Here is a 71,718-nt window from a genome sequence, read left to right as displayed (position 1 = left end):
GCAGCAGCAGCCTTAGCGTCTCACGCCCGTCTCTGGAGCTCGTTTAGGCGGCGCTCTGAATCCCCTCTCCTCGCGCACCAGGAAACAAAGAGGGAAGAAAAAGTCTCTTGCGGCTTCGGCAGCTGCAGACTTTTTCCTGGACTCCCTCCCGGCTAGCTGTGGTGCACTAACCCCTTCAGGCTGTGTTCACGCCGCCAACCCCAGTCCTCTCCCTGCGATCCAACCGAAGCCCAAGCCTCAGCTCCCAGCCCCGCCCGCCCCGGCAGGTGAGCAGACAAGCCTCTCGGGCTGGTGAGTGCTGGTTGGCACCAATCCTCCATGTGGGAATCTCTCCGCTTTGCCCTCCGCACCCCTGTGGCTGTGCTCTCCTCCATGGCTCCGAAGCTTCCCCCCTCCGCCACCCCCAGTCTCCGCCCGCAAAGGGGCTTCCTAGTGTGTGGAAACCTTTCCTCCTTCACGGCTCGCTCCCACTGGTGCAGGTCCCATCCCTATTCTTTTGTCTCTGTTATTTCTTTTTTCTTTTGCCCTACCCAAGTACGTGGGGAGTTTCTTGCCTTTTGGGAGGTCTGACGTTTTCTGCCAGCGTTCAGTGGGTGTTCTGCAGGAGTAGTTTCACGTGTAGATGTATTTCTACTGTATCTGTGGGAAGGAAGGTGATCTCCGCGTCTTACTCTTCCGCCATCTTCTCTCCTCCTCCCAGGCAGATTCTTAACTACTGTGTCAAGGAAGATTCTTACGGGGAGATTTCTGTCATTATAAATTATGGACTTGGATTGATTTGTAATCCAGAGAAGCCAAAACCATAGTCTTTTTCTTTATCATTTTTTAAACTTACTATTTCTAACCTTTAGTTACATAAATCTCTGCTGTTATTTACATCTGAAAATAGCAGTGTGGATTTAGAAGGCAATATATGTTCCCAAACCATAGCTTTGGTTTGGGAATATTATTGTATAATGGAATTTGTAATGCTGCAAAGATCATGCTGGTTCTGGGACATCCTAGAGTTTACTAAGGTTTGTGGGTGTGGAGCTGGTACTGGGATAATCCTTTATGTCCTTTAACTCTCTGGATTCTTGAAAGAGTAGGACAAATGATAGAGGTATGTTGGAGCCACTTTGGGTACTAGTAGAGTGCAGCTTCTGACCCAGGTTGGAGAAGGTAACTGGGCACCATGCAGGGACTAGAATGAAAAGACTCAACGCATAGTTGGGATATTTAATTTCCTTTGTGTAAAAAGACATAAGACTATTTGGGAAACTTAATTTATCTGTGGCAACAAAAGATTTACTTGAAAATGGAAGGGGTTTATATTATTAAATTTTATAGGATAGCTGCAAATTTCAGGATATTTTAAAGCTGATACTGATTATCTGGTTCCCACTAGATAATTTTCTGGCAAGTTTGGGTGGACATAACGAATCTAAGTCAAGAGATAATTTGATAATTTTTATTTTTATTATTTTCTCAGTGTATTTTGTGCCATAGGGAAAACTGATTTGAAGTAACATTCTCACCCTCAGTGGCTTCTGGAGTTGTAAGAACAGAGACCTTCATAATGGTCTTGAGGAGCCAAGCTGCTTTTCTCATTGATCCTAGGAGCGGTAGAAAGAATCAGAGTTGAGCCATCATGAACATGTGGCCAGAGCTTTCCTGATACACGGGCTGCAGTTGCAGCCCGGCTCATCACACGGCCAGTCATCAAGCTATTTGGGTAAATAATAAACTAATAAAAATGTTGGCTTCGGGAATTCCCTGGCTGTCCAGTGATTAGGACTCAGTGCTTTCACTGCAGTCCCTGGTCGGGGAACTAAGATCCTGCAAGCCGTGTGGTGCTGCCAAAAAGAAAAGAAGTTGGCTTCTAAGGGTTCTATTAATTTCCCCAGTTTACATTAGGGAACCTTTAGGGATGTTAAGTAACTTACATGCCCAAGGTCATATAGCTAATAAGTGATGGAGGTAGGATTCAAATCTAGGTCCCTATATAGGTCTATTTATCCAGAGCCTGTGCTTTTAACCACTACTCTGTTCTGCCTCTGTCTTATCTGAATCATTTCTTCAGGCAAAGTTGACCACCCCTTTTCTATGCTGTCTAATATATCTACTTAGTACATCTCATATATTAGGTTAGAGGCCAGTCTTTCCCACCTGTTCATGAATTCCTTGGAAGCAAAGCTCCTAGTAATCACTGTACCTAACACAATGCGTGGCACAAAGCAGGTATGCAATAAATGTTTAATGCATGGGTGGATATTATAATTCTTCTCTCCAGACGCTTTTATCTAGCTACTTACACAACACGTCCACTAACTTGTTTAGTAGGTATCTCGACCACGTCCAAACCATCCTTCTCATGTTCCTGGAAAGTTATGCTTTACCTAAGTCTTGCCATCTTAGTCAATGGTACCTACTTTCTCCCATTTACTCAGGCCAAGACCTTAGAGTGTTCTTTAACTTTTTTTTTTTTTTTTTTACTCAATTCTCACATCCACCAGTAAATCCTGTTCATTCTACTTTAAATATATAATTTGAACCCTACCCCTTGCTCATCACTTTCACTGCAATTATTCTCATCCAAACTATGCTCATTTTTCACCTGGATAATTTTATTACCCTGTCAAGTGGTCTCCCCTCTTCCATCTTTGCTTCCCTACAATCCATTCTCACCTATCAGCATGTTTTTATAGTTGTAGTGAGATCATATATCAATTCCTTGAACAATAGCCTCACTGTCTTATTTAGAATAAAAGCCCAAGTTGTTCCAACGGCTTATGAAGCCCTACGTGGTTTGCTCCTCCTCATTATCCCTCTAATCGCATCTCCTGTTACTTTCTCCCTCACTCTCTCTGCCCCAGGCTCACAGGTCTCCTTGCTCTTCTCAAATATGCCAAACAGAAGCTTGTCTCAGGGACTTTGCACTTGCTATTCACTCTAGAATGTTCTTCCCTGTATATACGCATGACTTGCTCCCCCTGCTCTTTTTTTTTTAATATAAATGTATTTATTTATTTATTAAACTAATTAATTTATTTATTTTTGTCTGTGTTGGGTCTTCATTTCTGTGCGAGGGCTTTCTCTAGTCACGGCGAGCGGGGGCCACTCTTCATCGCGGTGCGCGGGCCTCTCACTATCGCGGCCACTCTTGTTGCGGAGCACAGGCTCCAGACGCGCAGGCTCAGTAGTTGTGGCTCACGGGCCTAGTTGCTCCGCGGCATGTGGGATCTTCCCAGACCAGGGCTCGAACCCGTGTCCCCTGCATTAGCAGGCAGATTCTCAACCACTGCGCCACCAGGGAAGCCCTCCCCCTGCTCTTTTAATCTTTGTTCAAATGTCACTTTCTCAGTGGATCCTTCCTGGATTACTTCCTCCCCTATCCCTGGAACTCTCTCTATACTTTCCCTGATTAATGTTTCTTCTTGGCATTTGTCACCTTTTAGTATGCTCCATAAATTAAACAATAATTTATTTTGTTTACTGTTTGTCTTTCTTCACCATAATAGAAGCTCCTTGAAGGTAGGGATCTTTATCTCTTTTGTTTACTGCTCTTTCCCTAACACCTAGAACGGAATCTGCTACATGATTATAAGTATTTATTAAATACTTTCTGAGTGTATGAAAGAAAAGGTAAGGAAACTCATCATGGAGTTTGGGAACTACATGTTCAGAACTTTTTGTTTTGAGTTATTTTATGTTTCCAATAACAAAAAAGAATTTATATTTATTTTTTTTTCTTTTTTGGTTTTAAAAAAGTTTTATTTTTCTATTTATTTGTTTGTTTTTAATTTTTATTTTTCATTGGAGTATAGTTGATTTACAATGTTGTGTTGGAAGTTTTGGGTTAGATTCACTCTACACATTTCCAGCTTCACAGTCTATGGTTTTGGACTCAGTGGTCTTCTGATAGATGTTCCCCCTGCTAAGCTATAGGCAGATTTTCACTGAGAAAATTCATCACAAGAGTTATTTCTAGAGAGCAATAATCACTTATCTAGAGTGACCTTTTGTGGGTCAGTTTAGTAGCAGAACTTTCTACAAGTAGCAATTATGTACAACTACTTTCCCTGTTCATGTAACAGTCTTCTCCATCATGAGACTAACTGATTGCGTTCTTTTTTTTTTTTTTAATTTTATTTTTGGCTGCGTTGGGTCTTTGTTGTTGCACTTGGGCTTTTCTCTTGTTGCGGCGAGCTGCGCACAGGCTTTTTCTCCAGTTACGGTGAGCGGGGGCCAATCTTCATTGCGGTGCGCAGGCTTCTCATTGCGGTGGCCTCTCTTGTTGCAGAGCACGGGCTCTAGGTGTGCGGGCCTCAGCAGTTGTGGCTCGTGGGCTCTAGAGCGCAGGCTCAGTAGTTGTGGCGCACAGGCTTAGTTGCTCCGCGGCATGTGGGATCTTCCTGGACCAGGGCTCGAACCCATGTCCCCTGCATTGGCAGGCGGATTCTCAACCACTGCGCCACCAAGGAAGCCCTGATTGAGTTCTTTACAGTAGTTTTGTCCTGACCCCAGGCAGTGGTTACTCTTCCACCACATCCTCTCAGAAGATCAAAGCCTGGTTGAAAAGCTGAAACCCCCAACCTGCTCTTCAAAAAATAACAATAAAAAAAATCATCTATCTAAGGGGAGGTATCTAAGGGGAGGTGAGGGTTGTGTCAGTTTAACACAATCCATCCTGACAAAATAAATTAGAGTTTAGGTTTGAAGCTGTAGGGGCTTCAAGTGGTTGGAGGAGGTTTGAGAAAAGCTATTGAGCTCTGTCTCATCTTTAAGCTTGCAGCTCTGTTAAGCTCAATAATCTGAGCTACACTTTCATTGTACTCGCCCTGATAACACGTTAGATGGATCCTCAAATCTTCTCAGAAGTTCTTCTAGCTGTTGTCAACCACTCTCTCAATTCCCAAGCTTGAACCCTTTCCTGCCCTTTCTGAGCCTATTTCTCTACTTTCCCACCCCTCCTGTTTAGTTGATGGAAGTAGAACTTTCCACAGGAGAAGGTGGAAACCACTGGTGATGGATTCCCTTCATTTTCCTTTCCCCAGTCTACAAGCTGACCAGATTTTGTACTCACCTGAACATGTTTTTCCTTTTGTCTCAGAATATTTTTCAATGCAAATCCATCCACTGTCCTTTCGATCCCATTCTCTTAAAGATTTGCTTCTTCACCTATCCCCCTTTTTGCATTTTTAATGTCTCAGTCTCCTTTGCTCCTTCTCCTCAGCTTCTATGACTTGACAATATGCATAAATACACCTCCTAGCACAGTGTCTGGAAATTAGCAGGTGGTTAATAAATATGACTCCTCTAATGCTTCAAGTTTCCCTTATCCTGAGAAAGGCTGACATCTTTTCTTGACACTGAACATTCCCAAACTGCCACACTATTTTCTTTCCTTCTCAAACTTCTTACAAAAACATCCTGTGCTCCCAGTCTCTTTCTCCACTCTTTCTGCTCATCCAATTTTCACCACATTTCATAATCAATCTAATTATGAAATCAAACGGGGACTTCCCTGGTGGCGCAGTGGTTAAGAATCCGCCTGCCAGCGCAGGGGACACGGGCTCGATCCCTCATCCGGGAAGATCCCACATGCCGTGGAACAACTAAGCCCGTGCGCCACAACTACTGAGCCTGTGCTCTAGACCCTGCGAGCCACACCTACTGAGCCCATGTGCCACAACTACTGAAGCCCACACGCCTAGAGCCCGTGCTCTGCAACAAGAGAAGCCACCGCAATGAGAAGCCTGCGCATCACAACAAAGAGAGGAGTAGCCCCCGCTCCCCGCAACTAGAGAAAGCCCGGGTGCAGCAATGAAGACCAAACACAGCCAAAAGTAATAAATTAATTAATTAGTTAAAAAAAAGAAATCAAACACTCTCTCTTAGTCTTCATCCAGCTTGACCCCTCTATGGCATTTGACAACACTGACCACTTTCTCCTTTTAAAATTTTCTTCTTTTTTGGATTTTTTTTCTCTTCTGAGTCTCCCCTTTAATTCTTCTTCCTCACTTTTTGTTGGTGGGTAATCTTCTGCCTCCACCAGTTCTTCCTTAAATGTTGAAAAAGCCCAGATTTCTGTCCTTAGCAAGTTTTTCTTTTCCTTTTATTATTATTATTATTATTATTATTATTATTATTTTGGCTGTGCCGCATGGCATGTGGGACCTTAGTTCCCCAACCAGGGGTTGAACCCATGCCCCATGCAATGGAAGCGCGGACTCCTAACCTCTGGACCACCAGGGAATTCCCAAGTTTTTCTTTTTAATGTGCACACCTTCTTTCTCATACACACCCATGCCCTGAACTTAAACCTATTTGCAGATTACCCCCAAAGCTGTATCTCCTTTCAGACATTTTTTTTCACAACGGATCCATTTCTACCTTCTGGATAAACTAGAACTCAATAAGACAAAACTGAGCACACCATCTTCCTCTCATGCTTTTTCTCTTTTTCCACGTTTCTAGCTTGAGTACTGCCAGCTCTCACCTAGATCCCCACAGCTGTCTGTGCATGTTGTGTCTTCTTCACCTTTGCATCCTCTGCTTCATCCCCCAGCTCTTGGTACATTCAATTTTGTTGAATGAATTAGTGAATAGCCAACAGAGTCACCACCTTCAATCCTATTCATTTCCCTGAAGTTTGCTCTTCTCAGGCTCAGTTCTTCCCATGGGGTGTTCGTGCTGTCTCCAGCACAGTGATATATATAGTCTGTCTCATTCCCTCCTTGGCTATATCTATTCTCTAGGGACGATTCATTTTAAAGAGTGCTTTATGCTTTATGTTCAGCCTTCCTGTGTTCTTTAAGGTATGTCTCGTGTGTGTGCACACCCATATACATATGTGTGTATTTCTCTATTAACTTGATCATTAATTGGTATATTTAATCCACTTACACATAATTATTTATATATTTGGGTTTTTAGCTACCATTTATTTGCTATGTACTTGACCCATCTATTTTATATTCCTTTTTCTCTTTTATTGCCTTCACTTGCGTTATTTTTCACTACTTCATTATTTTCCCTCTGTTAAGATATCAGCTGTACATTCTTTTATTATTCTTTTAGCGGCTACCCCAGAGTTCAACATATATCCTTGATTATTACCATCTAAAAAACATAGTACTTCACCTTCCCAACAATGCTTGAACCTTAAAATATTTTACCTCCATCTCCTCTCCCCGTCTTACCTGCTATTATTGACATGTATTTTAATTTTTTTTTCATTTTCTGCTTTATTCACTTGTATAACATTTGCATTATTTTATGAGCATGATTCTTTTCAAAATAAAAAAATAAACATTCTAAAACCAACTCATCTACCAAGTTAACAACCCCTTTGCTTTCACTGGCTGTTTGTTTCTCTCTTCGGCTAAAGCAGTTTCTGAACAGAGAAGGGGAGTACTGGGGCGCCAGAGCAGGCCCAGCACAAGCTGCCTGGGCGTCCCTATTTACAGATGAAGAAATTGAGATCCAGAGAGGGTTGTAACACATGCCGAGGGGGCCTTCTCCTTGGGCAAGACTTCCTGGTCCTGAGTAGCTGCAGCTCGAGTCCTGACCTGGGGTTCGTGCTGACCCGCTGTGCAGCTCCCCTCTCTGGGCCTCAGATTCCCCCTGCACACTGGGAGGACCAGACTCAATAATGGACAGGCCCTACCACCTTGGACAGTCTTGGATTCCAGGTTCCAAAGACCTGTTCCTTTCTCAGAGGAGAAGGGGCTGATGTGACGCCATCCTTCCCATGGCTGGCCTCTGGATACCGAGGGCACCCATCTAGGACAGCATTTCATTTAATCCTCTCAATAGCTCGATGGGGTGCAGCTGGTGTTATCCTCAGTTACAGAGGAGGACACCAAGACTCAGAGAGGTTAAGTTACTGGCACAAGGTCACACAGCTAGTGAGTGGGATAACTGGAATGCAGTCCTGGGGTGCAGCCAGGAGGTGGTGGCTGGGGAGGAAGGCTGAGAGCAGGTGCCACATCCCACACATATGGTCTTGGGCAGGCCCACTCCCTCCACTCCTTCCAGAGGCAGCTCAGCCCATGGGTCCCTCTCCAAAGGCCTGTGCTCCCCTTTCCTGGAATGAGCTCATGTCTGTTCAGATTCTATTTTGGGGGGAGGAAGGGGAGAACAAATGAGGGATTTGCTTTGAATGCCTTTTTTTTTTAAATTTAATTTAATTTATTTATTTATACAGCAGGTTCTTATTAGTTATCTATTTTATACGTATTAGTGTATATATGTCAATCCCAATCTCCCAATTCATCCCACCACCACCACCCCCCACCACTTTCCCCCCTTGGTGTCAATACGTTTGTTCTCTACATCTGTGTCTCTATTTCTGCCCTGCAAACCGGTTCATCTGTACCATTTTTCTGGTTCCACATATATACGTTAATATACTATATTTGTTTTTCTCTTTCTGACTTACTTCACTCTGTATGACAGTCTCTAGATCCATCCACGTCTCTACAAATGACCCAATTTCATTCCTTTTTATGGCTGAGTAATATTCCATTGTATATATGTACCACATCTTCTTTATCCATTCAACTGTTGACGAGCATTTAGGTTGCTTCCATTACATGGCTATTGTAAATAGTGCTGCAATGAACATTGGGGTGCATGTGTTTTCTTGAATTATGGTTTTCACTGAGTATATGCCCAGTAGTGGGATTGCTGGGTCATATGGTAATTCTATTTTTAGTTTTTTAAGGAACCTCCATACTGTTCTCCATAGTGGCTGTATCAATTTACATTCCCACCAACAGGGCAAGAGGGTTCCCTTTTCTCCACACCCTCTCCAGCATTTGTTGTTTGTAGCTTTTCTGATGATGCCCATTCTAACTGGTGTGAGGTGATATCTCATTGTAGTTTTGATTTGCATTTCTCTAATAATTAGTGATGTTGAGCAGCTTTTCATGTGCTTCATGGCCATCTGTATGTCTTCTTTGGAGAAATGTCTATTTAGGTCTTCTGCCCATTTTTTGATTGGGTTGTTTGTTTTTTTAATACTGAGCTGCATGAGCTACTTGTATATTTTGGAGATTAATCCTTTGTCTGTTGATTCGCTTGCAAATATTTTCTCCCATTCTGAGGGTTGTCTTTTCGTTTTGTTTGTAGTTTCCTTTGCTTTGCAAAAGATTTTAAGTTTCATTAGGTGCCATTTGTTTGTTTTTGTTTTTATTTCCATTACTCTAGGTGGTGGATCAAAAAATATCTTGCTATGATTTATGTCAAAGAGTGTTCTTCCTATGTTTTCCTCTAAGAGTTTTATAGTGTCCTGTCTTACATTTAGGTCTCTAATCCATTTGGAGTTTATTTTTGTGAATGGTGTTAGGGAGTGTTCTAATTTCATTCTTTTACATGTAGCTGTCCAGTCTTCCCAGCACCACTTATTGAAGAGACTGTCTTTTCTCCATTGTATATCCTTGCCTCCTTTGTCATAGATTAGTTGACCATAGGTGCATGTGTTTATCTCTGGGCTTTCTATCCTGTTCCATTGATCTATATTTCTGTTTTTGTGCCAGTACCATACTGTCTTGATTACTGTAGCTTTGTAGTATAGTCTGAAGTCAGGGAGTCTGATTCCTCCAGCTCCGTTTTTTTTCCCTAAAGACTGCTTTGGCTATTCGGGGTCTTTGTGTCTCCATACAAATTTTAAGATTTTTTGTTCTAGTTCTGTAAAAAATGCCACTGGTAATTTGATAGGGATTGCATTGAATCTGTAGATTGCTTTGGGTAGTATAGTCATTTTCACAATATTGATTCTTCCAATGCAAGCACATGGTTTATCTCTCCATCTGTTTGTGTAATCTTTGATTTCTTTCATCAGTGTCTTATAGTTTTCTGAGCACAGGCCTTTTATCTCCTTAGGTAGGTTTATTCCTAGGTATTTTATTCTTTCTGTTGCAATGGTGAATGGGATTGTTTCCTTAATTTCTCCTTCTGATCTTTCATTGTTAGTGTATAGGAATGCAAGAGATTTCTGTGCATTAATTTTGTATCCTGCTACTTTACCAAATTCATTGATTAGCTCAAGTAGTTTTCTGGTAGCATCTTTAGGATTCTCTATGTATAGTATCATGTCATCTGCAAACAGTGACAGCTTTACTTCTTTTCCAATTTGTATTCCTTTTATTTCTTTTTCTTCTCTGATTGCCGTGGCTAGGACTTCCAAAACTATGTTGAATAATAGTGGCGAGAGTGGACCTCCTTGTCTTGTTCCTGATCTTAGAGGAAATGCTTTCAGTTCTTCACCATTGAGAATGATGTTTGCTGTGGGTTTGTCATATATGGCCTTTATTATGTTGAGGTAGGTTCCCTCTATGCCCACGTTCTGGAGAGTTTTTATCATAAATGGGTATTGAATTTTGTCAAAAGCTTTTTCTGCATCTATTGAGATGATCACATGGTTTTTATTCTTCAGTTTGTTAATATGGTGTATCACATTGATTGATTTGCGTATATTGAAAAATCCTTGCATCCCTGGGATAAATCCCTTGATCATGGTGTATGATCCTTTTAATGTGCTGTTGGATTCTGTTTGCTAGTATTCTGTTGAGGATTTTTGCATCTATATTCATGAGAGTTATTGGTCTGTAATTTTCTTTTTTTGTAGTATCTTTGTCTGGTTTTGGTATCAGGGTGATGGTGGCCTCATAGAATGAGTTTGGGAATCTTCCTTCCTCTGCAATTTTTTGGAAGAGTTTGAGAAGGATGGGTGTTAGCGCTTCTCTAAATGTTTGATAGAATTCACCTATGAAGCCATCTGGTCCTGGACTTTTGTTTCTTGGAAGATTTTAAATCACAGTTTCAATTTCATTACTTGTGATTGGTCTGTTCATATTTTCTGTTTCTTCCTGGTTCAGTCTTGGAAGGTTATGCCTTTCTAAGAATTTGTCCACTTCTTCCAGGTTATCCATTTTATTGGCATAGAGTTGCTTGTAGTAGTCTCTTAAAATGCTTTGTATTTCTGCGGTGTCCGTTGTAACTTCTCCTTTTTCATTTCTAATTTTATTGATTTGAGTCCTCTCCATCTTTTTCTTGATGAGTCTGGCTAAAGGTTTATCAATTTTGTTTATCTTCTCAAAGAACCAGCTTTTAGTTTTATTGATCTTTGCTATTGTTTTCTTTGTTTCTATTTCATTTATTTCTGCTCTGATCTTGATGATTTCTTTCCTTCTGCTAACTTTGGGTTTTGTTTGTTCTTCTTTCTCTAGTTCCTTTAGGTGTGGGGTTAGATTGTTTACTTGAGATTTTTCTTGTTTCTTGAGGTAGTCTTGTATTGCTGTAAACTTCCCTCTTAGAACTGCTTTTGCTGCGTCCCATAGGTTTTGGGTCGTCGTGTCTCCATTGTCATTTGTCTCTAGGTATTTTTTGATTTCCTCTTTGATTTCTTCAGTGATCTCTTGGTTATTTAGCAACGTATTGTTTAGCCTCCATGTGTTTGTGTTTTTTACCTTTTTTTCCCCTGTAATTGATTTCTAATCTCATAGCGTCGTGGTCGGAAAAGCTGCTTGGTATGATTTCAATTTTCTTAAATTTACCGAGGCTTGAATGTGACCCAAGATGTTATCTATCCTAGAGAATGTTCCATGTGCACTTGAGAAGAAAGTGTAATCTGCTGTTTTTGGATGGAATGTCCTATAAATATCAATTAGATCTATCTGGTCTATTGTGTCATTTAAAGCTTGTGTTTCCTTATTAATTTTCTGCCTGGATGATCTTTCCATTCGTGTAAATGAGGTGTTACAGTCCCCCACAATTATTGTGCACTGTCGATTTCCTCTTTTAGAGCTGTTAACAGTTGTCTTGTGTATTGAGGTGCTCCTATGTTGGGTGCCTATATAATTGTTATATCTTCTTCTTGGATTGATCCCTTGATCATTATGTAGTGTCCTTCCTTGTCTCTTGTAACATTCTTTATTTTATTATTTAAAATATTTATTTATTTATTTTTGGCTGCTTTGGGTCTTCATTGCTGTGCATGGGCTTTCTCTAGTTGCAGTGAGAGGGGGCTACTTTTCATTGTGGTGCACAGGCTTTCACTGTGGTGGCTTCTCTTTTTGCGGATCATGGGCTCTAGGTGTGCAGGCTTCAGTAGTTGTGGCATGCGGACTTCAGTAGTTGTGGCTCACGGGCTCTAGAGTGCAGGCTCAGTAGTTGTGGCACTTGGGCTTAGTTGCTCTGTGGCATGTGGGGTCTTCCTGGACTAGGGCTCGAACCCATGTCCCCTGCACTGGGAGGCGGATTATTAACCACTGTGCCACCAGGGAAGCCCTATTCTTTAAAGTCTATTTTATCTGACATGAGTATTGCTACTCCAGCTTTCTTTTGATTTCCATTTGCATGGAATATCCTTTTCCATCCCCTCACTTTCAGTCTGTATGTGTCTCTAGGTCTGAAGTGGGTCTCTTGTAGACAGCATATATATGCGTCTTGTTTTTGTATCCATTCAGCGAGCCTGTGTCTTTTGGTTGGAGCATTTAATCCTTTCACGTTTAAGGTAATTATCGATATGTATGTTCCTATTACCACTTTCTTAATTCTTATGGGTTTGTTTTTGTAGGTCCTTTTCTTCTCTTGTGTTTCCCACTTAGAGATGTTCCTTTAGCATTTGTTTTAGAGCTGGTTTGGTGGTGCTGAATTCTTTTAGCTTTTGCTTGTCTGTAAAGCTTTTGATTTCTCTGTCTAATGTGAATGAGATCCTTGCGGGTAGAGCAATCTTGGTTGTAGGTTCTTCCCTTTCATCAAATATATCATGCCACTGCCTTCTGGCTTGTAGAGTTTCTGCTGAGAAATCAGCTGTTAACCTTATGGGAGTTCCCTTGTATGTTATTTGTCATTTTTCCCTTGTTGCTTTCAATAATTTTTCATCTTTAATTTTTGTCAATTTGATTACTATGTGTCTCAGCGTGTTTCTCCTTGGGTTTATCCTGCCTGGGACTCTCTGCGCTTCCTGGACTTGGGTGGCTATTTCCTTTCCCATGTTAGGGAAGTTTTCGACTATAATCTCTTCAAATATTTTCTCTGGTCCTTTCTCTCTCTCTTCTCCTGGGACCCCTATAATGCGAATGTTGTTGCATTTAATGTTGTCCCAGAGGTCTCTTAGGCTGTCTTCATTTCTTTTCATTCTTTTTTTTTTTTTATTCTGTTCCACAGCAGTGAATTCCACTATTCTGTCTTCCAGGTCACTTATCCGTTCTTCTGCCTCAGTTATTCTGCTATTGATTCCTTCTAATGTGTTTTTCGTTTCAGTTATTATATTGTTCACCTGTTGTTCTTTAATTCTTCTGTTTGTTCTTTAATTCTTCTAGGTCTTTGTTAAACATTTCTTGCATCTTCTCAATCTTTACCTCCATTCTTTCTCCAAGGTCCTGGATCATCTTCACTATCATTATTCTGAATTCTTTTTCTGGAAGGTTTCCTATCTCCAATTTATTTAGCTGTTTTTCTGGGGTTTTATCTTGTTCCTTCATCTGGTACAAAGTCCTCTGCCTTTTCATTTTGTCTTTCTGTGAATGTGGGTTTCCTTCCACAGGCTGCAGAATTGTAGTTCTTCTTGCTTCTGCTGTCTGCCCTCTGGTGGATGAGGCCATCTCTGTATTTTAATTTTCAAAAGGCATTATCTTTGTTTTATACCACCCCTACTGATTTATATTTTTCTACAGTTACCTTTCTGTAGCTTATTATTTACTGTATTTCTATATTTCTATCTCTTAATCAATATTGCCAAAGGTTTTAGCAGTCTTTTCAAAGAACCAGCCTTTTTCCTTTGTTAATGTAATTTTTTTGTCATTACTTTTTGCAGTAGCTCCTTTCTATATTCTGTTATTTAAAAAATTCCTAAGCTGATAATTTAGCTCATTTTTTTTAGCTTCTCCTTTTTTGTTATCCGCTCAGTACCATTTTCAGTGCATCCTATAAGTATCGATATGCAGCATTTACATTTTTTTTTGTTTTGTTTTGTTTTGTTTGTTTTTTTATACTGCAGGTTCTTATTAGGCATCAGTTTTATACACATCAGTGTATACATGTCAATCCCAATTGCCCAATTCAGCACACCACCATCCCCACCTCACCGCAGTTTTCCCCCCTTGGTGTCCATATGACCATTCTCTACATTTGTGTCTCAACTTCTGCCCTGCAAACTGGCTCATCTGTACCATTTTTCTAGGTTCCGCATACATGCATTAATATACGATATTTGTTTTTCTCTTTCTGACTTACTTCACTCTGTATGACAGTCTCTAGATCCATCCATGTCTCAACAAATGACTCAATTTCGTTCCTTTTTATGGCTGAGTAATATTCCATTGTATATATGTACCACAACTTCTTTATCCATTCGTCTGTTGATGGGCATTTAGGTTGCTTCCATGACCTGGCTATTGTAAATAGTGCTGCAATGAACATTCGGGTGCATGTGTCTTTTTGAATTACGGTTTTCTCTGGGTATATGCCCAGTAGTGGGATTGCTGGGTCATATGGTAATTCTATTTTTAGTTTTTTAAGGAACCTCCATACTGTTCTCCATAGTGGCTGTATCAATTTACATTCCCACCAACAGTGCAAGAGGGTTCCCTTTTCTCCACACCCTCTCCAGCATTTGTTGTTTGTAGATTTTCTGATGATGCCTATTCTAACAGGAGTGAGGTGATACCTCATTGTAGTTTTGATTTGCATTTCTCTAATAATTAGTGATGTTGAGCATCTTTTCATGTGCTTCTTGGCCATCTGTATGTCTTCTTTGGAGAAATGTCTATTTAGGTCTTCTGCCCATTTTTGGATTGGGGTGTTTGTTTCTTTGATATTGAGCTGAATGAGCTGTTTATATATTTTGGAGATTAATCCTTTGTCCGTTGATTCATTTGCAAATATTTTCTCCCATTCTGAGGGTTGTCTTTTCGTCTTGTTTATGGTTTCCTTTGCTGTGCAAAAGCTTTGAAGTTTCATTAGGTCCCATTTGTTTATTTTTGTTTTTATTTCCATTACTCTAGGAGGTGGATCAAAAAAGATCTTGCTGTGATTTATGTCAAAGAGTGTTCTTCCTATGTTTTCCTCTAAGAGTTTTATAGTGTCCAGTCTTATATTTAGGTCTCTAATCCATTTTGAGTTTATTTTTGTGTATGGTGTTAGGGAGTATTCTAATTTCATTCTTTTACATGTAGCTGTCCAGTTTTCCCAGCACCACTTATTGAAGAGACTGTCTTTTCTCCATTGTATATCTTTGCCTCCTTTGTCATAGATTAGTTGACCATAGGTGCGTGGGTTAATCTCTGGGCTTTCTATCTTGTTCCATTGATCTATGTTTCTGTTTTTGTGCCAGTACCATACTGTCTTGATTACTGTAGCTTTGTAGTATAGTCTGAAGTCTGGGAGTCTGATTCCTCCAGCTCCATTTTTTTCCCTCAAGACTGCTTTGGCTATTCGGGGTCTTTTGTGTCTCCATACAAATTTTAAGATGATTTGTTCTAGCTCCGTAAAAAATGCCATTGGTAATTTGATAGGGATTGCATTGAATCTGTAGATTGCTTTGGGTAGTATACTCATTTTCACAATGTTGATTCTTCCAATCCAAGAACATGGTCTATCTCTCCATCTGTTGGTATCATCTTTAATTTCTTTCATCAGTGTCTTATAGTTTTCTGCATACAGGTCTTTCGTCTCCCTAGGTAGGTTTATTCCTAGGTATTTTATTCTTTTTGTTGCAATGGTAAATGGGAGTGTTTCCATAATTTCTCTTTCAGATTTTTCATCATTAGTGTATAGGAATGCAAGAGATTTCTGTGCATTAATTTTGTATCCTGCAACTTTACCATATTCATTAATCAGCTCTAGCAGTTTTCTGGTGGCAGTTTTAGGATTCTCTATGTATAGTATCATGTCATCCGCAAACAGTGACAGTTTTACTTCTTCTTTTCCAATTTGTATTCCTTTTATTTCTTTTTCTTCTCTGATTGCCGTGGCTAGGACTTCCAGAACTATGTTGAATAATAGTGGTGAGAGTGGACATCCTTGTCTCGTTCCTGATCTTAGAGGAAATGCTTTCAGTTTTTCACCATTGAGAATGATGTTTGCTGTGGGTTTGTCATATATGGCCTTTATTATGTTGAGGTAGGTTCCCTCTATGCCCACTTTCTGGAGAGTTTTTATCAGAAATGGGTGTTGAATTTTGTCAAAAGCTTTTTCTGCATCTATTGAGATGATCATATGGTTTTTATTCTTCAATTTGTTAATATGGTGTATCACATTGATTGATTTGCGTATATTGAAGAATCCTTGCATCCCTGGGATAAATCCCACTTGATCGTGGTGTATGATCCTTTTAATGTGTTGCTGGATTCTGTTTGCTAGTATTTTGTTGAGGATTTTTGCATCTATATTCATCAGTGATATTGGTCTGTAATTTTCTTTTTTTGTAGTGTCTTTGTCTGGTTTTGGTATCAGGGTGATGGTGGCCTCATAGAATGAGTTTGGGAGTGTTCCTTCCTCTGCAATTTTTTGGAAGAGTTTGAGAAGGATGGGTGTTAGCTCTTCTCTAAATGTTTGATAGAATTCACCTGTGAAGCCATCTGGTCCTGGACTTTTGTTTGTTGGAAGATTTTTAATCACAGTTTCAATTTCATTACTTGTGATTGGTCTGTTCATATTTTCTGTTTCTTCCTGATTCAGTCTCGGAAGGTTATACCTTTCTAAGAATTTGTCCATTTCTTCCAGGTTGTCCATTTTATTGGCATAAAGTTGCTTGTAGTAGTCTCTTAGGATGCTTTGTATTTCTGCGGTGTCTGTTGTAACTTCTCCTTTTTCATTTCTGATTTTATTGATTTGAGTCCTCTCCCTCTTTTTCTTGATGAGTCTGGCTAATGGCTTATCAATTTTGTTTATCTTCTCAAAGAACCAACTTTTAGTTTTATTGATCTTTGCTATTGTTTTCTTTGTTTCTATTTCATTTATTTCTGCTCTGATCTTTATGATTTCTTTCCTTCTGCTAACTTTGGGTTTTGTTTGTTCTTCTTTCTCTAGTTTCTTTAGGTGTAAGGTTAGATTGTTTACTTGAGATTTTTCTTGTTTCTTTAGGTAGGCTTGTATAGCTATAAACTTCCCTCTTAGAACCGCTTTTGCTGCATCCCATAGGTTTTGGGTCGTCGTGTTTTCATTGTCATTTGTCTCTAGGTATTTTTTGATTTCCTCTTTGATTTCTTCAGTGATCTCTTGGTTATTTAGTAACGTATTGTTTAGCCTCCATGTGTTTGTCTTTTTTACGTTTTTTTCCCTGTAATTCATTTCTAATCTCATAGCGTTGTGGTCAGAAAAGATGCTTGATATGATTTCAATTTTCTTAAATTTACTGAGGCTTGATTTGTGACCCAAGATGTGATCTATCCTGGAGAATGTTCCGTGCGCACTTGAGAAGAACGTGTAATCTGCTGTTTTTGGATGGAATGTCCTATATATATCAATTAAATCTATCTGGTCTATTGTGTCATTTAAAGCTTCTGTTTCCTTATTTATTTTCATTTTGGATGATCTGTCCATTGGTGTAAGTGAGGTGTTAAAGTCCCCCACTATTATTGTGTTACTGTCGATTTCCTCTTTTATAGCTGTTAGCAGTTGCCTTATGTATTGAGGTGCTCCTATGTTGGGTGCATATATATTTATAATTGTTATATCTTCTTCTTGGATTGATCCCTGGATCATTATGTAGTGTCCTTCCTTGTCTCTTGTAACATTCTTTATTTTAAAGTCTATTTTATCTGATATGAGTATAGCTACTCCAGCTTTCTTTTGATTTCCATTTGCATGGAATATCTTTTTCCATCCCCTCACTTTCAGTCTGTATGTGTCCCTAGGTCTAAAGTGGGTCTCTTGTAGACAGCATATATATGGGTCTTGTTTTTGTATCCATTCAGCCAGTCTATGTCTTTTGGTTGGGGCATTTAATCCATTCACGTTTAAGGTAATTATCGATATGTATGTTCCTATGACCATTTTCTTAATTGTTTTGGGTTTGTTTTTGTAGGTCCTTTTCTTCTCTTGTGTTTCCCACTTAGAGAAGTTCCTTTAGCATTTGTTGTAGAGCTGGTTTGGTGGTGCTGAATTCTCTTAGCTTTTGCTTGTCTGCAAAGCTTTTGATTTCTCCATCAAATCTAAATGAGATCCTTGCCGGGTAGAGTAATCTTGGTTGTAGGTTCTTCCCTTTCATCACTTTAAGTATATCATGCCACTCCCTTCTGGCTTGCAGAGTTTCTGCTGAGAAATCAGCTGTTAACCTTATGGGAGTTCCCTTGTATGTTATTTGTCGTTTTTCCCTTGCTGCTTTCAATAATTTTTCTTTGTCTTTAATTTTTGCCACTTTGATTACTATGTGTCTCGGCGTGTTTCTCCTTGGGTTTATTCTGTATGGGACTCTCTGCGCTTCCTGGACTTGGGTGGCTATTTCCTTTCCCATGTTAGGGAAGTTTTCGACTATAATCTCTTCAAATATTTTCTCTGGTCCTTTCTCTCTCTCTTCTCCTTCTGGGACCCCTATAATGCGAATGTTGTTGCGTTTAATGTTGTCCCAGAGGTCTCTTAGGCTGTCTTCATTTCTTTTCATTCTTTTTTCTTTAGTCTGTTCTGCAGCAGTGAATTCCACCATTCTGTCTTCCAGGTCACTTATCCGTTCTTCTGCCTCAGTTATTCTGCTATTGATTCCTTCTAGTGTAGTTTTCATTTCAGTTATTGTATTGGTGATCTCTGTTTGTTTGTTCTTCAATTCTTCTAGGTCTTTGTTAATCATTTCTTGCATCTTCTCAATCTTTGCCTCCATTCTTATTCCGAGGTCCTGGATCATCTTCACTATCATTATTCTGAATTCTTGTTCTGGAAGGTTGCCTATCTCCACTTCATTTAGTTGTTTTTCTGGGGTTTTTTCTTGTTCCTTCATCTGGTACATAGCCCTCTGCCTTTTCATCTTCTCTATCTTTCTGTAACTGTCAGCATTTACATTTTGTTCTAGTTCTTAGCATTAGTAAATTTCCACGTGATCTCTCCTTTTTATTTTTTTTTAATTAATTTATTTATGGCTGTGTTGGGTCTTCGTTTCTGCGCTAGGGCTCTCTCTAGTTGCGGCAAGCGGGGGCCACTCTTCATCACGGTGCGCAGGCCTCTCACCATCGCGGCCTCTCTTGTTGTGGAGCACAGGCTCCAGATGCGCAGGCTCAGTAGTTGTGGCTCACGGGCCCAGTCGCTCCGCGGCATGTGGGATCTTCCCAGACCAGGGCTCGAGCCCGTGTCCCCTGCATTGGCAGGCAGATTCTCAACCACTGCGCCACCAGGGAAGCCCGTGATCTCTCCTTTGATGCAAGAGTTCTTTACACTGGGCTTCCCTGGTGGTGCAATGGTTAAGAATCTGCCTGTCAATGCAGGGGACATGGGTTCGAGCCCTGGTCCAGGAAGATCCCACATGCTGCGGAGCAACTAATCCTGTGCACCACAACTACTGAGCCTGTGCTCTACAGCCCGTGAGCCATAACTACTGAACCTGACGCACCCAGAGCCTGTGCTCCACAACAAGAGAAGCCACCACAATGAGAAGCCCATGCGCATCAACGAAGACACAATGTAGCCAAAAATAAATTAATTTTTAAAAAAGTTATTTATATGGACATTTTTTAAAGTCTCCAAACATATAACTTATTGTTGTGGAATTTCCAATAAAAAATATTGTGGTCAGAGAACTTAATCTATATAATACTCACTTGGTATTTAAAACTTTATTACAGTATACACTAGCAATTAATTGTTTTACATCCATTTCAGAATATGTATTCTATAACTGTGAAGCATGAACCTTTATTGCCCACAAGTTATTATGTTGTGTACATTTGTATCCTGAATTCACTAGATTCTGCTGTAGAGTTTGAACCCTAAGTTCCAGATAATAAAAATATATTTTGCCTTTATTTCCTTCCATTTATTTCTTTTGGGACTCTGCAGTGGAGAAGAGGCTGAATATTACTTGGTTATTCCTAAACTAGTGGCCAAATGGTCTTAATGTTATCATTTTAATTTCTTAACTTTGTTAGCAAATCACTTCATCATTTCCAACAATCTAGTAATTTTTTAAGTTGTCAATTAGACTACTTCATATCTTCCTCCAAATAATCTTTTAAAATCTTGCCTTTTCTTTCCTCTGAAACTTTTTTTTAGTAAGGTGTTCGAGAACGCCAGGATTGAACTGTTCACAGAATTCTGAAGGACCCCTCAGGAATGGTAGGGCATCCAGGGCTCCAGCATCCTGTGTTCAGCTGTACTGCTTCTTGCTCGTGCCAGGCTCTCGTACTGGCCCTGCTGCTACAAACCATGGTTCTGCTCGTGTTTAGATTCAGGAGACAGCATACTCCTTCAGGAACCTCAGAAAATACGGTCATTTACAAGAGACCAGAGATTTAGTGTCAGCATATGCAACTTTGCAGGAGCATGAGCAATAAAAGAACTATTTGATTTTTCAACACACTGCACTGTCTCTCAAACTTTCCTTTGTGTATAATTCTCGACAGATTTTCACCTACTGCAATAATGCAAATCAGTGAATTAAAAGTAATTTTTTCTGTTACCTCCAGAATTTTATCAACTTCCATAAATGTTATAATCTAGGGGAAATTTTTTTTTTGATGCTGTGCCATTTCACCCAGGACAAACTGTGCTTAAACCTTAGATCAATGGCTCAGAAATGTCTGCATGTTAGGATAATCTCTTTGGCAAACTCCAGACTCAGCTCTTAACCTCAATTCCACCTATGGCTCTGCTAACCATGCCAAGCCTTCTCTATCCTCATGGAAAACTACCATGTCCTCTCAGATTTTTCTGAGTATAGATGATCTTTAAAAGTCTCAGGAACCTGAGGCTCTGGTGAGTGAATGGGTGAAATGGAAAGCCCTAGAAACCAGGGAACTTGGCTGCCCGTGTTACTTTCTAAAATTTCATGTGTGCATACTTCCAGAAGGACAATGGATGACTGGAGTTAAAACCAAACCAGTCAACTGGAACATCATTACTGACCAGAATGAGAATCCCCTTGTTGAGCTGTTAAGCTTAGGCTTTGTCATCCCACCCACGTTCCTCTGGTGAATGCTGGCATGCAATATGTCGAGAAACAGAGCAGAAGAAACCAGCACAGAAGGCAGTCTCCCTTTTCATGCTTTAATCCATACCCTGTGCTCCATTTTTGGAGGGTGGTCTCCCCAGTCCTTGCCACTCCCACAATCAGAGCAGGTGAGGTTCATCATTATTCAGCCTCATCTCCATGGAACCTTTACCAGGCAACAGAGATCCTTGGGCCATGAGATTCTACTCCTTAGTTCTTAATTACATGAAAATGAAATCACGTAAGAAAAAGCAAACAACGCAAATACATGAAAGCCTTTACTCCTGGTAAATTCTTCAGGGTCCCAGGTTTCCCTGACATCAGAGAATGAGGCAGGGCGGATGGGGTGGGGTGTCAGGAGAACAGTCTGGATGGCCTTGGCCAGCAGCAACAGCTTTCGCTTAAAGTTTCCATAATTGGAGCTCAGATCTTCTCCAGCTTTCTTCACGTAAGTGAAGTGACCCCATCAATCAGGATTCTACAATAATGACAGTGCCTTTGTAAGCTGACACCACTTCAAAATCCCCTCACAAACTCATGTGAAGAGGGTCGGCTGGGTGGGTTTGTATATATGTGGAAATGTAAATGACTTCAACATGGTTTTAATTAGGCGTTACTGAATCCCTCAGCACCCAAATGCTACATCTCACTTGTGGCAGAATAAGCACTAGGGACAAAACCAAGAGACCGGCAGAACAGTAGGAGGGCTAGGCAGGAGCATTCTAACAGGAAAAAACCCCACAAGGAAAGAGGCTTCTGACCAGGCCCCCCTTTCAAGCTGTGTCTGGCACCTGGTGTCATTTTGACAATGGGGAAGGGAGCAGCCTGACAAGGTCCACATGAAGCCGCCTTGATGTTTTTGCCCATCAACCACTACTCGCATCTCTCCCGAGAATCAAAGGAAAGTGCATGGTGAAGAAGTGTATCAGTGAGAGTTGTACAGTTAACCTGTGAAAGTGTGGCAGAGCCATCGGGATGCAGGTCTCCTGCCTTGAGTTCAGGGCTGTGTGCTTTAAGATTTGAGCCCAGGAAGGACAGAATCCTAAAGGATGGTCCCTTATCAAACCTAAGGACTTGTCCTGGGCCACTTTAAACTTGAGGGTGTTAGGCGTCTTTAGGATAGTTAACAGCTTATTTGGGGGCAAATATAGTAAACACAACCTCTTAAGTCTTCCAATTCTCCTACTTCACACCTGTGAGGTCAAGGCAGGAGCACTCCCGTCACGGAGAGGCCTCAATTCAGGCGAACTTTGGGAAGAATATCTCCTCAAGGTGTAGAAGAAGGTTGAGAGGTTCTGCCCAGGGGGGTGGGGGGCTGGGGTGGGGTGATCTAGTTGTGGGAAGAGGTTACTAACGCACATCTGGGCAGGTCAGGGGACTCCCTAGAAAAGGTCTTCCCAGGCCGACAAGACGGCTTCTCCCAGACCATCCCTGGGAAAGAGTCGAAGGCAGGTGTCCACACGTGGGGACCGGGCTAGGAGGTCTTTCCTGAGTGGGTCCTCTGGTGCCTGATTAAGTGGTAGCCTCTGCTGAAGCTCTTTCCGCAGGTAGGGCATGTGAATGGTTTCTCACCAGTGTGTGTTCTCTGATGCCTGACAAGGTGGTCTCTCCGACTGAAGCTCTTCCCACACTCGGTGCAGCGGCAGGGCCTCACTGAGGCGTGTCCCCTCAGGTGCTTGGCAAAGGCGGCACTGTGGTTGAAGCAGCGCCCACATTCACTGCACAGATAGAGCTCCTCGGCTGCGTGTGTCTTCCGGTGGGCCAGGTACCGCCTGTGGTCACTGAAGTCCTCTCCACACTCTCCGCACAAGTAGGGTTTGCCTCCAAGGTGGATTCTTTGGTGTGTTGTGAGCACGGATTTCTGGCTGAAGCTTTTGCCACAAATAGTACAGAAGAAGGGTTTCTCTCCCGTATGTGTCCTCTGGTGCCTGACAAGGTCTGAAGTCCAGCGGAAGTGTTTTCCACAATCGTCACACCTATAGGGTTTCTCAACAGGTGGAGTTCTCTCAACCTGGACCAGAGGGGAGGTCTCATGCAGATTCTTCCGGTTTAGGGGATATTTATAAGGAGTGCTCATTTTGTGGACCTTTTGGTGCCTGGCGAGATGTGAGCTCCGTGTGTAACTTTTCCCACACTCCATACATTTATAGGGTTTCTCTCCTGTGTGAGTTCTCAGGTGTCTAACAAGGTGGGAGTTACAAGTGAAACTTTTACCACATACAGGACAGTCATGATGTCTCCCTAACAGGGGGTGGACAGGCATGGTTTCCTGAAGATTCGTTAAACTATTAACTTGAGAAATATTTGTGCCAAATCTTCTTTCGTTAAGTCTACCTGGATCATCCTCAAAGACTATTTCCCAATCTGGAGTCTGGTGAACCTCTGCATCTCCCAAGATAGACCTGTGTAGATCCTCCAAACTCAGATCTTCCGGCTCAGGACACTCCTCCTCATCTTCACTCCTATCTCCTGTAGAAAGGGAGAGAGGAGAAAGGAGGAAATTATAGAGGTAATGATGCCTTGTGCACAATGGAGATTTTTAAACAGTTTTGGGAGGGCAAGACCGTATAGAGAGACACCCATGTTTCTTAAGTGTAGAGGCTGGGAAGAAGGAAATAACCAGTCAACTGAATGCCTGTCATGTGCCAGGCACTTTCTTATGTGCCATCTCACGTTGTCAACAGCCTTCGTGTGGACAAACATTATTATCCTCCTTTCACAAATGTGGAGGTTGAGGATCAAGGGTTTACGTGAATGCTTAAAAAATGGTATAGCTGCAATTCCAAAAGTTCCCCTTTTTCGTCTGTCACCATTTTGCATTACAGATCCCTCAAACCAATGATAGGCGTGAAAAGGGGAAAAGGATAGAAGAATTTGGCTTCAGAGGGAGACACTTGCCGTCGGCTGACATGTTAGAAGAACCAGTGAGAGGGGTTCCCCAGAGGGCGAAAGAAACACTGACCAGAGGAGCTGCCAGCTTGGGGACAGATCCCCTTTGTCACTCCTCACCTGTGTAGGTGAAACTCAGGATTTCTGGCTCTCGAGGCTCCTGCGCCTCTGGGATCTCTGGGATCAAAGGCTCTTCTTCTCCCATGTGGGAGATCTCGTCTAGTCTGGGGATTGGAAATGCTGCTCAAGAGAGGGAAAACAGGACGTCACGATTGGTTCAACTGTTCCCCGTGTCAAGAGCAGATCTTTTCTGTTTGGCAGACTGCAGAACAATCACATAGGCAGGTCAGTCCATCAAACCTTCAGTCTCTTTAGCTTGAGCCCCTCTGACGAGTACTGCATATCTCTTGCCTTTCACCAGCAACTCAATAATCACACAGCTGTCAATGTTACCCTCTCTTCCCATATTCAAGTAAGTAGATTGTCTCCAACTTTCATTGCTTGTTTCAAAACTGATATGCTTACCTACTCACACTAAACTTAAACTCATACTAAAACTATAGTATTACAGCTGTTTTCTTGTTAGAGGTTTCCAACTACTTCCTAGGCATTTTCTCTTCCCTCTAACTTCGAAGGACACCATCTTCCTCGGCTGTCCTTCAGTGTCACTGGTGGGGTCGGCATAAGAGAAGTGTAGTATGTTCAATCTAAGGTCTAAGACACCCTCAATTTCCAACAAGAAAACGATCTCTGTGCTCAGGACACTCTAGAAACACTTGAAATTGCTTACACAAGGAGACCACAATTCCACAGTCTTCTTCCAAGACATATTCCCCATAGAACTCTTTCTGTGTTGGATCCAGATCACTCCACTGGTCCTGGGAGAAGCAGACAGCCACATCCTTGAAAGTTACCAATCCCTGAAACAACACAAAGATTCTATTAAAATGTCATGCTTTATGGAGCCTCATATTTTGTTCCTGGAATAAAGGTCACTGGAACAGGCAGAATCCATCCAGGAGACAAAGAAACTCAAATGGGACACGTGGTTCCCTTTCAGGACATCTGTGTCTCATCCTCTGTCGCTGCTTCCCAAGTTTCTGCTTTTGCAACTGGCCCTCTTCCTGCTCCCTCCAATCCCACTACTTTCCCTCAGCACCAGACTATGTTCTTCTTTCTGGGGATATTGTTTAAAATACAGGAAAGGTCTTAGAAGTCATCATTCAACTCCCTATTTTACACTTTAATGCTACCTACATTTCTGCAAAAATTTATCTTTTCCAGGAAGCTTTCCCTAACTGACCTTACCTAATCACACATCACTTACATAGTCTATATAGCATAAATAGGACTTTCTTCTTCAGCTAGACTACAATCTAAAAATAAGGATGGGGGGCTTCCCTGGTGGCGCAGTGGTTAAGAATTCACCTGCCAATGCAGGGGACACGGGTTTGAGCCCTGGTCCAGGAAGATCCCACCTGCCGCAGAGCAACAAAGCCCATGCGCCACAATTACTAAGCCTGCGCTCTAGAGCCTGCGAGCCACAACTACTGAAGCCCACGTGCCACAACTACTGAAGCCTGCACTCCTAGAGCCCGTGCTCCGCAACAAGAGAAGCCACCACAATGAGAAGCCCCCACACAGCAATGGAAGAGTAGCCCCCGCTCGCCGCAACTAGAGAAAGCCCACATGCAGCAACGAAGACCCAACGCAGCCAAAAAGAAATAAATTAATTTATTTAAAAAAATAAATAAATAAGGATGGGGACTTCCCTGGCGGTCCAGTGGTTAAGACTCCACACTCCCAATGTAGGGGGCACGGGTTCGATCCCTGGTCAGGGAACTAAGGTCCCGCATGCCACGCAGCGCGGCCAAGATAAATAAATAAATAAATAAAATAAAAATAAGGATGAATTATATTCCTTTTTTCTCCAGCCACATAGCTTAGTTGTGGGGCTCTTGACCATGGTGAAGTCTTCATGAATGCCATGGCCTGACTGAATGCAGTCCCTGGAAGAGGATAGCACCCAAAATCAGAAATCGTTTTTGCAGGACAGTCAGTTATCCTTACAAATGATGATCAAGTTTATTCCTTAAAACCAAAAACAAACCCTCACTTGACAACTTCAAAGTTGTACTGGGGTGTTACCAAATAATCCCACTTTGTTAGTCCCTCTGGTTGGTGGCAAATCAAAAGGCTCTGGAGCCTGTAGATCCGACTGAGATGTTATAACTGATCTCATTAGCTGCAGTTCCTCCCCTTCCAGACACATGCAGAACTGAGAACTTAAACTGGCAAAGGAGAGTGGAAACTTGTGTCCCGTCTGACCTGTTCAGTGTATATGCCCAACGGTTCCTCAAATTCTCCATGGTATAGACAGAAACTAGGGTGCACCTGTGACAGAGCAGTAAGAAGGGCAACCATCTCTGGGTTTCCAGGGTTCCTCTCTTCAGGAAGGGCTGGGTCCTGGGGCACTGGAACCTCTAAGAAGAAAAGAAGGCAGAGATCAGCAGTGTGCAGGGCGGCCCTATGACTGGCAAAGAGCTGAGCATCCCCCATGGTCTCTGGTGGGAAGGTGGGAGTCAAGACACAGGCCTAAGGGCGGCTTGAGTCATCCCAACGCCACCACCTATAACACTATGGGAATGCCAGGAGAATAACCAACAAACGTGCTATCCAAGGCAGCCCTGCTTACGGGTACTCTAGCTAGTACTGTCTCCTCTCAACACCCTGTGCTCTGTGGTTTCCTCCCCTTATGATCTAGCCAGCCTCCTCGGTATGGGAGCAATATCCCCCTCCCCTCACTCTGCCACGATCCCCCCTTCCTGCTGAGGCTCCCACCGCTCTCCTGCAGGGGCTGCAACTCCAACTCCTGGCACAGGCTCTGCTCTTCTGGTGCCCCCAGATCTGGGCTCTGTGTGGTCTCCTCACGGGACTCCTCGGGGGTCAAGGTGTGTGCAGGATCCTGAAGCTCACTAGGTGACCCGGGCTCTGCTGCTGGATGCACTGTCTCCTCGGACAGGACTTCCTGGCCGTGAACATGGACAGTCACCTGGGAATAATTCCAACTTCCAGTCACCATGGAGTCAGGAGGAAAGTCTTGGCTGTCATCAGGGCTTATGTTAGGAGAAGCTGCCAACAGGAAAACTCCCAGAGGGACCCAGACGAGGAGGGGAAAGTCCAGTCCCACCGGGGCGTGCGAGGAGGAGCTGAGTTTATCCTCGCCAGGACAAGGGGGGGACATTCAGATACTGCCCTGCTTTCTCATTTCCCTCAACCCTGCCTGTCACCAGGGCTCTGAGGGCCCATCCTTCCCATCTTCGCCTACCCCACCTGCGGCTTGCCTTGCTGTGTGCTCCCCTGTCTGTTGTCCTGAAAGGGGGATCTGTCACTGAGGGGCTGAGAACCTCTGAGGAAGTCACGGAATTCTCCTCCCCAGGGAATGGAGGTTCAACATCCAAAGGGAAAACCAAAGCCATATCACCCTTGTGTGCTGAGGCCACAAAGATGGTCCCTAGGCAGGTGTTTAAAGAACCAGGAAGTCACACTCATACACACACAAACACACACACACTCCTGTGTCCCATGGAGCTCATGGATCTAGGTACAACCCAAGGGTGGAGCCAATTCAATTTATGGGGTAATTTATGTGAGCCCTACCCCTAAATCCATCCTTCCAGCAAATAGACCCCCTCCACGTCACACAGATCAGGACTCCCCCTCCTCACCCACCGCCTTGGTCTCCTGGGTTGTTTCTGCAAACCCTCCACCAGCGTCACGGCCTCCTCGCCACTCTCTGGCCGCTGGCCCCGCACCCAGCTCTGCAGTTCTCCGGGCAGGACAGTAAGGAATTGTTCCAGCACAAGCAGCTCTAGGATCTGCTCCTTTGTCCTCCTCTCTGGCCTCAGCCACTGATGACACAGTTCTCGGAGTCGGATGAGAGCTTCCCGAGGGCTTGCTGCTTCCTGGTAGCGAAAGCGCCGGAAGTTCTGGTGCGACGTCTCAAGCACAGGGTCATCCCTCTGTAAGACAGACTCTGGCCTACAGGTGAAATCATCTTCCAATTTCACCATGAGGATCCCCTCTTCTTCCCAAAGATCCTGGTCCTCTGGTTCCAAGGCTGTAGCCATTGTCTGGCTCTGGCTCTGGGGTGGTCTCACACCATCGAGAGCTCACACTGTCATTCCCCCCGTCTCAGACTGGGCGCCTCGAGGAGTTTCTCCCAAGGGACCTGGGTAGAGAAGTAAAGACAGACAACACTATAAGCATGAAAGTATACACAGGAGTAACAGTTCTGAGCTCAATCATAATCCTGTACACATAACACTCCCAAACTTAAATCCCCTTTCCCCTAATCTCCATATGTTGTAAATAGATCTAGTTGGAATAGGATAAGCTATGCCTGAAGGTATGTTCTCCCACTCCTTTTCCTAGGCAAGGTTCACACCCCATAGAAAAACAGAAAAACACTGCATTTCTACTTCATGAAATATGGGAACCTAAAAGGAAAATGGCTAGGAGAAAGGACACTCATAACTGCCTGCTAAAAATGTGGTACTGACCACAATCTGTTTTACACACACACATGCACACACACACACGCTGACATATATATTAGGATATATATTCTGAGAAAAGACACATTGACAGGGCTGAATTAGACAGAGAAGGCTTTGTGGAGGTTCATTGTGAACTGAATCACACTCCATATTAATTTATTCTGTAAAGTGGGAACTCTCAGAGATTTGAGAGGATTGTATGCGGTAACAGCGAAGAAAGCCACTTACACACAGTGGCTGGCACATAAGCACCCCCAAAAGCGATCCTCCTCTTAAGACATCTTTAACTGGAAGACCTACAGACCCTCAAAACTGAGTGCTCGAAACTAAATTCACGATTCCTGCTCCCAAATCCACCCCTCTTCGTGTAATCCTCTTGGCTGATATCATCACTTGTTAAGTCAACACTCAACCTTATCATCTTTGGATTCAACTTTGAATCTTCCCCATTGCTTACAGCTCATTAAACCAATTGTACCTCTTAAGCCTCTAAATCTGTTTCATCCTGATTTAGTTTGGGCCCCCATCTCTTGCCTGGACTACGGCCATAACTTCCTAACTGGGATCCCCACAGTACTCAGCTATGAGCAAAACGCAACAGATTCAGCTGTGGAGCTTTTGCAAAACACAGTATCACACACACCATTCTTCCGGATATTCTGATTCAAGTCAATCCAGGGAACTGTATCTTTAGAAATGCTACATGTGGTTCTGATGTGCATCCTAGCTGAGAAACACTTAGGGCATGTAAGGTTAAGAGAGAGTCCTCCTGGAGTCAGATTGCCAGGGTTTGAATCCTGGCTCTATTGTTTACTAGATGTGGGGTCATGGTCAAGTTCTTATTCTCCTTATGCCTGTTTCCCCTTTACAGAATGGAGGTAAGGATGGAATCCACCTAATAGGGTTACTATGAGGAATATCTGTGAAGTGCCTAAAAGAGTGATGGTGCCCCAATGTTAACCATTATCTTTCTGAATAATAGTTCCAACTGCATCACTCAACATTTAAAAATAATAACTTCATACTGTTAGGAAGATCAGTTCCAAAATCCTTGGCATGGTACATGAAGCCCTTCACAACCAGCCCTCAATTTATTTTTCAAGCCTCATATCCTCCCCTCTTCTCTGTATTACCTGCTATAATGAATGCACTGCTGACCTCCCTACAATAGGGTGTCTTTCCAGGCCTCCAAGTCTGTAAAAGTCTGTTCCTTTTGTACGGAAAACTCCCACCATCAATGCTTCACGTGTGTTCCTATTTCTTCTCAACAGGTCCCCTCTTCTTCATTCCCAGGATTTACAGTTTCGGTCTTAATCAGTTCTCCTCTGGATTACTGCAACTGCCTCTAAATGTGAGCTATCTGTCTCCAGGTTTGTTACCTTTGTTACCATTCATCATATCACAAGAGTGACTGCTCTTGGCAAATCTGGTCCTGTCCCTTCCTTATTTAAGATCCTCAATCACTCCTGTCTTGGAAGTGAAATACAAACTTCTAAGTACTATGTATTAGGTTGACCTTCATCTTGGGTTTCTTTTTTTTTTTAATATTTATTTTATTTATCTGGCTGCACCAGGTCTTAGTTGCAGCACGCAGGATCTTTCAGTTGCAGCATGTGGGATCTAGTTCCCTGACCAGGGATCCAACCCGGGCCCCCTGCATTGGGAGCGTGGAGTCTTAACCAGTGGACCACCAGGGAAGTCCCTTCATCTTGTTATTCCTTTGCCTTCCTCTCCAATCCTTTCAAACACACACACACATGCACATTGTGCATGTAAAGCACACAAAAGGTCTATGCTCTTTGGCTTTTGAACATGCCGTTCCTTCCAACTCTTTACCCTTCATTAGGTTAAACTTATTTATCTTTCAAGACATAGACAGGTAAGGCTTCATGTCTCCTGAGATGCTTTCCTTGATCCCATTCTCCCTGCCCTTAGACCTGTTAGAAATCACTTTGCTTCCCTAGCTATTTGGACATATCTGTATCTCAAAATCTGCCGTATCACACAGCCATCGTTCATCTTTCCCCTGAAACCCCTTGAAGTAGGGGACTGTGCTTCAATCAATTTCCAATACCTATAACAAAGCACACAATAAATGCATCTAAATGAATAAGCCTCCACTTTGAAGTTTTCTTCCTACATTAACAGTAAGAATCAATCTTTTCCTCCATAAGTTTTTACTTTTTTATTCACCGAATCTTGTTAATCCTACCTTCTAAATCTTTCAAATTCATGCATCTCATCTCCACTGCCATTCCCCGAGTCAAGCCGTTATGACCCACTAAAAGGCATTGATAGGACCTCTTAAAAAATGACGATATCCTCGGCCCCTACGACTGCACCGGCACTTACATGTGGAATGAACCACTTGGTTCAAATTTTACCAGTGGACTTCCAGGTGCCACCCCCTCCAGACCACTCTCCACATGCAACCTGAGGGTTCTTCATTTTCCAATCTTTTTATGCTTCACTACAACTGCCTCAGGTCCACCTTCAAGGTCAACGATCCACTCTTAACAGCTGTAACGTGCTGTCTAATGTGCTGCTGCCCATCAACCACCAAATTATTCATTATTTAAATCTGTATCTCAAATCACTTTCCATTCAAGCTTATTTCATTTTTCCATTACCCGCAAACATTCACTACATAATCTCATGGTCTGTAGTTCCGTAATTTACAGATCTTCCTGTGCTAATTTACCTACTTATTAAATCTGCTCTATCTCATGGTGGTTTGTTTTTGCAGGTGGTTTGTAATTTTTTTACGTTTTATGCCCATTTTCTTTGGGAGAGCCCTAGGTTATAAAAGTGAGCCCTTTGAATGAAATTTCATTTGCTTCCATCCAAGTACTAGTGGTTTCAGTATCTTAATTTCTCAGAGTCTTCCTGAATTATGCTGACAGTGTCTCATTTAGGCCTAAGCCTGTGAGCGATTTCTGTCCCACCCAAGGCTATGGAGGCCTACACTTCCTTGCCCTTTTGCTTGATCAGTAGACAGATTTTCATGGAAGGAGTAGCTCTTCAAGGCTCCAGGCTGGCAGATGTTCAACTCTATATCCCTCCCCCATCCCCACCAGTGCCCCATTTTCATATCTCCTTGTTGGAGTATAGGTATTAAAACCCCAAACTTTAGAAGTCTTTATTTTGGTTTGAAATCTCCTCAGGCTGTGGTGGAGTTAGATTGTGCTCACTCCTCCAGCTTTTATTTCTGGAACCTAGACATTTACCTTTAGTTTGGGGGCAGGGAGGCAGGTGAGTGCAAGCATTTAAAAATGGGCAAGAGCCATATCCACATCAATACCACCTGCAGTGCTGCGGTAAGGTCTGAGTGGTGACCCTTCTAACATACCACATCGGCCAATGGCTTCACATTGTCCACAGGGTAAAATCTAAACCCCTTACAATTTGATTCCCAAGGCCCTGCAAGACCTGGCCCCTGCCCACCTCTCTTCTCCCACGACTGCTACTGCATTGAAAGTTGCTGCTCGAATACACTGCTGTATCTCTTTTCTACGCCCTCACTAGGTGTTCCTGACGCTGTCGACTCTGCCTGAAATACCCTTTCTACCCCTTTTACTTGGTTAACTCTACTCATCCTTCAGACCTGCTTTCCCCAGACACCTTCCCTGGTCCTCCCAGATTGCGTCCACAGGAACTTGGACCCTGTATCGCAGCACACACATATATCTACTTTTTGTGTGGTAAGAATCGTTCATCCTCCTGTTTAGTTCACTAGACCGTAAAGCTCCGAGGGCAGGGCCACACAGCACCCAGCTCAAGGCCTGTCACACAACAGGTACTCAGGCAGAGACCACGGTAAGTCTTTTTAAGTCTTTCTCTGGAAGGGCAGATCCAATATCTTATTAATTCTTATTCACTCATTTGTCCAGCAAACTGTGTGCCAGACAAATGAATAAATAAGGGAAAAAACACTTATTATTTAGATTGTGAGTAAAACAGAATACTCTTAGTGGTTCCTGAAGTGAGGAAACCACAACTCATCACAAGGAATCTTCAGGCTGCCTTGGAGAATCCACATACAAGTCACACAAAGCTGTGCATTTGAAAAAAACAAATCATTTTCCTTTGAAGATATGAATCAACCTTAGTAAGCACAAAACCGGACATCAAGTAATTTAACACTACAACACTGATTATTTATCCAGACAATCCCCCCAACATCTGCAAGGCAGGAAAAGAAGATGGAATTGATACTCAGGGTCTCTGGCTTAATGAGGGGATTTCTATTAACTTAAAAATCCGAGAACTTGGGCTTCCCTGGTGGCGCAGTGGCAGAGAATCTGCCTGCCAATGCAGGGGACACGGGTTCAAGCCCTGGTCTGGGAAGATCCCACATGCCGCAGAGCAACTGGGCCCGTGAGCCACAACTACTGAGCCTGCGCGTCTGGAGCCTGTGCTCTGCAACAAGAGAGGCCGCGATAATGAGAGGCCCGCGCACTGCGATGAAGAGTGGCCCCCACTTGCCGCAACTAGAGAAAGCCCTCGCACAGAAACGAAGACCCAACACAGCCAAAGGTAAATAAATAAACAAATAAATAATAAAAATAAAGGAATTCCTTTAAAAAAAAAAAAAAGTAAAATAAATATCCTTTAAAAAAAAAAAAAATCTGAGAACTTGCCCAGCGAAGCAGGCTAGGAACTCTCACTGTTTTCACGTAGCACAGTCCACGAGATGCCCTACTACAGATTCTATAAAGTATGCGCTGACAGAGGGTTCCTGCTCTTACAGGGCTTTGCTCTCCAAAGAAAAAAGAATATAACAGCATCACATAAAACCTGCTGATTTAAAATGCTCTTCAGAAATCATGGATTGAGATTTCCTTTGCTTGTTTTGTATTTACTTTGGCAGCCTAGGAAGATGAGATGGCGACAAAAAATCAGCAACAGCGGAATGAGGGGAGGCAGAGTTGTCCTTGCTGGGGCAAGAGATGGGAAGGAAGAGAAGGCGGGCAGTGCTGTGAAAAGAGCACCAGATTAGGTATCCAAAGATGTACGTTCCAGCCCACATCCCCACAAACCCGGAACCGCTCTAAGGGTTTCCTGAGACAAGGTACACGAGAGCCCTTGTAAAGGGTGAAGCCCTCTTCAGACAACAACTCTCAGGACTAGCTGAGATCTATGAGAGCTTATGAACTGGAGTGTGCTGTGCAAATGTCAGGTGTCAGTACTAGAGACAGAAAACGGGCTTTGCATTTTATTCCATTTATGGGATGGGTTACCCTGCAAGTCTGCCTTGCAATTTGTTGCCTTCTAACACCTTCCCTCAGTGTCTGTCCTTGGAAGGAGTTCCACAGTGACAGATAAAAACCCAACAACAGGATACTACAGAGAGACCGTGAGGCCAGGCCAGGAAGAGTGAAGGACCTGCTTCCAGAAGGCTCTAAAATAATGTCTGCAGAGATGCTTCACAAGCCTTGGCCTGGGCTGGCCCCACCACCTAGCCTCTTCAGTGTTTCTAGGACGTCTGGGGCAGGACTGCGGAGGAGATGTGGGAAAGGCAAGGCCTTTCTCCAGTCTGTGGTCCAGCTGTGTCTGTCCATATCTGAGTGGGTCCCATGCCAGTTAAGGCCCTAACTCAACCCTGAAGACCAGAAAAGAAAACTGCAGGCAGTGAAAAGATACCTGGGTCTCTATCTTAAAATGTTATTCCTACTTGGAGTGATCCTTCTGGACCCTAAACGACAAGGTCTGTAGTCTTATAGCATCTTCCTAAAGGAGAGGTGGGATCTATTTACTGGCAAATAATTAATCTTCAGAAGAAAACAGTGACCAGAGAGGTTCCAATGATGATATTCAGCAGACATTTAAATTCTCTCCAGTCTCCCTTCTCCTCTTTGACTCTAACACAGGCCCAGAGCCTGGAGATTTGAATCAATGATCGCTGGGACTAACCAGATGCTTGCAACTGCTCCTCTCACTGCTCTAGAAAAAAAAATCAGCTAATAGAAATTGTTAACTGCCCTTTTCTACTCCTGTACTGTTCTTTAAAACTAAAGACTATCCACTATGATCCTCCTACTGGAAAGATTCTTTCATTTTACTGTTACTTATCCTTATACAAACGTTTACCCATACTTTCCACGTAATGGTTAGGGGTTCTGGAGCCTTAGTCTGGATCCCTCTCCTCACCTATTAGCCAGGTGACAGTCCCTAAGCCTCAGTCCAATCTTCAACATGTGGCAAATACTTCCTACCTCATATGGTGGTCTTAAGGATCAACGAAGTAACGCATAGAATCGCTCAGCACAGAGTCTGATATATGGTAGGTGCTCTATATATTCTGTTCTTTCCTTCAAATTGCTTTAAATCCTTTTGGGAAGAAGATTTAAATGATAATCAAACAGTCCTTTATTTCATCATAATTCAAAAAAAATTTTTTTTAATGCACAGGTAAAATCTTGGTCTGTTTACTGTTACATCAAAAGTAAAGTGTTAAGGGAGTTCCCTGGTGGTCCAGTGGTTAGGATTCGGCGCTTTCACTACTGTGGCCCGGGTTCAATCCCTGGTCGGGGAACTGGGATCCTGCAAGCTGCATGGTGCCGACCCCCTAAAAAAAGTAAAGTGTTAAACCAAGAGAGAATTCTTGCTTTGAAAGCACTTATAAACTCAGATTAAACAAGATCCTTGGAACCAGATGGGATGAAAACTTAGATAGGTTTTCCTGCCTAAGACCAGAGTAGCGATACTTCTGCTTACCAATATCACAGTCCTGTCCCCTTCCTCTAACTGGGAAGAGGCAACCTGAGGCAAACCCAGTTAGTACAGGCATACCCCATTTTACTGCGTTTCACCTTCATCACGCTTCACAGATGTGTTTTCTGTTTTGTTTTCTTTTACAGCTTAAAGGTTTGTGGCAACCCTGCAACAAGCAAGTCTATCAGTGCCATTTTTTCAACAGCATTTGCTCACTTGATGTAATCACATTTTGATAATTCTCACAGTATTTCCAGCTTAATTATTATTATATTTGTTATGGTGATCTGTGATTAGTGATCTTTGATGTTACTATTCTAATTGTTTTGGGGTGCCACAAACTGTGCCCATATCAGATGGCAAACTTAATCAATAAATGTGTGCTTTCTCACTGCTCCACTGACCAGCTGTTCCTCCGTCTCTCTGCCTCTTCTTGGGCCTCCCTAGTCCCTGAGACATAACAATGTTGAAATTAAGCCAATTAAAAACCCTACAAGGGCCGTAAGTATTCAAGTGAAAGGAAGAATCGCATGTATCTTGCTGTAAATAAAAAACTAGAAATGATTAAGCTTGGTGAGGAGGGCATGTCAAAAGATGAGACAGGTTGAAAGCTAGGCCTCTTGCCCCAGTTAGCCAAGTTGGAATGCAAAGGTAAGTTTCTTGAAGGAAACTGAAAGTGCTACTCCAGTGAATACACAAATGAAAAGAAAGTGGAGAAAGTTTTAGTGGTTTAGATAGAAGCTCAAACCAGCCACAACAATCCTTTGAGCCAAAGCCTAATCCACACCAAGGCCCTAACTCTCTTTAATTCTATGAAGGCTGAGAGAGGTGAAGAAGCTGTAGAAGAAAAGTCTGAAGCTAACAGAGGTTGGTTCATGAGGTTTAAAGAAAGAAGCCATCTCTGTAACATAAAGTGCAAGATGAAGCAGCAAGTGCTGATGCGGAAACTGCAGCAAGTTATCCAGATCGAGCTAATTAATGAAGGTGGCTAAAATAAACAACAGATGTTCAATGCAGACAGAACAGTCCTCTACTAGAAGAAGATGCCATCTAGAACTTTCATAGCTAGAGAGAAGTCAATGATTGGCTTCAAAGCTTCAAAGGACAGGTTGATTCTCTTGTTAGAAGCTAATGCAGCTGGTGACTTTAAGTTGAAGCCAATGCTATTTACTATTCTGAAAATCCTAGGGCCCTTAAGAATTATGCTAAATCTACTCTGCCTATGCTCTATAAATGGAACAACAAAACCTGGATGACAGCACATCTGTTACAACATGGTTTGCTGAATACTTTAAGCCCACTGATGAGACCTACTGCTCAGAAAAAAAAATTTCTTCCAAAATATTACTGTTCGTTGACAATGCACCTTGTCACCCAAGGGCTCCGATGGAGATGTACAATGAGATTAATGTTTTCATGCCTGTTCACACAACAACCATTCTGTAGCCCATGGATCAAAGAGTAATTTCAACTTTCAAGTCTTATTATTTAAGAAATACATTTTGTAAGGCTACAGCTGCCATAGACAGTGATTCCTCTGATGGATCTGGGCAAGGTAAATTGAAAACCTTCTGGAAAGGATTCACCATTCTAGATGCCATGAAGAATATTAGTGATTCATGGGAATAAGTCAAAACATCAACATTAACAGGAGTATGGAAGAAGCTGATTCCAACCTTCACGGATGACTTTGAGGGGTTCAAGACTTCAGTGAAGGAAGAAACTGCAGATGTGGTAGAAACAGCAAGAGAACTAGAATAAGAAGTAGAGCCTGAAGATGTGACTGAGTTGCTACAATCTCATGATAAAAACTTCATGGATAAGGAGCTGCTTCTTATGGATGAGCAAAGAAAGTGGTTTCTTGAGACGGAATCTACTGGTGAAGATGCTGTGAAGATTGCTGAAATGACAACTAAGGATTTAGAATATGACATAAACTTAGTTGGTCAATCAGCAGCAGGGTTGGACAGAACTGACTCAGTTTTGAAAGAAGTTCTACTGTGGGTAAAACGCTATTAAACAGCACTGCATGCCACAGAGAAACTCTTCATGAAAGGAAGAGTCAATTAATACCGCAAACTTCATTGTTGTCTTATTTTAAGAAATTTCCACAGTCCCCCCAGCCTTTAGCAACCACCACCCTTCAGTCAGCAGCCATCAACATCTAGGCAGGACCCTCCACCGGCTAAAAGATTATGATTCACTAAAGACTCAGATGAGGGCTAGCATTTTTTAGCAACAAGTATTTTTAAATTATATACATTTTTTTTTAGACACAATGCTATTGCACACTTAATCAATCAACTCCAGTACAGTGTAAAGAGAACTTTACAGTACAGTGTAAACAGTTTTTTGGAAAACCAAAAAATTCCTGTTTTTATTGCGATATTCCCTTTATTGCAGCGGTCTGGAGCTGAATCCACAATATCTCCGAGCTCTGCCTGTATACCCAAGAGGTCCTCTGAAAACCTAACCCAAAAGGCAAAAGAAATGAAAGGGAATACCTTCACTGACTTTTTGCCTTCTAACACATCATGATCAGTGTGCTTCAAACCATGTAAGATATTCTTGCCATTTAAATTTTTTTTCCTTTGTTAGAGTCAACATGGATTTAGTTAAGATTCTATTCAGTGACTCTTCACTAGATTTGAGTAGCAACGGGAGAAGTAGCTCAAAGATTACTGTAAGGTGTAAAAAAGAGGAAGACAGGAAGAAATAAAAAGAGAGGCCAAATAAGTAGTGGGTGGTACAGGGAAGTCAGAGGAGGCTAAGACATAAATATCTTCTGCCACTAAATTTTGTAGACTTTGCAGTTAGGATCAAGGTATAAAAATGTAATTGAGAGTAAACAGAAACATGAAAAGTTTAAATAAAGCTATAAAAATCATAACAATTCACTTTATTTTCAATTAAAATGTTCCCTACAGGCATGTACACAGGCCCAGGAGGCAGTGCTGGATGGCTGTTGACAGTGCTGCCTTCAGAGGTGGAGGAGCTGTGTCCTACCTCCTAGAATGTGTCATCTGGGACAAGTCACATCAAATCATCTTGAAAATGGGGATGATTTTCTACCTAAAGGCAGAGAGCTGGATCATTTTTTGAGAAACTATCCAGCTTTTTGATGGTAATAGAGGGGCTTTGAGGGGTACAAGGATATGTGGCCTCTTTATTGAGTACTTGGGCCATAATGTATTAGCCTGAAGATGGTGAGAGGAATTTACTCAACAGCTGAGAAGGGCTAGAGGCCAAATACAGGTTCTGAGACCAGAATTAAATATCCTGCCATCATGACCATACTGGTTAACCTCCAACATGAAACTAGGCTTTTTAACCTCACAGGTTTTTACCCAGGGGTGGTTAATGGCCTGAATAAAGCAGGCCAATCTACATGCCTCAGTTTAAAACCGAACGTCACAAACTAATCTGAAGTAGGAAAAGGGTGATCACCAAACCTGATACCCACCCTAATGAGGGCAGCAGCTTTAATCTGGAAGCCAGAGTTAAACTAGCCAAATACACTTAATTCACTACAATGAACACGGTCAATGCCAATCACACAGAGGAAACATTATTTAATGAAAGAAAAAAAAAAGGATATTTTATAAATATAGCTTGACCTGAGGTATAAATATGGATAATTCAGAACAGTTAATTCAAAAGTCATTCACTATGTTTTTAGTTTTTAATTAATATTCTCTGTCAAGATACTCTCTGCTCTGGATCTAGATGACTTCCTTCTGGCTCTGCCCAAGGCTCCCTTGCGTATGGTGAGATGAAGGATGGGATCCATGCCTGCTGGACCACAGGAATCTGAGGAGTATCAGGTTTCCACTGCAGACTAAATCATGGTCCAAAGTAGATGCCATTCTTGCTCTGGGCCACTGTTTAGTGTCTTTTGTCTCCCACTGTAAGCCCTGTCCCTGAAAGCAAGGACCTCCTTATATATTTTTATATTCCCTGCTCCTAAGACTTCGTCAAACACTTCCTCAAACACCTGGTTAAAAAGATGCTCAATAAATGTGTGTTGCATTTAATTAAGCTGTTGACTTCTCTTCCCCCAACTTGAATATAGACACTGAAATTCAGAATCAGTGGGTGCCAGGGCTTCTGGGGACAGTTACAGGAATTTGGCATTAGCATTTATTCCAACCCCCTGTGGGAATCAGGTGGCACAGCCATATACTACTTTACTATGTTACACAGGATTAGTGAAGAAACACTTCTTCAAGAGGAGAAGAAGGTAGGGGATGGAGTTCATTCATCCCAGAAGTATCTACTGAGCATCAATTGTGTGTCCCACACAAGTCAAGGTGCTGGGCAAAGAAAGATGAAAAAGCACAGGTCCTGACCTTAAAGAATTTAACATGTAGTTAAAAAACAGCAGGGACTTTGGCATACTAGGAACTCACAGCAAAAACCTAGAATATGCGTATAAGGTATATGATAAAAATAGAAGCTCCTATCAAGAGAATTAAGAAAATCACGGGAAAAAACTCACCAGTATTTCACCTTCAATTCAGCTTAAGATAATGTAGCACTTGGAGTTTTTTTGAAGTACACTTTCTTAATTTTACAAATCAAAGAACTCAGACCTAAGTGGTTAAATTACCCACACAAGATCATCGTACTAGTTTCAAGCACAGAAGTACTCACACACAGGTCTTCTGATGTCCAAACCACTGCAATGTTTGTGTGAAGAAGTTTGGCCAAAGGCAGTGGTTCTCAACGTGAGAAACCCAGACCAGCAGCACCAGCACCGGAGAACATGTTAGAAATGCAAATGATCAAGCCCCAGCCCTGACCTATAATCAGTAACTCTGGGGGTGGCCCCAGTAATCTGTATTTAACAAGCCCTTCAGGGGTTTAAGATGCTTGGTAAGTCTGAGGACCAGTACCTAAGGCAGAGGAGATAAATCTGAGGTTCGAGCAGAAGGGATCCAACTTTTCCAGTGCTGGCCAAATTTAAAGGAGGAAAGGAGTCTAGGACTGCTATATGTGTGTTTTACGTCTGTGCCAAATTAGCTGGGAAAAAAATGTTGTAAACCTGTAACTTACCTCATCTGCATAGTTTATAATGCCCAAGAGTCCCTCACTTCGTAGTAAACCTTGCTGTGCCCTTGAAATGACTGTCTACTGCAATATGGTATACAGAAAGAGTGCAAAACGGGTACAGCTGGAGGAGAAAGGGGACAAGATTATGAATCCCAGGTGCTTAGTCCTAGGAGAAAAAAATTTCCTTCCTCCCTCCAAGCCTGCCCACCCTCTTACGCTAGATAGTAATAGCAGAAAGCTACCCGAGACAAATGGCTACAAACCCTAACTGTTCCGCTGTCATACATTTCCCAGCAACAAGCCTCCCATGGCTGTCCCACAACCTTTGTGAAGTGGCTTTCTGGATCAAGGGCCATGGGGCAGCTTGGAAGAGAAGTTGGAGGGATGAGGGACTCCACTAGCTTTCCTTGTGGCTTCTGAGTGAGGCTGCCCTGGGTGTCACCTGCAGAATGCGGACAGAGAGAAAAAGCAACAGTTCTAAGCCTAGCCTCTAAGTAGAGCCTGGATGTGGCCCTGCTCCCCAGGACCAAGGCAGACAGGGTTATCAAGGCGCCTAGAAGATAAGAACATCAAGGCCCAGAAAAATAAAAATCGGGCTGGCACCTTTCTGAGAAAAGGTAGCAAATCCCTGGCATACAAACTAACAAACTTTTCGCGAAACCAGGTAAGAAGCAGGCCCCATATACTCCCGCTGAGGGTAGCTGTGGTGTCGAGAAAAGTGCCAAAACTGGCTGTTAGGGGTGGGGGAGAGGAGTCGTAAGTGGAGACCGCAGTCATTGGCTTGAGAGGAAGCTCGGGTCCGTCACGGTGCAGCTGAAAAGCCACAGGCCAGGTGGTCTCCAAGGCCTAGCACAATCACGGGCGATAAAATCACGCGTGATAAAATCACGCGTGATAAAATCACGGGAGATAAAATCACGGGTGAGGGTATCTGCGTGTGTTGCGGCGTAGTTAGTGGTGGCAAGCGATGGGGCTCGCCTGGGCAGGGAGCCTTCGGGGGCATTCTCGAGCCAGCTGAGAGGCGGGGTAAGAAAAAGCTGCGGGAAATGAAGGGGCCTCGACCACTCCTCCCACGGTGCCGGGGGGGCCAGTTGGCGCGGAAGCAATGGGAGGGAGGTACGAACTAACTGCGTTTCTGCAGGCCTCAAGAGGGGGCGGAGGGCGGTGGCTGCAAAGAAAGAAGCCTGGAGCGAGTTCCACGTACCCGAAGGTTCTAGCTTCGGCCGCCAGGAAACACGGGGACCACTACGCCTCAGCCCCCTCAACATACTGCCGCCACCCCCTTCCCCAGGACAGTACGATTTCCCCAGGTTCTAAGGGGGCGGGGTCTCCGACCCCTCCCCCTCCTCCCCGCTCAGCCCCGCTCAGCCCGCTCCGGCCCGGCCCGGCCCGGCCCAGCCCCCAGCACTCACAGCTCCAACAGCTCCGGCGGCTCCTCCCCTGCCCCGGCTTCTCCCCAACCCACTCCCGGCCCTAGTAGCGCCGCCGGATCCGAGCCGCGCGGGGCCTGGCGGGTCGGAACACGTGGGGCCTTTGCGCCCGGAACCGGAAGCTGCCCTTCGCCCCGCCTCTTCGCCGCGCTGGGGCCTTTCTAGGCTCTTGGGAGGATTGCTTGTCTCTCTGTGCCCCTAGCTCATGGAGGCGTCGTATTCCCAGGGGAAGCGGGTCGGGTGCCTCAGACCGCTTCCGCCCGCTCGCCCGCCCCTCTCTGCATGGGGGGTGGGGGGGTCCTCGATTAACACACGTACCTGCTGCAGGGGGGCTCCTTTCTGTTTTGGGTCTTTGTTTTAATTTTGATGCCTATATCTTGACTTGTTTTTCTAGATTCTTTTTTTTTTTTTTCCTTTTCATTGTCGGCGAAGCATGGTAGAAAAGAGCAGTTGCGTGTTTGAATACCGGCTCTTGTAGTCGCCGTAGGTTGTAGGGGTTCCAACAAATTCACACCTGAACCTCAGTGTCCATCTTCTGAAATGGGCGTAGTAATACCGTTACTCTGCAGGCTAAATGGTACTTTGCATGTGAACTGATTGGAGCTTAGTAGAAGCTTAGTAAGAGAATAGTTATGGCATCATGGTTCTCCTGTATTTTCCTTGGGCATTCCTTTGTGTTTCTTTACTTTGAGACTATCTTCCCTGATCTCATTTGTTCATTTTTGTGTGGGCAGTGACGTTTCTGCCTGTACCTGCAATTTTCCTTCTGTTCCACTCCCTAAGTCACCACTCTCCACGTGCCATGTCAGGGCCTTCTCTTCCTGAACTATGCCTTACACATTTTATTTTCATGGGACACATAGGTGGGATCTGGTTATTGTGTTTGAACACAAGGTATTAATCACTTTTGGTGGAGGGAGACGAATTTACAGTTCATGAGAGCCTGCTGTGCGCTAGCTGTTTTCTCTTTGTACCTCATTTAATATTTTTAAGTGTTAAGTTCATAAGTAATACATAAATTTGTTCTTCTAAACGTTTAAAACATTACAGATAAAGCTAATGACGTTTTACTAATTCTGGCTTCCTCATCTCTCTCACCAAAAGTTTCTTCTTATGAACCTGTATTTATCTTCCAGACATTTTTCTGTACTTTTACATACAATACATATATGTATTAATAGAAAATATATAGTATTTTGTGTGTGCATACGTGTATGTTATGTGTTCCTGTTGGAGTCCTCAATTTGCTGTTTTCTCCTAGCAAAGGGCCTTGGAGATCTGTCCACAGTACGTACAGTTCTCCCTTATTCCTTCTACTTTTCTGCGTAACATTCCACAGTCTGAATAGCCATTTGCTTAGTGATAATATATGTTGTTTACAATTGTTATTATGGACAATGCTATAATAAACATACTCTGCATGCATACATGCAAATGTCACTAGGAGACAAATGCTGAGAAATGTATACACGTAATAGCTGTGTATGAGACTATTTCCCCCCATATCCGTGCCATTATTTCATGTTGCCAAATTTGTATATCTTGGTCAATCTGTTGGGTAAAAGTGATGTCTTATTGTTTTACTTTACTTTTCCATAATTAATATTGTTAAAAAGAAATAAGCCCAATGTAGAGTCATTTGCCCCCAGTACAGCAAACTGACTTAATCGAAGTTTCAACTCTTCCTGGAAATGTGATCTTTACAATAGTCAATCTGAAATTACTTCATCAACACTAGTGAGGTGATCTGTATGATAAAGACCCCTGCAGGGGTAAGAGAGTGTCATGGACATATATACGCTACCAAATGTAAAATAGATAGCTAGTGGGAAGCAGCCACATAGCACAGGGAGATCAGCTCGGTGCTTTGTGACCACCTAGAGGGGTGGGATGGGGAGGGTGGGAGGGAGGGAGATGCAAGAGGGAAGAGATATGGGAACATATTGTATGTGTATAACTGATTCACTTTGTTATAAAGCAGAAGCTAACACACCATTGTAAGGCAATTATACTTCAATAAAGATGTTTAAAAAAAAACCCCTGCAGTTCCCCTACCCCAAAGAAGATAGCTTGGCCCGAAAGAACCCTTTTTTTTTTCTTTTGCTAATACAGCTGTCCATGTATCTGGGGAGGGGATTGGTTCCAGGACCTCAGTAAATACCAAAATCCATGGAAGCTCAATTCCCTTATATAAAATGGTGTAGTATTTACATAAAATCTATGCATATCTTCCTGTATACTTCAAATCATCTCTAGATTATTTATAACATATAATAGAATGTAAATGCTATGTAAATAGTTGTAAATACAATGTAAATGCTATGTAAATAGATGCTAGGGCACAGCAAATTCACGTTTTGCTTTTTGGAACTTTATGGAATTTTTTTTCTGAATCTTTTCGATCTGCGTTGGTTGAATCCATGGATACAAAAACCACAGATATGGAGGACCAACTGCACCCTCCTTCTGCCTATAAAAACCTTCCGTTTTGGGCTTCCCTGGTGGCACAGTGGTTAAGAATCTGCCTGGCAATGCAGGGGACATGGGTTCGATCCCAGCTCCGGGAAGATCCCACATGCCGTGGAGCAACTAAGCCCGTGTGCCACAACTACTGAGCCTGCGCTCTAGAGCCTGCGAGCCACAACTACTGAGCCTGTGTGCCACAACGACTGAAGCCCGTGTGCCTAGAGCCCGTGCTCTGCAACAAGAGAAGCCACCGCAATGAGAAGCCTGCACAGCGCAACGAGGAGTGGCCCCACTCTCCGCAACCAGAGAAAAGCCAGCGTGCAGCAATGAAGACCCAATGCGGCCAAAAATAAAATAAATACATTTATTTTTTAAAAAACAAAAAAACCCCTTCCGTTTTGTACAGCCCCTCGGACTGCCCTTCTGTTTACTGGATGAGATGCTGCCTGATTCATGAATCATTGAATAAAGTCAATTAGATCTTCAAATTTACTTGGTTGAATTTTGTTTTCTAACAATAGTGACACTGAACATCCTTTGTATGTTTATTGGTAACTTGTAGTTTTCCTATGAGTTTGCCCATTTTTCTATTGGGTTTTTTGCTCTTTTTCTTTTTTAAAAAATTTACTTATTTATTTATTTTTGGCTGCATTGGGTCTTCACTGCTGTGCGCGGGCTTTCTCTAGTTGTAGCGAGTGGGGCTACTCTTCGTCGTGGTGCGTGGGCTTCTCATTGCGGTGGCTTCTCTTGTTGCGGAGCATGGGCTCTAGGCGCCCGGGCTTCAGTAGTTGTGGCTCACGGGCTCAGTAGTTATGGCTTGCGAGCTCTAGAGTGCAGGCTCAGTAGTTGTGGCGCACGGGCTTAGTTGCTCTGCGGCATGTGGGATCCTCCCGGACCAGGGCTCAAACCTGTGTCCCCTGCATTGGCAGGTGGATTCTTAACCACTGCACCGCCAGGGAAGTCCTGCTCTTTTTCTTATTGTTAGATGTTCTTTATGTATTCTAGATACTAATCATTTGGTATATATGTTGAAAATATTTTCTTCAACTCTATAGCTTATTTTCTATCTTTGTTTATAGTATTAAAAAAAATTTTTTTTTTGGCAGTGCCAGGTGACTTACGGGATCCTAATTCCCCAACCACAGACCGAACCCCAGGCCGTTGGCAGTGAAAGCGTGGAATCCCAACTGTTAGGGGAAACACTGACCAAAACCGCCCGACCTGGCCAGGCAAGATAGTAGCAACTTGCATGAGTTATCTTACCACAGGAGGTCCTGGTAACAAACAGAACTAACAAGCTACCACCAACCGGAAGAATTTGGGAAAGGTTAAAAGGAGAGAGGAGATGCCAGTCCATATGTCCTACCAGCCTCCCAGAATTCTTCTCACTGGAATCCATCTTGGCTGAGCAATGCGCTCGCCACCAAGAAGGACCCTGAGTCTGAATGATTGGCTAGAGACAACCCGGAAAGTAGCCCATTCCCATAAAACCTGAGACTGCGAGCCACATGGCAGAGCAGTTCTCCTGGGTTCCCTTACCCTGCTGCTCTCCACCCAGGCGCCCCTTCCCCATGAAGTCTCTTGCTTTGTCAGCACTTGTGTCTCCTCGGACAATTCATTTCCGAGTATTGGACAAGAGCCCACTCTTGGGCCCTGGCAGGGGTCCCCCTTCCTGCAACACAACCACTGGACTGTCAGGGAATTCCCAGTATTAAAATTTTAAATTTGATACTGTCGACCAAAAAAAATATTCACAACCTAAAAGTTGAAAGTTATGTTTTATTTGGCGGAAATATTTAGGACTTCAGGCCCAGGAGGCAGCATCTCAAGAAACCCTGAGAGAACTGCTCCGAGGAGGCGAGGTGGGAAGCCAGGGTATATAGGAATTTTGCAGCAAAGGGCAGGTAGTCTGAACTTCAACAGATTATTGTTAATTAAAGAAAACCACATAGCTCAAGTTAAGGAATTTAGCGCTTTTCTCTGTATGGGAAGAGGCAAGAATCTGGGCTCACTGAAATCATTCCTTTGATAGGTACCTCAGCTATCTGGGGCCAGTATCCGTGTTTTCATATCCTGAGTTTCCTCAGGGCTCACTGTGGGGAGTGGCTGCGGTCTGACGGCTGCTGGATGGCAGGTATTCATTGTTTCCTTCCTGAGTTCCCTCAGGGCTCACCAGCTCACCGTAGGAGGTGGCTGCAATCACTGATGACTGTGGCATCCTTTGTTTACTGATATGGCAAGAAATATTCCATTTCTCAATACACACTTTCTCTTAGTGGCTTTGAATTTTGTGTCTTATTTAAGAACATCTTTTCTACACGAAAGTCATCAGGACTTCCTCTTTTTTTTTTTTTTTTGTTCTTTTTACAGTATTTTTGTGTATGGTATAAATTGGGGATTCTAATCTAATATTATCTATGGTAATTAAATTCCTCTTTCAAGACGTGGAGTATGGGATATTTACAGAATAGAACTACAGAGGATATTATCCACGCATGATGTAATCTGTTCTGTCAGTCCAGTTATCTGGTCCCTCATATTGTAACGGTGCAGGACCTTATGGAGCCTTGGCCGGGACAGAACCCTTCCCCCAGGTCCTCTGCTTTAGCTCCACTCTGAAGTACCTAGATAACAATATCTGATGCATTGGTATTATTACATTTACTGAGTTGTTTTACAGATGCTAAAACCCCCATTAAATGGAAGAAGTTAGCTACTTGATGACCATGAGCACATAGCCCCCAGACCTACTGGAATAAGACGATTAATAATGCTAACCCCAGTTAACTAACTTTCCCCTGGAGCTAACTTTCATGTGGTGTGTGTGTATGATATGAAGGAGTTTGGAAGGAAAGAAATAGAATTTTAAATAATTTACATTATAAATCATGATTTAGTTTCTGCAAAGAAGTACAGTGTGCTATGAGAGCTTATAACTAGAGGTCCTATAAAGCAGATAAGGTAGGGGGTCCCTGGAGGAAGAGAACCAGACATAACATAAGAGAAGTCATTTTATTTTATTATTTTGGCTGTGCCGCGCAGCTTGCCGGATCTTAGTTCCCTGACCAGGGACTGAACTTGGGTCCTCGGCAGTGAGAGTGGAATCCTAACCACTGGACCGCCAGGGAATTCCCGAGAAGTCATTTTAGGCCTAAGCCACTTTGTGATCTAAACCTGACCACAATGCCTGCCTTTGCAAAAGAACAGATCTCAGTAACAATGATTTTAAGGGAACAAAAGAAGGTAAAAACAAACAGCTATTACCAGGCCAGGGAGATAACTTAAGCATATCAGAGACAATGTATCAGTTGTAAAGCCTCCCAGTTCTGTTTCAAAGGTAAAGATTAGCCTGAAGCACATTCTTGAGCTGTTTTGCATAATTCAAACCCCCTGGAGCACTCAACCACCAGATTAACTGGAACCTAAGGAATGGCACTGACCTTTGCTGACCTTTTCTGACTTCCATCACCTAGAGCCTGGACTCTTGTCAACCTTTGCCCCAACTCTATGCTGAATTCTCCTCTGCTCAAGCCCCTTCATGAATATGCATACACTGTCCAAGTCCCTTCATAAATATGCATTCACCTTCCAAGCCTCTTCATGAATATGCATGAATCCTTAGCTTAAAACTCCCCCAATTTTGCTGTTCAGGGAGATACTGCTTTGGGAAAGATCCCCAGTGTTCTTCTTGTTTGCTGCGAGCAATCAATCCTTCCTGCTCCTAATCTTTGGTTTCGCTCTGTCTTTTGACGCGACACCCACCAAGAGGCAAACCCAGTTTTCGGGCAACAGTCCTAGTCCTGGTGGTAGTGCTGGTAGAGAGGGTTGGGGAAGCTTCCTTGAGTAGTGACCTTCGAGCAGAGCTCTGAAGAATGACCAGGCAGGCTGAGATTGGGGGTGGGGTGGGAGGTAGGGTGAGTAAGAGAGAATACTTGAAGTGATGGGGAATAGCGTGTGTGCAAGGGTCCTGAGGCAGGAAGGAAGGAGTTCGGGGTATTGGAGAAACTGAAAGAAGAATAGCGTGTCTGGGGCCAAAGAGTAATAGAGAAATGTGTGAGGTGGGCCTCGTATTGTGGACAGGGGTCAGCTCTGATAGACCAATGGTCTTACAGACCAAAATTAACTGCTAAAGGTGATGGGCAGTCATAGAAGGGTTATAATTAATTAACTGACATATTTTCATAAGATTCTTCTGGCCACTGAGGAGAACGAAGGGGTCCAAGAGCGGATGTGGAGAGGTAATTTAGGAAGCTGTATTATTGCAGGTTGTATTGAGGAGCAAAATTTGCCACCCCCAAAATGTGACTTTCTGGCATGAGGAGTACTTCAGGCTGATGATTTTTAAGAAACAGAGAACTCAAGAAGTCTTTCTCTTTATCTCCCCCTTAGCTGCCTAAAGAATTTAGATAAAGGGCCTGTGGGGTTCCCGGGCACAGAGGACTTTTTTTGTCCCCTGTTTCTTGTAGGCCAGACTCCAGCCTCCATGACCTTCCCTGAGTTCCAAAGGTCAGATTTGAACAGCTGCTAATGAAGGGAGGAGCCGCCAAGAAACCACCGAGGCCAGATTAAAGGGACCAGAGAAACATCAAGGTTAGGAGACCTGACCACCTGAGATGAGATTAAGGGAGGGCAGGCCCTGTGCACACCTGATCTTATCGGCAACCCCACCCTTGAACTGTTGTTATAAAACCCTCATCAGATCCTCCTGGGTTGGGACACATAGTTTTTCAGGGCAGGAGCCCGCTGTGGCCCCCTCTGCCTGGCAAAGCAATGAAGCTATCCTTTTCTACTTCACCCAAAACTCTGTCTCCGAGATTCGATCCAGCACCAGTGCAGAGAAGCCAAGCTTTTGGCATCATTTCCAGAATAGAGCTATCACCAGAAATGTCTGCAAAGATTATGGTATAGGTATGGTGGGGAAAGCTGGCAGGGCCTAGAGATCAGAGCCCACTCTGGGTCCCATTGTCTCTGCTTGGCCCACAAACATTTGTTTACTAAACATTTGCTTTTCCATCTCCTTGTGAATTGCCTTCTTCCCCTTTGAAGTCCCAAACCACTACCCCCAACCTCTTTTGTCTTTAGCTGAAGATGATTTTTAAGGTAAGGGCTTTGGCCTTTTTGGCAAGTTACTGGGTTTTCCTGGGTCTCTCCCATGTGTACATGTTATTAAACTTTTGTTTGATTTTCTCCTTTTAATCTGTCTCATGTCAATTTGTTTCTTAGACAAGCCAGAAGAACCTAGAAGGGCAGAAAAAAATCTCTTCCTCCCCAACAAGGTCAAGTGCTTGGACTAAAGCCTCAGTGTGGAGACGAGGAGGTTATTTCTTTAACAATATTTGATGGAGAGCAAAAAACTAATTTTTAGGAAAACAGCTGCTTCTGCACTTAGGATAGAGAGAGATTATCTTCCAAAAAATCAAAGAAATAGCTGGGGTAATTAGTGGAATGAGTTCAGCTGAAAGTGTGTGTAGGAGTTCTACTTACTTAGTTGTTCAGTCCAATACTAGCTGAATACCAAGTACACAAAGTGGATGGCTCTGAAAGAGCTATGTATATAATTGGAGTCATTTAAACTTGCAAGGAGAAATTTTAATTCACAGCATGGTGAACCAATTTTTCAGGCACTAGATACTTTGGTAAATATATAATCATCTCCAAATTTTTCTGTAGTGTACTTCAGATTTTCTTGTCTTAGATTTTTAAAATTTTATTTCTAACTTAGTTGGGTATTGTGAATACCTGATAAAAACAGATGAATTTAGAGAAACACCTTAAGGAAGAGAGCAGGGAATCTTTAGTCTAAGGCACATTGAGAAAAGTGGTCTGTGGCCAGATAAGCTTGGGAAAGGCATATACTCTGTCCTCCTCTTGGGGTTTTGTAGTGCATATGAGGATCATTAGAACTGAAAAAGTCAAGTTGAATTTATTACTTGACAAGTAAGGGAGAGCTGTATCACTCAAATGTGACTTCTGTCTTTCTGAGTGTATGGTCAGGCCACTCAAGATGGCTGTTCTCTTGCTCTCTGTGCATTCCCTGCCCGACCAGTGCCTGCTTCACCTATATCTTACGCACAAGACTGACCTTCCACGTACTTGCCCCAGGCCCCCCCCCCCCCCCAGTTCTTGTTCTTATCAAAGTGGCGGTGAGGGGTGTGCCCCTCTGCTGGTTTCCCTGGTAACTAATGAGTCCACCTGACATCACTTTCTCTGTAACTGGTAATCTCCCCTTCTCCTCCAGGAACGAAGACTGCCACCATGTCCTGCCTGCCTCTGTGCACACTGTGGGGTGTCCCTCTAGGACCTTGCTTCAGATGTGTAAGATTCCCCCATCCATTAAACCATTGATGTCTCTGTTGCTGACTCTGGGCTCTTTGGTTGTTCTTAAAGCTAGGCAAGTGCAGGCCTTGTAGGCCTGCGGGGTGCAATCCAACACAGAGTTAAAAAGGGACAGGCTAGATCTAGGATAAGGAGAAGAAGTTTTGCACAAATAATGCATGGTAATGAAGCCATCATTTAAATGGTTAAGAAGATGATTGCAAAGTCTCCTTTTGGAATGTTTGTAGCTCTGATTTACATCAGTAATTATGGATACAGTTCCTTTTTTTTTTTAAATTTAGTGAGAAGACTGGCATTTCTCTCCATATGTTACAATTCTCTTTACTTCTTAAATTTATTTTATTTTATTTTTATCTATTTTTTTGGCTGCGTTGGGTCTTTGTTGCTGCGCACCGGCTTTCTCTAGTTATCGTGAGCAGGGGCTACTCTTCGTTGTGGTGCGTGGGCCTCTCATTGCGGTAGCTTCTCTTGTTGTGGCACACGGGCTTCAGTAGTTGTGGCTCGCGGGGTCTAGAACACAGGCTCAGTAGTTGTGGCACACGGGCCTAGTTGCTCCGCGGCATGTGGGATCTTCCCAGACCAGGGCTCGAACCTGTGTCCCCTGCATTGGCAGGCAGATTCTTAACCACTGCACCACCTGGGAAGCCCTGGATACAGTTCTTAATAAAGCCACGATGATATAGCAGGCCCTTTCATATGCATAAGCCTGGGAGTTAGAAAAGAATTTTTTCAACATAGTATTGATAATTAAAGATTCTGAGATTTTTGAATAGTGAAGGAACCTGCTTAACCTCTAACTCTGCATCTCCCCCAATTTGAATACTGAGCCCTGCATTGAATAACTAATATATTGTGGAACACATCATGGAAACACTTGTTCATATTTAAGTGTACATTTTCAGGAACAAATCAACTCAAAAGCTCATTGACAAGGATTTGGCTCAGATAGTTCCAAGAGCTGAACCTCATCATTAGAGCTACAGAGAGAAAAATAATTAATATCCAGGGATCTGAGTAGGAGGTTGTTTATGATATTGTGTGGATGGGTCCTTAAGTAATTTCTTACTCTCTTGGAGAAAGCTGCGGTATATACATTTGGGGATGACATTTAGGCTCTGGAGCCCTAAGAAACAGTAGGGTGAAATGTGAAGTCTCAAGCTCTGGCGTGTTGTCTCTGTGGCCAGGGCTCCTTTTTTTTCCTCAAGACAGTGCTCCAGCTCCTGCAGGCACTGGAGGCAGACAACACTCTCCTTGGTGGCTTTGGGGGCTCCCATGTTGGTAAAGGAAACTCAGGTCTAAGGCAGGGCAACCTAGTAGTCTTCTTGTAGCCCATTTCATTCTTTTTTTTTTTTTTTTTAATTTATTTATTTATTTTTGGCTGTGTTGGGTCTTCGTTTCCGTGTGAGCGCTTTCTCTAGTTGCGGCGAGCGGGGGCCACTCTTCATCGCGGTGCGCGGGCCTCTCACTGTCGCGGCCTCTCTTGTTGCGGAGCACAGGCTCCAGACGCACAGGCTCAGTAGTTGTGGCTCACGGGCCCAGTTGCTCCGCGGCATGTGGGATCTTCCCGGACCAGGGCTCGAACCCGTGTCCCCTGCATTGGCAGGCAGATTCTCTGCCACTGCGCCACCAGGGAAGCCCCACCTCCTTGTTTCTAATTGTATAAATAAACGGATTCAGAAGGGGTGTGAGGATAGTATTCAGCACTGACACCACCTTATTCGTCTTAAAGGAGTGTGCTGTGGGTCTCAGATACATGAACAAAAACAGCTCCGTAGAGCAGACAGACAATGGTCAGGTGAGAAGCACAGGTAGAGAAAGTCTTCTGGCAGCCAGCGGCTGAAGTAATCTGTAGGATGGTGGACAGGATATAGATGTAAGAAATCATAGTGAAGACAAGTGACCCTGGGATCACCAGGATGGTTGCCAAGAGACCCAGGAGCTCCAAAATGTTTGTGTCTGCATAGGTTGCTCTCAGGATGGGACCAGCATCACAGTAGAAGTGATTGATGACATTGTTGCCACAGAACGGCAACTGGATGAGCAGCACCACGTGACAAAAGACAAGGGTGAAGCCCGCCACCCAGGAGCTGAGGGCCAGTTGCAGGCAGAGTTTGCTGGTCACGATGGTGGGGTAGCAAAGGGGCTTGCAGATGGCCAGGTAACGGTCAAAAGACATGACGGTGAGGATGAAGAACTCAGTGGTGCCGAAGAAGAAGTGGAAGAAGGCCTGCAACAGGCAGCAGGGGGTGCAGATAGCTGTTCTTGCCACCACAAAGGTTTCCTGCAGTTTGGGGATGACTGTGGTGGTGTACCAGATCTCCCGGAAGGACAGGTTGCAAAGGAAGAAGTACACTGGAATTTGTAGCCTGGGCTCAGCCCAGACAACGGCGATAATGAGCCCGATGCCTGCAAGGGTTAACATGTAGATGAAAAATATCACTGTAAAGAAAGGGATTTGTAGTCCTTGGATACCAGGAAAGCCTAGGAGGATGAACTCTGTGATTGCAGTGCCATTTCTCATGTCCCCTGATACTCTAGAAAGACAGGCAGGAAAGTAGCTCCTTAGAATCTTACACTCAAATACAGTTCAGACCAAAAAAAGGAGGATTCTGATTCTGTTTAAGGTCCTTCATGACACCGCCCCCATGCACATACACACTAAGCTCTCCTTCCTTACTTGCCAGCTAAACCAGCTGTTAATGGACTTTGAAAAGTACACTCAATGAGTGGAAAAGTACTTTTTCACCCCTATACAGCTATGAGAATAATCATTGTAATGTGATGACTTATCTGTCTGTAATCTACACGATTATTTTAAATGAGCAGTGTATATAATGGTATGTCTACATATCCCCAGCTGTAGGCCCATAAGAAGTAAATCACACTCTCATATTATGTTCTGAAAGAAAATTCTTAACTTATATCACAAATAAATTTAAGAAAGCTGATTTTATACAGATACATATATATAAAATATTATTTTTATATAACTAAAAATCATTACTATTATATATTAGCAGTGAGATACAGCTTAGATAATAGAACAGATGTTTTTCTAAAGAACCCCCTTCCAAATTCTAATTCAGACTCATGTTTTAAAAGTCAACTAAAAAATCTTCAAAATTCAATGAATAGAATTGCTTAGCAAGTAGGGAAATGTACTAAACTTTAATTCAAAATTCCAAGACCAACTGAATCAGGGCCTAATATAGAGAAAAACCTAATAAATGTATATTGGATAAAGATCTGTAGACACAAACCTAACAAAGTGAAAAGGCTAGCAAATGCTAAGGGTAACAAACTGGAAATCCTGAAAAGTATATCTTATCAAAATCTTCCTTTGTAACTAAGTACATTTCTATACCACGTAAAGCATTCCTGTTTGTATACGCAAATTCATAGGCTGAGCACTTTCTGTTTCACTAAAATTCACTAGAAAATAGTAAAATTATTTCCTGTCTTATTGAGGATATTCTTTCATATGGTTCTTTTTGCAATGGGTAAGATAAATTACTATGAAATGAATTGCCCAATTTTCAAAGTATATAGGAAATTTAGTATAAAGAGGCAGGTCACAGTTGATTGATAGTTTGCTTAATTCTGTCCCCATATGAGAGAGCACCAGTTCTCTGAGAACTTAGGGTAGAAAAATACTTCTTTTCCCTCCCATCTCTTTTCTAGACCAGGAAAAGTTATTTTTTTTGTCTGTAATGTCACAAGCTCCAGTTCTTCCCATGAAACGATAAGACTCAGAGATGTATTTGAATTTGTACTAATGGCCAGTATAGCTGGCCATGAACCTGGTCCCTCTAAACAGAGTAGATATAGGTGTATCTTCATTCCCCATACAGAGGACAGTGGCATTCTCTCTGGGCCCATACAAAATTTCTAAGGGCTAAACATTTCACAATTTGGGGAATTAGACCTATTTATTCCACAGGCATTTGTTGAGAGCTTACTATGTTCCGAGTCCTGATAGGGCATTAGGGAACCTGACGTTTAGAGAGGGAGAGAGCCCACATACAATGATTACAACATAAGCCAGTGAGTGAAAATGTAGAGCTGTGCACAGATTGGCTTGGGAACAGCCAGAAGAGACCCCTTACCCAGCCTGGGTGGAGGTTAACGAAGGTTTTCTAGACAGGGAGGTGCCGAAGCTGAGTCCTAGAGGAGTTCAACAGGAAAAGAGAGTGGGGTATGGAGGGGAAATGCATTCCAGACAAGAATCTAATTAACTTCTGTGAAACTGAACTGGAGCAGAGAATCCAATGTGAGCTGCAGCTGGAGTCAAGCTTGTCCAGGCACTTCTGATAAGCTAACAGGTGGGACAAGCCTCCTGGAAGTCAGTTTCCAGAATGGATTCACGAGGTTTTTTTTTGGCGGGGGGAGAACCTTGAGTCAGGGAGTTTGCCAACATGAGACAAATGTGTGTGTGTGTGTGTGTGTGTGTGTGTGTGTGTAAAATATGGTGTCAGCCCTCTTCTCCAGCACACGTGCTTGTTTACACTTTATGGAGGAAGGGGCTGCAGGTGGCGACTGAATGAGCTCTTTCAAGATTCTGGAGTGACACGGTCAGGACCTTGAGGGTTGCATCCAAACTCCTTAGCATGACATTCAAGGACACTGATGATCTGGTCTTAACTTACCTGATCTTCCAGCCTGATCTTCTACCATATTTTTTCTTTTCCCTTCCCCATTCTATGCTCCATACTTATTGAATTACCCAGGTTCAGAGTTTGGCAAACTATGGCCCTGTTTTTGTAAATAAAGTTTTACAGGAACCACACTAATTCGTTTACATATTACCTTTGGCTGCTTCTGTGCTAGGATGGCAGAGCTGAGTAGTCGCAACGAGGCCAGATGGCCCTCAAAGCAAAAATATTCACTATCAGGCCCTTTACAGAAACAGTTTGCTGACCCCTGCTCTAGTTCCCTGAAAGTGCCAGACTTGCTTTTGTCTCCTAATCATTGTTAGAATTTGTAGAATCATTGTTCTTTTGCCTAGAATACCCTTCCCCAATCTCTTCATTATTTGACTAAGTCCTGTCTGACTTCAGATGTCAGCTGAGGAGCCACCTCCTGGGAAGCCTTCTCTGACTTCCCATCTCCAGTCTAGTAAAGGTGCTACTCTTATGTGCTTCCATAATGCCCTGGGCTTATCTATATCCGAACACTTAGAAAATTGTACTTACTGTTTCCTTGGCTTCCTCCGTAAACTCTAAGGCCCTTGAGGGCAGCAATAGTATCTGTAGGACCTAAGCATAGAACTTGGCACAAAATAAGCCCTCAAAAGATGTTTTCTGAATGATTATATAAGAGGAAATTTTGTTGTCCCCAGTTACCTATAAGTTTATGTAAACCGATATATGCCTATGCTTACAAAATGCTACCATCTATATATTTCAAATGCTGGAGACGTTATAACAGGGACTGTTTGCTAAATCATTTGTCTCCGAGTCTGCTGCTACTCCCAGCTTTTCTTTTGTAAGTTTCGCCACATGCAAACCTTTCTGCTCCGTTTTTCCCTAATCAGGGATATGCGTTTCCTACCGTGTTCTGGTTATTCTCCCAGCTCTCCAGACTGCCCTGAGTACAGATATCTTTCTTAACCCACTTAATGCTCCATGGCTTGAGATGAAGTTGAATCATTTTTTTCTGAGCTATGTTGTTGCAATCAAGCATCCTTCCTGTTTCTTAATCTTTTCATGGTCTCAAAAGAAGAATAAAAGTAGAAAAGTATTAATATATTTCTTTTCTGGATTTGGGCTAAGAGCAAATATCCCAAGCTTTGTTTTTTGTTTTGTTTGCTTATTCATTTTGTTTTTTAATTGTTGATAAAGACCAACATCAGTTTTTTAAAGACTTTGATCATATAGTCAATTTGAAGATGTTCAATGGTTACAGTCTTAAAGCAGGGGCACTCAGAAGTGCATCAAGGATCACTGCTTGGCGAACTGTACTAAGCTGGGATGAGAACAGAGACAACCGGTTTGAAACTCATTCCAGGGATTGATGGTTTTGGGTAAGATGCAGTAAATTAAGACCATTTTTATTTAGGAAGGTCCAAGTCCAAGTCATTGTTATGACTTTCTGCATGAGACTGAAATTCATTTATTGGAAATTATATCAAGGCTTCAAGGCATCAAGGCTACTGTATCTATTCATTCCAGAGAAAAGCAGAACTTTTCTCCAAATGGTACTCTTTCTCTCTCTGTGGCATCATGATACTCACAGCACTAACGATTCCCAGGGAAACACTTCGGTCCTGAGGTGTGTCCTGTCCACGGGTGGACTGAAAGAAAAGGAGAGACTGGTTATAAAGGCAGTCTAACTGAAAGAGAAAAATTTCCTTCTCCTTTTGCACAAGGGAAATGAATCTTTCTAGAATTTAAGGCAAATGCCGTTCTGCATCACTGAATTCTATTCATAAAGCTTTCAAGAAATGGCAAGACTTCTGTAGCGTTTAGGAGAATTGTATTGAAAGTGATTAGTAGATCAGTTCACACTGGTCTAGGTCAAGATTTCCTCTCTCACAATAAAGATTTGTTAGTGGGGCATTGTCATTGATTCCTCTGGGACATTGGTCTCTATAGATGTGCTTCAGAGACTCCCAGGAGAAAAGGGAGAACTCACTAAATGTTTATTCATAAGTCAAGTTGAGGAATTTGCAGTTTTCTAAATTCTAATTGGTACCAATCATCCCTGCACTCCTGAGATAATTAATCAAAGTCTGAGAAGCAATGATGTTATGAGTTTTAGATCTTGAATTTCTCTATTTCTCCAAGAAGAGAAATCAGTGGTCGCAATAATTAAACGGGATCCTCTAATGAACTGAACTGAATCAAGGCTAGGAAATTTGATTAATAATATGAAAAATGGCCAGGTATTAAGGAATGCAATAGTAACAGAACTGTGTTTGATTTTCTTATGAACTATCTTATGGTGATAAGTGAAAAGACAAGACCCTAAAGTGTTGAGGGTCATACAGAGAGTGGATGGATATAGCATGTATGTTGCTAACTGTTGGAGGAGACTCTTTGTAAAAGAGGAAGATACAGCTGGAATTATAACCTAAAAAAATAAACTTTAATGAGGTATAACTTATGTAGAATACAATGCAGTCATTTTAAGTTCATTATTTAACGAATTCTGACAGATGTATACACCTGTGTAACCACCACTTCTATTAAGGTTCAGAATGTCCTCAGCACTCCAGAAAGTTCCTTTGTGCCCATTTTCAGTTGGTCTAACTCAAGCCCTCTGTCCCACTGCAACCACCACCACAATCTGATCTGATTTCTATGTCTGTAGATTTCTTGACTGCCATATGGTTTTATATTAAACCATACAATATATATACTCTTTTGTGTCTGGATGCTTTCACTTAGCAAACTATCTTTGAGATTCATCCATATTGTTGAGTATAAAAAGTCCATTCCTTTAACTGCTAAGTAGTGTGTTCCATTGCATGAATATATCACCTTTTTTTCCCGCACCATATGGCTCGTGGGATGTTAGTTCCCTGACCAGGGATCGAACCCAGGCCCTCAGCAGTGAAAGTGCAGAGTCCTAACCACTGGACCATCAGAGAATTCCCTATATCACACCTTTTAAATTCATTTACTAGTTGATGAGTTTTTGAGTTGTTTCAGTTTTGATTATTATATATAAAGCTGTGGTGAACACTCATGTAGGCATTTTTTTGTGAGTAGATGCTTTTATTTACTTGATATTAATGATTAAGACAGAATTTCCTAAGTAAGAGGTAAGAGTATGTTTAATTTTTTAAGAAAGAGCCAACTGTTCTCCAGTGAGGTTGCACCATTTTACAGTTCCATGAACAAATGTATGAGAGTCCTAGTGGCTCCATATTTCATCAAAATTTATTATTATTATTTTTTAAAAGACATATCATAGGAGTAAAGTTTTCTCTTTATTAATTTAATTTGTGTTTCTGTGATGACTGGTGATGTTTGAGCACATTTTCATATGCACATTTCATATGACTGTTCATATACAACTCTTATGGAGAATTAGTTTAAATCTTTTGTCTATGTAAAAATTAGATTGATTTTCCCTTTATTATTGTCATAAAAGTTTTAAATTCTAGATATGAGTCCTTTGTCAGATGAAAACTTGAGAATATTTTTTGCCAGTCTGTAGCTTACTGTTGATTTGCTTTATATTTTGATATACAGAAGTTTTTAATTTTTGAGATCTAATTTATCACTTTTTTTCTTCTTATGGTTCGTTTTTTTTTTTTGGCATCTTGCCAAAAAAATTTTTGCCTACCCCAAGATTGCAAAGATTTCCTTCTCTGTTTTCTTTTAGATGTTACGGTCTATGTATTTTGAGTTAATTTTTAACATTACTTGTGGTGAAGGTCTGATGGCAAAATTTTTTCTCAGGTTTTTGTTTGTTTGAAATGTATTTACATGCCCCTCATTTTGAAAAATATTTTTGCTGTGTAGAGCATTCTAGATACACACTTTATTCCACCTCCCAAGTAATTTAAAGATATTTTTCCATTTTCTTTTTGCTTGCATGGTTTTGAGTGAGACATCAGCAGTATTATGTATGTGTGTTGTAACATGTATATGTGTGTTTTAACCTCTGATTGCTTTAAATATTTTTATTATTGATTTTTGGCAATTTAATTATGATATGTATAGGAGAATTTTCTTTTGTTTGTCTTGCTCAGTATTTGTCGAGCTTCGTGAACAAGTGAATTTATATTTCTCATCCAATTTTGAAATTTTTTTGTCACTATATCTTTTTTGTCCTCCAATTATACATGCATTAGGTTGCTGGATATTGTCCCACAGGCCACTGAGGCTATATTCACTTTGTTTTTAGCTTTTAGCCCTCCTCTGACATGCGGCTTGGATAGTTTTTACACTTAGTCTTCAAATTCTTTTATTATGAAGTGCTGAATCAGCTATTAAACTAATCCAGTAAAATTTTGCTTCAGCTCTCTGTGTTCTTCAATTACATTTGCTTTTTTTATATTTTTCATTTCCTTCCTCATGTTCATATTTTAAAAAATCTTAGAACATATTTACCAAAGCTATTTCAAATTCCTTGTCTTATAATTCTATCAACTCTATTATTTCTGGTTGTGTTGCTATTATTTTTGTCTAGGAAGTTTTGACTGGATGTTGAACATTTAAATGTTGTTGAATGTCTGTGTCTTTTCTTTCTTTAAAGAAAGTATTACTTTCTTTAAAAAGTATTGTAGTTTGTGAAATAATGCCATTTGCAGCAACATCGATGGACCTAGAGATTATCATACTAAGTGAACTAAGTCAGACAGAGAAAGACAAATATCATATGATACCATTTATAAGTGGAATCTAAAAAAATGATACAAATGAACTTATTTACAAAACAGACACAGACTCACAGACTTGGAAAACAAGCTTATGGTTACCCAAGGGGAAAAGTGCAGGGCAAGTCTAAATTAAGAGGTTGGGATTAACATATACAAACTACTATATGTAAAATAGATAATCAACAAGGACCTACTGTATAGCACAGGGAACTCTACCTGATACTCTGAAATAACCTATATGGGAAAAGAATTTGAAAAAGAATATCTATATATATATACACATACATATATATATGAATCACTCTGCTGTACACCTAAAACTAACACAACATTGTAAATCAACTATACTCCAATAAAAAAAAGTATTTTCGTTTGTATTGACAGGCTGTCAGTTTATTTGTGGATTTACTTGATTATTTCAAGAATTTCTTTTAAAGCTTTCTTAGGGCACATTAGGGTAGACTTTATTTTAGGGCCAACTTCTCTCTACTGATAAGGCATGGGGTCTGTAAGGCACTGGGTGTTCAATGAGGTCCTTCCACCCTGTTGCTTGAATCTCAAACATCTAATACTCTGTAAGTTCTGTAGTTGTTTAGCTTTCGACTCCCCAGTACTTGTTATTTCTCTTATAGTTGTTCTTTGCCTGGATTTGTGGAGTCTCAACCTGTTCATGCATATACAGCTCATTATTTTTAGCTATAAACTAGGAAACACTGTTGCAGATTTCTGAAGATTTTTCTTTACATAGATACCTCCTTTTATGTACTCTGTTCCTCAGCTGCTTCAGCCTTCTTTAACTCTGAACTTTGTCTCTTTACCTCAGTGAGACTGCTGTGTCCTGCGTGGGTTTGCCGTCTATACACTGGTATCTAACAGACACCTCCAGGTGGACAGCCCCGGCTATTTTATGGCTCAACTAATTTTTCTCCCTTCTCTCAAAGATCAACACCCTTGATTTCTTATTGTCCAATGTCTGAAAATAGTTGTTTCATGTATTTTGCCTAATTTTCCTTAAGAGTTTTTTTTTTTTTTTTAATGTTTGGCTGAGTTGGGTCTTTGTTGCTGCACGCGGGCTTTCTCTAGTTGCAGAGAGCAGGGTCTTCTCTTTGTTGTGGTGTGCGGGCCTCCCATTGTGGTGGCTTCTCTTGTTGTGGAGCACAGGCTCTAGGCATGCGGGCTTCAGTAGTTGTGGCTCGCGGGCTCCAGAGCGCAGGCTCAGCAGCTGCAGCGCACAGGCCTAGTTGCTCCGCGGCATGTGGGATCTTCCTGGACCAGGGCTTGAACCCATGTCCCCTGCACAGGCAGGTGGATTCCCAACCACTGCACCACCAGGGAAGCCCTCCTTAAATGTTTATGGTGGGATGGTTAGTCTAGTAGGGTTATTTTGTTATGGCTATTTATTGAATTCTTACAAAATTTATTGAATTCTTACAAAATTTATTGAATGCCAATTTGAAAGTGCAGTCGTCCCAAGAGATGATTTATTCAGAATTAGAGAGACTTGAGAGAGTTCAAAAGCAAGGAGAGGGAATTCCCTGGCAGTCCATTGATTAAGACTCTGTGCTTTCCCTGCTGAGGGAACGGGTTCGATCCCTGGTTGGGGAGCTAGGATCCCACAAGCTGTACAGTATGGCAAAAAAAAAAAAAAAAAACAAAAGCAAGGAAGGCAGCATGAGGAGGGAGAAGATGGTGATCTTAGAGAAGGATGTTATGTAGCAGAAGTTAAAAAAAGAATCACATATCCTATTTATGTATTCAGTTATTAGTGTTAATTTTATTGTTAGTATTATTGATATTCTTTTCTTGTCATTTCACAGAGCATCCTTGATCAAATACTCTGCTTTCTTTGGCAACTGCACCTCCCTTCCCTCTGCCAAATTGACCCATTTTCCTCTTCCTTAAGAAGGCACAATTCTCTATCTTAAAAACAAAACAAAACTTTGATCACCTAACTGTCCTGGATTTATTTTATTGCAAAATATCTTAAGTAATATGTATTTTAGTGTCCTGAGATTTGTTTTCCACTTCATAATTTTACTGAATTTATATACTTAAGACAATTCTTTAATTTTCTTATTATCTTTCAAATCCAAAGGGATTTTCTTAGTGCTCATGAAAAAAACTCAATCTGTAGTTGTCAATACCACTGACTACCTCCTTTTTGGAACTCTCTTCTCTCCTGCCTTTTATGACATTACACACTCTTGTCTTCTCTGTCTCTTCCTCCTTCACCTTGTCTTTTATTCTTAAGGGGAGAACCTCAGTTTTTCTTAACTTATTCTTTCTTTTGTGTAAAGCTAGTCAGTCCCAATACTGACCAGAATATATTCAATTAGATATCCTGTTTAAACAAGAATTCTTTTGATCCATGTGTGGAATAAAATAATAAAACCCTACTGAACTCATCTATATGTTTTGATCAGGCCATGCTTTTATATAGTATTCAGCAAACTTCTTATCTATCTTGTAGTATTTGGATATTTAAATCAGACTGCTAGATCATATATCATGATGTAATTTAGGTCTGAGAGCTGCAATGGGAAACAAAGCCCATTCATAATGGGAATTTTTGGGAATATTTATAAATATTTTATAAATATTTATTATAAATATTATAAATATTAAAATATTATATATTTTATTAAAATATTATGTATATTATATCTGTAATATATAAAATATTATATATTTTAAAATATTAAAATATTATAAATATTTATAAATATTTTATGGGAAAATTTATAAATATATTTGGAAGCTGAGGTGGTCCTTGAATGAAGTGAATTACAGGAAATCACTCCGTAAACTCTGAGAGAAAAATCACCACGTGTAAGAAATCTGGTAAGGTAGGGTTGGCTTATCAGCAGGACAGATACAGTGATGTTCCAAGTACAGGATGAAGTGATGCTTGTCCACTGTCCTGACCCAGCCATCTTTCCCTTGCTCCCCTCATGTTCTCTTCTGGTATGCTTGTGTGCTTGGGGAATGAGAGGACCAGGATTAAATGGAGAACTTTATTATGAGGGAACCAAATAGCCATAGGAACTGTTACTAGGAATTGTTGGGGAAGGAAAATGTTCCTCCTACCCTTCTAGGTTCTTTGACTGGTCTAATAATCAGATTGACGTAAGAGAGATTAACAGGAAAAAAACAACCAGAAGTTTAATAACATGTATACCTTCCATATACATGGGAGAGACCCAGGACGCTGAGTAACTCACCAAAACGGCCAAAGCTGCTGAAACTGTGCAACTCAGACTGGGACTTGAACCCAGATTGGGACTTGAACCCAAGGTCTTTTAATTGAGATCACACAACTGGTCTCAGGACTTAATGAAGCTCAGGTTCTTGATGTCTCACTGCAGAAAGAATTCAGTGAGAGACACAGTGATAGGTAACAAGTGGATTTATTTAGAGAGAAACACACTCCAGAGACAGAGTGTGGGCCATCTCAGAAGGTGAGAGGTCCCGAAATATGGAGTGGTTAGTTTTTATGGGCTGGGTAATTTCATAGGCTAATGAGTGGGAGGATTATTCCAACTATTTCAGGGAAGGGGCAGGGATTTCCAGGAATTGGGCCACCGGCCACTTTTTCACCTTTTATGGTTGGCTTCAGAACTGTCATGGCACCTATGGATATGTCATTTAGCATGCTGATGTATTACAATGTGTGTATAATAAGTTCAAGGTCTACTGGAAGTCCAATCGTCCACCATATTGGACCTAGTTGGTTTTTTTTTTTATAAAGATTTATTGATTGATTGATTGCTATGTTGGGTCTTTGTTTCTGTGTGAGGGCTTTCTCCAGTTGCGGCAAGCGGGGGCCACTCTTCATCGCGGTGCGCGGGCCTCTCACTATCGCGGCCTCTCTTGTTGCGGAGCACAGGCTCCAGACGCGCAGGCTCAGTAGTTGTGGCTCACGGGCCTAGTTGCTCCGCGGCATGTGGGATCTTCCCAGATCAGGGCTCGAACCCGAGTCCCCTGCATTAGCAGGCAGATTCTCAACCACTGCGCCACCAGGGAAGCCCCAGACCTAGTTGGTTTTAACCAGTTTTTGTCATGTCCTACAGCTATGTCATTCCTTTAAAGGTTGTGCCCTGCCCCTTTCCCTCCTGTTTCACCACCACCTAAAACACCATCTTCAGCTAAAGACAAAAGATGTTGGGATTGGGTGGAGCCAGTTAAGGGAGGTTACCAGGAAAAGCAGATTAAACGAGGGTAAAGTTGTTATACAAATTTAAGTTCTTGCCTTCTGCATTGATAAGAGTTTCTAGGGACAAGGTCATCCTCCCTCTTCCTGGTACAGGGATGGAGACCCTTCCAAATGAACATTTCCCCTACACATGTAAATGTCTCTTACAAAAGGGTAACTTCTACTTAGTTTTCAGAGCTTCTCCCATGTCTGCACTTTCTTTAAAGTAATCAGCCTAAAATAATCCTTATGCCAAAGAGACATACAGTAAGTCCCTACATATGAACCTTCAAGTTTCGAACTTTCAAAGATGCAAACATGGGGCTTCCCTGGTGGCGCAGTGGTTGAAAATCTGCCTGCCAATGCAGGGCACACGGGTTCGAGCCCTGGTCTGGGAGGGTCCCACATGCCGCGGAGCAGCTAGGCCCGTGAGCCACAATTACTGAGCCTGCGCATCTGGAGCCTGTGCTCCGCAACAAGAGAGGCCGCGACAGTGAGAGGCCCGCGCACTGCGATGAAGAGTGGCCCCCACTTGCCGCAACTGGAGAAAGCCCTCGCACAGAGACGAAGACCCAACACGGCCAATAAATAAATAAATAAATAAATAATTAAAAAAAAAAAAAAAAGATGCAAACATGCACTCGCATGTCCAATCACGTAAGTTAGTTCACGTGTCTGGCGTACACTGTCACATGCGTGCACCCTCTACACAAGTGGTTGTGCTTTTGTGTACTTTACTGTACAGTACTGTGGAGAGTACAGTAGTACAGTATCTTTATTTCAAGCCCAGGATGTCCGGAAGCAAGCGTAAAAGCAGCAGTGATGTAGCTGGTACTGCTAAGAAGTGCCAAGGGATAACGATGGAAACAAAAGTGAAAATAATTGAGAAAGTGGAGCAAGGCGAAAAGGTGGAATTGGAGGCCCAGAGAAAGGATGAAGAGAGACAAGAGGAAGAAGAAGTAACTGAAGAATCTGATTTTGGACACACACAGCAGTGAGCAGTAGCTTGCAGTAAACAACAGCAGTGAGCAGTAGCTGGAAGCAAGACCTTAGTTCCCTGACAGGGAATCGAACCCTGGTCACCTGGGTGTAAACCAGGAGTCCTAACCGCTAGACCACGAAGGCCAGAGGCTAGAGCCTACATCACAGTCCTTGCCTACCTTGACAAGAAAATTCTGACAAGGAGGTGGAAGGTAAAGAGGAAAGTAAAGCATTTATTGGAAAAGCAGAGTACGTGCAGAAAGACGCATGGGCAAACTCTGCGAGGGAGTTGTGAGAGTCGTGCCTTTGGAAAGCTTAAATCATTTATAAGGGGACAGTTTTCTGGGTCTATGTCTTCCCTCTGGCCAATCATCTTGTTTTGCCTCCCTTGCTAATTTGTCTCAGGACCCTCCCCTAAGTGTGCACACACCCCTCAGCCAAGATGGATTTTAGTGCAAGGGCGTCTGGGAGGAAAGTAGCAAGACTTATTGTGGTCTGGCGTCCCCTGCCTTTTGACCCCCAAGTAGCCCTTCTGCGCATGTGCAGTGTCTCCCTTGCCTCAAGGAGGGGGAATATGTGATCTCTTGATCCTTTACTCCTACAGGGTTTAGCCCCTCTCTGTTCCTGCCATGACTGTTATCTTAAGGTGTCCACAGGAGACAAAGCCTGGCTATTTACCCTGTTTCTGTTGTTATTTCTATTTCAGAGAGCAAACAGGAGGCTGATTGTAAATGCCTAACCTGGAGCCCACCTATCTCCTGTCTCAGGAAGTGCAAACAGGAGGCTAGTTCTAAGTGTCCAGCCTGAAGCCCACCTTTTTCCTGCCCCATGAAATGTGAATGGGAGGCCAGTTGTAAATGCCTGACCTGGAGCCCGCCTATCTCCTGTCTCAAACCGAAGAGATTCATGATGCAGGAAATGGCAAGGGGATTTTCTTTATTTGAGGAGGCACTGTTAGTTTTTGAGGCACAGGACTTGAACATAGAACGGTACACGAAGGTTGCAGCAGCCGTTCAGAATGCAATCCAGTGCTACCGTGTCATCTATGATGAGAAAAAAAGAGCTACTACCCAGACGTCACTGGATCGTTTTTTCAAGAGGGTAGATAGAATTGAATCCAGCAAGGAACCAGAACCTGTGCCATCAACGTCAGGTGTGAGTGAAATTGCAGTTTGTCCTCCGTTTCCTATTGCTGACGATCCTTCAGCTCTACCGTCTCCCACCTCCTCTCCCTCCTCCAGTCAGTAACTCTTCTTGCCTGTTCACTCGATGCCAGCCCCTGTGTGCCAGCTGTTGTACTGTACTACTGTACTTTTCAAGGTACTGTACTGTAAGATTAAAAATGTTTATTTTTTGTGTTTGTTTGTTATGTATTATTTGTGTGAAAAGTGTTTTAAACCTATTACAGTACAGTACTATGTAGCCGATTGTGTTAGTTGGGTACCTAGGCTAACTTTGTTGGACTTACGAACAAATTGGACTTATGAAGATGCTCTTGGAACAGAATTCGTTTGTATGTCAGGGACTAACTATATTTTGGGGCGATAAATTCTGCTCCCCTACAGAATACTCTCCAGGCTGACTCACCTGGGTGCCATGATCTGAGAGAACAGGACTAGAGGTTTTTCTAGCAAGCACTGGAATATGTGATGTGAGGACAAATACAAATATAAGAGGCTAATTCTCCCTGTTGAAAATAAGGGAAGAGACTTCTTTCTTCTCCCTTTTCTTGGAGCACATACTTTAGAAAACTTCTAACTGTAAGGTCTTTCTTTGTCTCGTTGAAATGTATATAAATTTTTTAGAAGCTAAGTAAGCCTCTTGCCACCTTTCTGACCCAGAACTGTCTTTCTCAAGGACCTGGGAGCCATCTCTTTGAAATGTAAACTGCAAGGGAGATAGAGCTCTCTCTCACAGTTTCTGTGGGAAGGTAGAAGCCTAACTGACTTGGGTGTTTTCCTTCAAGTTGCAAAACTCTCTCCTGTCATAAAGATATGAGAAGTTTGTTTTTCCTCTGGATAAATCCAATTAGCGAACACAGATGGTCACTCGAATTACCAGATGAATCTAGGATGAACTATGTCTTACAAATTGTGCTGTCAAATCTTCTTGCTTGGAGACTAGTTACTGTTTATCTTGAAAATATGTATGTAATGGATTGTGTTTGCTTGGTTATATGAAAGGTTGAGGTTTCTTTCTGTTTTTGCAAACTCTTAGCGGGTTGCCTGTGATACGCATCATATTCTGGTTTAATGCTTATTTAATAATAAAAGTATTTTCTTTCTCTACTGCCTTTGTGGAGAGGTTTTCTGGGCTGGGAGATTTTGTTTTTTAATTATATTTCCCCAACAATGGATAATGGAGGAGAAGCAACATTTAAAATGTTCAGAGCCAGAAGCAAGAGCAAGAGTGAGTCTGTGAAAAATTCTTCCCAACATTGGTCACATGAGACTGTAAGCAGACAGTATCATTGATGTCTACTCAAGGCAGAAATTCTCTACCATCAGGCGTATTCTCTGCAATGCAGCATATACTATCACAAAGGCACTGTAGCAGTTTATCTTAAATTTGACAGAATCATATACATCTATGCATTACAAATAATATGTTGCGAAGCTAAAAGTGACTTCTTTAAAACGTAAATAAATTAAAAATACATTTCAGTTAACCATGTTAGAGGAAATCTAAAGGTATATATGTTATTAAACTTCTGGTTGTTTTTTTCCTGTTAATCTCTCTTATGTCAATTTGATTATTAGACCAGTCAAAGAACCTAGAAGGGCAGGAGGAACATTTTCCCGTGTCCCCTGCATTCGCAGGCGGACTCCTAAACACTGTGCCACCAGGGAAGTCCCTGGGCACCCTGGTTCTATCCCGAGTGCCCTCAGGGCTCACCATCTGGGCGGCTGCAACGCGGTGGTTTGATGGCTGCAACATCCTTTGTTTACTGATGTGGCGGCAGGATTTTAGTTCACAGTATTAGAATGGTTAAACATTGGTTTTGAGGCTAATAAAAGGAAAGAAGTTTACCTGCTTGGACCTTGGTTTTCTAGGAAGTTAGGGCTGAAGCCCAATTTACTTACTTACGTAATAGCAATATAGCATCAGTGTTTCTATCGCTTTTGAATCCCTCTCACTGCTCCTGGCTCACCCTCTACTGTCATCAACTCCACCTGTCTAGTTTCCTTAGCTAACTGATAACATGCTCGTTGATGTATCTGCAGGAATAACTTTAAGTGTTACCCTACTAATTTGGATGTTTGAATTTAAAGGAGAATTATAGGAGACAGAATAATCTAAGGTCAAAAATAATTACTCTGCAATGGTAGATTTTCAGGTAGATAACAGAGGTAGATGATTTTGGACAGGTGACTACCTTGCTACTGCTAAACTTCTGATCAGAACATTTCATTGCCTGACTTCATGCAAGGCAATTCCTGGGTGTCTTTCTATAGTAGAAAACAGTGGTATCCTCAACCATTATAGGCTTATGGATGCTGATTCCTACCATTTACCCTGAATTTGGTCACCTGTGCCTGACTTATAGCACAAGACATTCAAAACCACAACAAGTGATGATTCAGCGCAAAAAATGCAAAGAGCTCATTTGTTCCTAATGTTTACATATCCTAGAATTACATTAGATTTCTGTCTTATAGAAATATGCACTTAGGACCTTGTTTCCCTCACAAAGTTGTTGTGCAATTAACTAGAGCTATGCCACTTGGGAAATTAAAAGCACTATACAAGTGTTATGAATGTTTTGTCTGTTTTATATAGCTTATTGTGATTCCAAGCTATTTTACTACATATGCACTAGCTCATATTTATCTTATTTACCTTTTCTGCCAGACTCCAAGAAATAGTAGTGATTTGTGGTTATTTACAGCAGAAAAGATAGCTGGGGAGAATCTGAAGTTGGCAATTAACACAGCCATTGGAAGAATAACAGATGGAATAAGATAAAATTTCAGAGGACTCCAAGAGGTGAGGATAGACCATAACAGAGAATCTGGGGCAGATGATACTCAGGAGCCAAGCAGGTAGGCGCTCAGCATCCAAACTGATAATCAACCAGCAGTAAAGATTCCAGCTACCAGGATGGTGTTGGAACAAAACTCCAACCCTGAGAGGGGATCCTGGAGAAGCCCAGTTACTACAGTTTCAAGGTGGGGTTGGGGGGAGGCTGAGGAATGAAGAAAAAATGTGTTGCTAAAAACTCAGCAACGTCAGCTAATGAGAGGAGCATCAGCTCATAAAATACTGTATTATTTTTCTGAATTGTGTGATATTTATAGTATTTTGTTGCTTTTTAAAATTGCATTTTTTGGAATATTACTCAGCCATAAAAAGAAACGAAATTGAGTTATTTGCAGTGAGGTGGATGGACCTAGAATCTGTCATACAGAGTGAAGTAAGTCAGAAAGAGAAAAACAAATACAGTATGCTAACACATATATATGGAATCTAAAAAAAAAAATAGAAAAATGGTTCTGGAGAACCTAGGGGCAGGACAGGAATAAAGATGCAGACATAGAGAATGGACTTGAGGACACGGGGAGGGGGAAGGGTAAGCTGGGACGAAGTGAGAGAGTGGCATGGACATATATACACTACCAAATGTAAAATAGCTAGTGGGAAGCAGCGGCATAGCACAGGGAGATCAGCTCGGTGCTTTGTGACCACCTAGAGGGGTGGGATAGGGAGGGCGGGAGGGAGATGCAAGAGGGAGGGGATATGGGGATATATGTATACATATAGCTGATTCACTTTGTTATACAGCAGAAACTAACACACCATTGTAAAGCAATTATACTCCAATAAAGATGTTTAAATAAACAAATAAATAAAATTGCATTTTTTGTGATTATTTTCCCCTTCATTTAAAATGCATATTAATTTTTGTACCTAATCAGTATTTGTAATTTAGTATTCTTTTTCTTAAAGATGGCCTCCTTCTATGTGCTTTAGCTACCACAAGTCTGGGTCCATCATGTAAACACTGAAAAGATTAAACCATCATCTCCCAGGAAGATGACTCATGTTAGAGTTTCCTCTGAATGGGCAACCATCACTAAGAAAAAAATCTTGGTTTTTCCTAGCTCTCAAAACATTACATGCCATCTTTTGTTTCAGAACTCAAGTGCCTCAGAATGGCTGGTGAAATTTCTGGGCTTTGAAAATAATTACTAGGTACAAAAATGAGAAGTGGTGTACAGAATCAGAAAGGAGTTAGAAAATTTCCCAGTGCCCTTTTAAAAGTCAGATCAAGTCTTCACTACATTTACAGATTCAGAGTGTTATTCTGATGCATCAATTTTCTGCTCTGCAATGGTTTCAGCTCAGATTACAAATTTAAGCACCAAATTTGTAGAGGACCCAAATCTGACGGAAGTATGCATTTCTCAAAGTTAAAAATAAAGATTTTTTAAAATTGTACATTTTTTTAAATAAAATAAAAAATAAAGGTAATGATAATCAAAGTGAAGCAACCTAAGAGTCCAATGACAGATGAATGAATAAAGATGTGGTATATATATATATATATATATATATATATATATACACACACACACAATGGAATATTACTCAGCCATAAAAAAATGTAATTTGCAGCAACACAGATGGACCAAGAGACTTTCATACTAAGTGAACTAAGTCAGACAGAGAAAGACAAATATCATGTGATATCACTTACATGTGGAATCTAAAAATATGATACAAATGAACTTATTTACAAAACAGAAACAGACTCATGGACATAGAAAACAAACTTATGGTTACCAAAGAAGGAAGTGAGGGAGGGATAAATTAGGGGTTTGGGTTTAAAATACACACATTACTATATATAAAATAGATAATCAACAAGGACCTACTGTATAGCACAGGGAACTGTACTCAATATCTTGTAATGGCCTGTAATGGAAAAGAATCTGAAAAAGAATAGATATATATGAGTATGTATAGCTGAATCACTTTGCTGTGCACCTGAAACTAACACAACATTGTAAATCAACTATATTTCAGTAAAAATTTTAAAAAATGATAATCAAAGCAAACATTTGCATAGTGCTTACTGTGTGCCAGGTACTATTCTAAGTGCTCTTTATAAGCATTAAGTCTTTGTAATCTTTACAACAAGCCTGTGTGTTAATGTTACTATTATTATTTCATTTTACATTGTATGAAGAAAGTGAGACACATAACAGTGAAGTCACTTGGTCCTACAACTAGTAAATGACAGATTTCAACCCAGAAAACATAGTTTCAGCATTTGGGTTTGAGAAAGTAGCATTTCTGGAAGAAGAGGAGGCATTTCTAGAATAAGAGGTACAAAAGGAACTGCAAAATGGTGTTATGAAATAGAAGGAAATGTTAGGTTCAAATATATTCCTGGCTTCCGCATGCCCCTTTGCCAGAGCTAGATGATCCTCTTTAGATGCCGTTCTTCATCTCATTCCCATGATCAAACCTGACCTGCAGCAGGAGAGTGGTAAGCTCCTAACATTTAAGTGGTTCAGTTCCTAGTCTCAGTGAGTTCCGAAGACTGAGCTTTTGCCTGCATCCTGAGGCCCACATTTTTTCTTCATTCCTCAGCCTCCCCCCAACCCCACCTTGAAACTGTAGTAACTGGGCTTCTC

At 42.0% G+C, this 71,718-nt stretch overlaps 2 protein-coding genes and 1 non-coding gene across 7 annotated transcripts; all 3 read right to left on the bottom strand.

Moving 5' to 3' along the window:
* Nucleotides 1-21,177: 21,177 nt before the first annotated feature.
* ZNF202 (zinc finger protein 202) lies at nucleotides 21,178-41,886 on the bottom strand. 5 transcript variants are annotated; one of them, XM_036862188.1, is made up of 9 exons: nucleotides 41,754-41,886; nucleotides 40,605-40,783; nucleotides 40,345-40,462; nucleotides 27,745-28,247; nucleotides 26,858-27,068; nucleotides 26,345-26,499; nucleotides 24,807-24,936; nucleotides 24,137-24,256; nucleotides 21,178-23,596 (listed from the first exon to the last, which is right to left on the bottom strand). In XM_036862188.1, the coding sequence occupies exons 4-9, from the start codon at nucleotides 28,144-28,146 to the stop codon at nucleotides 22,602-22,604; spliced, it is 2,013 nt and encodes a 670-aa protein (XP_036718083.1). In that variant the 5' UTR covers nucleotides 28,147-28,247; nucleotides 40,345-40,462; nucleotides 40,605-40,783; nucleotides 41,754-41,886; the 3' UTR covers nucleotides 21,178-22,601. The 5 variants fall into 5 exon arrangements, with proteins under 5 accessions (XP_036718083.1, XP_036718087.1, XP_036718084.1 ...); XM_036862192.1 differs by having other exon boundaries at nucleotides 26,411-26,499; XM_036862189.1 differs by having other exon boundaries at nucleotides 40,665-40,783.
* LOC118899018 (olfactory receptor 6X1) lies at nucleotides 40,825-53,136 on the bottom strand. Its single transcript, XM_036859913.1, is given in 4 exon segments — nucleotides 40,825-40,894; nucleotides 40,991-41,187; nucleotides 52,215-52,334; nucleotides 52,336-53,136. Coding segments are annotated over 4 exon segments (1,146 nt in total). The 5' UTR covers nucleotides 53,095-53,136.
* A 12,013-nt stretch (nucleotides 53,137-65,149) lies between these two features.
* Nucleotides 65,150-65,221, bottom strand: TRNAV-UAC. Its single transcript has one exon. It is a non-coding gene; the product is annotated as a tRNA-Val (tRNA).
* Nucleotides 65,222-71,718: the final 6,497 nt, after the last annotated feature.

Source organism: Balaenoptera musculus, chromosome 8 (assembly GCF_009873245.2).
Source record: "Balaenoptera musculus isolate JJ_BM4_2016_0621 chromosome 8, mBalMus1.pri.v3, whole genome shotgun sequence".
Lineage (NCBI taxonomy): Eukaryota > Metazoa > Chordata > Mammalia > Artiodactyla > Balaenopteridae > Balaenoptera > Balaenoptera musculus.
The sequence above is the reverse complement of the archived record's forward strand: the minus strand, read 5'-3'. Positions and strand labels throughout refer to the sequence as shown.

What these genes read in the sequence shown, in the direction of transcription:
- ZNF202 (XM_036862188.1), bottom strand. Translation starts at nt 28,146, where the DNA reads ATGGCTACAGCCTTGGAACCAGAGGACCAGGATCTTTGGGAAGAAGAG. An exon ending in TGGGCATATACACTGAACAG is followed by an intron (nt 24,937 to 26,344) that starts GTCAGACGGGAC and finishes GTGTTGTTTCAG; the next exon opens with GGATTGGTAACTTTCAAGGA. An exon ending in CCTGAGTTTCACCTACACAG is followed by an intron (nt 23,597 to 24,136) that starts GTGAGGAGTGAC and finishes CCCTTTCTACAG; the next exon opens with GAGATAGGAGTGAAGATGAG.